Here is a 72,089-nt window from a genome sequence, read left to right on the forward strand (position 1 = left end):
CTGGGCTGGGGCCATTACTGAGGTCAGGCTGTGAGGGTTTTATGAGAGCTTAATCAGGACTGAGGAAGGCAGGCCCCCCTCCTTGTCTTCAACAATTACCATGAAATTCTAAATGTCCACACGGCCCACAGAAACCCCACGTTTCACAAGTGTCAAGCAGAGGGCGAGGACTCTGGCTGTGTGTGCCCCCACCCCTCTCCTTCCCCCTTACATTTCTCTCCTACCAACCCTCCTGAGCTGAGATGAACTAGGACACCACTACAGCGTAGGGATATTTAGGGTGCTGCGTTCAGTGGGGCTGAGCTGAACTAGGACATCACTACAGCGTAGGGATATTTAGGGTGCTGCGTTCAGTGGGGCTGAGCTGAACTAGGACACCACTACAGCGTAGGGATATTTAGGGTGCTGCGTTCAGTGGGGCTGAGCTGAACTAGGACATCACTACAGCGTAGGGATATTTAGGGTGCTGCGTTCAGTGGGGCTGAGCTGATATTATATTATATTATTAACTAGGACACCACTACAGCGTAGGGATATTTAGGGTGCTGCGTTCAGTGGGGCTGAGCTGAACTAGGACACCACTACAGCGTAGGGATATTTAGGGTGCTGCGTTCAGTGGGGCTGAGCTGAACTAGGACACCACTACAGCGTAGGGATATTTAGGGTGCTGTGTTCAGTGGGGCTGAGCTGAACTAGGACACCACTACAGCGTAGGGATATTTAGGGTGCTGCGTTCAGTGGGGCTGAGCTGAACTAGGACATCACTACAGCGTAGGGATATTTAGGGTGCTGCGTACAGTGGGGCTGAGCTGAACTAGGACATCACTACAGCCGTAGGGATATTTAGGGTGCTGCGTTCAGTGGGGCTGAGCTGAACTAGGACATCACTACAGCGTAGGGATATTTAGGGTGCTGCGTTCAGTGGGGCTGAGCTGAACTAGGACACCACTATAGCCGTAGGGATATTTAGGGTGCTGCGTTCAGTGGGGCTGAGCTGAACTAGGACATCACTACAGCGTAGGGATATTTAGGGTGCTGCGTTCAGTGGGGCTGAGCTGAACTAGGACACCACTACAGCGTAGGGATATTTAGGGTGCTGCGTTCAGTGGGGCTGAGCTGAACTAGGACACCACTACAGCGTAGGGATATTTAGGGTGCTGCGTTCAGTGGGGCTGAGCTGAACTAGGACACCACTACAGCGTAGGGATATTTAGGGTGCTGCGTTCAGTGGGGCTGAGCTGAACTAGGACACCACTACAGCGTAGGGATATTTAGGGTGCTGCGTTCAGTGGGGCTGAGCTGAACTAGGACACCACTACAGCGTAGGGATATTTAGGGTGCTGCGTTCAGTGGGGCTGCAGCTGAACCCCTGACCTCTGTAGTTTGAAGAGAAGAGGCAATTTACAGGGCAATAAACAGTACCATGGCAACAGCTACCCCAATAGCAACCCGTCTAGAATGCGACTTTTGAATGTATCTCGTGTGGTGTGGACGTTGACTATCCATCCATAATCAGTGGGATATTTAAATGTATTTAGTCTTCAGATGTAGTGTTTACCTATATCCTGTCCTTCAAATAATAAATTAAGCGAAGTAGAGCGGTCATCTATCTCTATGGGTCATGTTGGCTTTCTGGAATTATTTGAGAGAAAATGTATATACATTTTTTTTTTTTAAGTATATAATATTTTCATACATTTCAAAGAATAACCATTTTCAAGTTGAAATGTTGTATAAAAATCATCTATCTATTTCAGCAGTATTGCAGTATATTAAACTTTTCCTATTTTTTGTAACAGTTGTCTCTTTCTACAGTCGCTGGCTCCCTGTTGCTGGTTGAATGAGGAGGCCCGTTTTCCAGCTCATACAATACAGCTGAATCCTCCATTCATTTGGATCTCTCTTGTAGTTTTTTTGAAAAGTTTAAATTCACCATGAAGAAAAGTATAAATCAGACATTTAAGTTGGGTCTACTGCACGGTGGGGCCAAACAATGCTGCTGAAAGAAGAGAAAATGAAGGCTAACGCCATAATGTAAAATAGTTAAAAGCTTATTAGAGCCATTGAAGGGCGGCCTGATTTCCACTTTGTTTCGGAACACCCTGAGCTCGGCCTTTCAAGTGATTGTGAAGGGAGCAATTCAAATCTCTTTGGACCCATATGAATGAAGGCCTCTTAAAGCTCTTTTATAAGCCAGCAAATTCCCCACAGGCGTATGCCCTTTAGGTCCATTACTGATTTACCCAGAGCATTCATCTCAGGCCTTCTGCTTCTCACAGACCCATTGTTCTCCCCTCGCCACCCCAGCACCTGACAACTCTAGAACCAGGCTTCTCAACGGCTGCTTAAAATGTGTAGGCCCAAAATAATCGTACAATATTGCTATATATAGTTATTTTTTCCACCTCCTTTCTCTTATCTTTAATTTTTAAGAGTAAAAAAATGGAATGTAAAAAGAACAAATGGATTGACATATTTTCCTACTCCTCACCCATGGGGTGACAGAGCTAGCTTAGCGGTTGGTACTGGGGTAGACAGAGCTAGCTTAGCGGTTGGTACTGGGGTAGACAGAGCTAGCTTAGCGGTTGGTACTGGGGTAGACAGAGCTAGCTTAGTGGTTGGTACTGGGGTAGTCAGAGCTAGCTTAGCGGTTGGTACATGGGGTAGACAGAGCTAGCTTAGCGGTTGGTACTGGGGTAGACAGAGCTAGCTTAGCGGTTGGTACTGGGGTAGACAGAGCTAGCTTAGCGGTTGGTACTGGGGTAGACAGAGCTAGCTTAGCGGTTGGTACTGGGGTAGACAGAGCTAGCTTAGTGGTTGGTACTGGGGTAGTCAGAGCTAGCTTAGCGGTTGGTACATGGGGTAGACAGAGCTAGCTTAGCGGTTGGTACTGGGGTAGACAGAGCTAGCTTAGCGGTTGGTACTGGGGTAGACAGAGCTAGCTTAGCGGTTGGTACTGGGGTAGACAGAGCTAGCTTAGCGGTTGGTACTGGGGTAGACAGAGCTAGCTTAGTGGTTGGTACTGGGGTAGTCAGAGCTAGCTTAGCGGTTGGTACATGGGGTAGACAGAGCTAGCTTAGCGGTTGGTACTGGGGTAGACAGAGCTAGCTTAGCGGTTGGTACTGGGGTAGACAGAGCTAGCTTAGCGGTTGGTACTGGGGTAGTCAGAGCTAGCTTAGCGGTTGGTACATGGGATAGACAGAGCTATCTTAGCGGTTGGTACATGGGGTAGACAGAGCTATCTTAGCGGTTGGTACATGGGGTAGACAGAGCTATCTTAGCGGTTGGTACATGGGGTAGACAGAGCTATCTTAGCGGTTGGTACATGGGGTAGACAGAGCTATCTTAGCGGTTGGTACATGGGGTAGACAGAGCTATCTTAGCGGTTGGTACATGGGGTAGACAGAGCTAGCTTAGCAGTTGGTACTGGGGTAGTCAGAGCTAGCTTAGTTGTTGGTACATGGGGTAGACAGGGCTAGCTTAGTTGTTGGTACATGGGGTGGACAGAGCTAGCTTAGTTGTTGGTACTGAGGTAGACAGGGATAGCTTAGTTGTTGGTACATGGGGTGGACAGAGCTAGCTTAGTGGTTGGTACTGGGGTAGACAGGGCTAGCTTAGTTGTTGGTACATGGGGTGGATAGAGCTAGCTTATGGGTTGGTACATGGTGTGGGCAGAGCTATCTTATGGGTTGGTACATGGGGTGGACAGAGCTAGCTTAGTTGTTGGTACATGGGGTAGACAGAGCTAGCTTAGCGGTTGGTACTGGGGTAGACAGAGCTAGCTTAGCGGTTAGTACTGGGGTAGACAGAGCTAGCTTAGCGGTTGGTACTGGGGTAGACAGAGCTAGCTTAGTTGTTGGTACATGGGGTAGACAGAGCTAGCTTATGGGTTGGTACATGGGGTGGACAGAGCTAGCTTATGGGTTGGTACATGGTGTGGGTAGAGCTAGCTTAGTTGTTGGTACATGGGGTGGACAGAGCTAGCTTATGGGTCGGTACATGGGGTAGACAGAGCTAGCTTAGCGGTTAGTACTGGGGTAGACAGAGCTAGCTTAGCGGTTGGTACTGGGGTAGACAGAGCTAGCTTAGTTGTTGGTACATGGGGTAGACAGAGCTAGCTTATGGGTTGGTACATGGGGTGGACAGAGCTAGCTTAGCGGTTGGTACTGGGGTAGACAGGGCTAGCTTAGTTGTTGGTACATGGGGTAGACAGAGCTAGCTTAGCGGTTGGTACTGGGGTAGACAGAGCTAGCTTAGTTGTTGGTACATGGGGTGGATAGAGCTAGCTTATGGGTTGGTACATGGTGTGGGCAGAGCTAGCATAGTTGTTGGTACATGGGGTGGACAGAGCTAGCTTATGGGTTGGTACATGGGGTAGACAGAGATAGCTTAGCGGTTGGTACTGGGGTAGACAGAGCTAGCTTAGCGGTTGGTACTGGGGTAGACAGAGCTAGCTTAGCGATTGGTAGTGTAGATTTTCTTCCTCCTCATCCATGGGGTAGACAGAGCTAGCTTAGCAGTTGGTACTGGGGTAGACAGAGCTAGCTTAGCAATTGGTACTGGGGTAGACAGAGCTAGCTTAGTGGTTGGTACTGGGGTAGACAGAGCTAGCTTAGCGGTTGGTACTGGGGTAGACAGAGCTAGCTTAGCGGTGGGTAGGTCTGAGGTCTGAATGAGACGGAGGCGGATCCGGCCCTCTTCTCTCTCTCTCTCCGGATAGAAAAGAAGTCTTGATCCCTTTTCTTTCTTGTTCTTCAGATAAAGGAGTGAAAAACTTCCAAGTGGGCCCATTGGGTCTGCACTTAGATTAATTAGGGTTTCTTCCAGAGTCTATTCAGACCATCTCTCAAACACGGCTCCAAGTTACATTATGGAAAGTTTTTCACAGTCATTTGCATTTGTTTGTGTGTCCCGGGTGAATGTTGAGGAGCACTTGGAGAGAGACAGAAAGAAATCTTAACAAAGAGAGAGGGAAAATATTCTGTTAATAGCTTTTTCACTGTTTCTACACTGTTGTCATTGCCCATTCTTGTTAACAACACTTAAAAAAAACAAGTGCTTTTGAGAAAAGAAAGAAATGCTGTAAAGGGAGATGTATAAACTAGATCTGTGAATGGTTGGTTGAAATATCTGACACTCAAAGAAATGTGAGAATATGTTTCTGAATGTGTGTGTGTGTGTGTGTGCGTGTGTGTCTGTGTGTGTGTGTGTGAACTCATGCATTATAATCACATTGAATAACTCATGTTACTAATCAAGCAGTGCATCCAAACTACGTCTGAAAATAATGTAATCAAATGGTAGTCTATTGTCATAAATAATATTTTTTTCTTCAGTCTTATTAATTATCTGCAAGAGGAGGGTAAAAGCGCTCCACTATTTCACTGTGCTTGAATTCATCCAAACACCTGGTACAAAACAATGGCGGCATCAAATTTGAATCTTAATCTTGAAATACATCTACTGAAGATATTGGCCATATTGCCAATCTATGATCATACATGTATACGAATGCTGATCGATAGTAATAGAACATTCTGGATTTTGAGAGAGGAAGCCACAAAAACAAAAACAAACCATTGAACTATTTCATTGATATTGTGATGACATCACCTACTGACAACAAAACAAACTATTAACCCCCCCCCCGAAACGTACATGTTGATTTTGGAGGCATCGCAATCGATGAACTTAAATCATCATGGAGTCCATCTCGTTAACACTGCTGAGACTGCACGAGCCACATGAGACAACACTGTACCAGACACATGAGACAACACTGTACCAGCCACGTGAGACAACACTGTCCCAGACACATGAGACAACACTGTACCAGACACATGAGACAACACTGTACCAGACACATGAGACAACACTGTCCCAGACACATGAGACAACACTGTACCAGCCACGTGAGACAACACTGTACCAGCCATGTGAGACAACACTGTACCAGCCACGTGAGACAACACTGTACCAGACACGTGAGACAACACTGCTGAGACTGCACCAGACACGTGAGACAACACTGCTAAGACGGCACCAGCCACGTGAGACAACACTGCACCAGCCACGTGAGACAACACTGCTGAGACTGCATCAGCCACGTGAGACAACACTGTACCAGACATGTGAGACAACACTGCACCAGACACGTGAGACAACACTGCCTAGACTGCATCAGCCACGTGAGACAACACTGCTGAGACTGCACCAGACACGTGAGACAACACTGCTAAGACGGCACCAGCCACGTGAGACAACACTGCACCAGCCACGTGAGACAACACTGCTGAGACTGCATCAGCCACGTGAGACAACACTGTACCAGACATGTGAGACAACACTGCACCAGACACGTGAGACAACACTGCCTAGACTGCATCAGCCACGTGAGACAACACTGCTGAGACTGCATCAGGCACGTGAGACAACACTGCTGAGACTGCACCAGGCACGTGAGACTACAACGGATTAGTCACTCGTCCGAGACGAGTGAGGGGTCCCGTGCAGCGCTGCAGGCCGAGAGGAGTGTCAACAGTGGGGTTGGGGTGCAGGACCAGACTGGAGTGTGGTGGGTACTGAGAGAAAGGGTCAGGCTGAGGTCTAACAAAGCATTGGGCCAGGCAGGGTGTTGGGTAAGGGGATTGGGGCTGTGCAGCCTGGCTTAATACCCAGGAACGATTAAGAACACAAAGGACTGTGATGAAGCAGGATGAATGGTAGCCGTGTGTCCCACATCACACAAGGGTCTTAGGGAGAGGAGGCGAGGCTGGGGGTTGGTTGGATTAACGCTTGAGGAGGAGTGAAAGTAGTGTCTGGGATGGAGAGAGAGAGAGAGAGAGAGAGAGAGAGAGAGAGAGAGAGAGAGAGAGAGAGAGAGAGAGGGAGAGGGAGAGGGAGAGGGAGAGAGAGCGAGAGAGAAATGGAGTAAGAGGGCAGACATTCTTAATTGTATTTTTTTTTCTTAAATGCAGGCGTAGCTCTGTGTAGGGTGGATGGAGAACGCACATCAAGGCATGAGTGAAATTTAAGCTCATTCTAGATTCTTTTGAGGGAGACCCACACTTCCACCATCTCTATATTAAATAATCAAATCAAATCACATTTTATTTGTCACATGTGCCGAATACAAAACAATACAATATACAACCTTACAGTGAAATGCTTAACCAACAATGCAGTTTTAAGAAAAATACCCCCCCAAAAAGTAAGAGATAAGAATAACAAATTATTAAAGAGCAGCAGTAAATAGCCTGGGTAACCACTGTGTAGGGTGGATGGAGAACGCACATCAAGGGAGAGCAGCAGTAAATAGCCTGGGTAACCACTGTGCACATATAACTGTATTTTGATTCAGGGTCCTGATTCAGGGATTCGGGGTCCTGATTCAGGGATTCGGGGTCCTGATTCAGGGATTCAGAGTCCTGATTCAGGGATTCAGGTTCCTGATTTCAGGGATTCAGAGTCCTGATTCAGGGATTCAGGGTCCTGATTCAGGGATTCAGTCCTGATTCAGGGATTCAGAGTCCTGATTCAGGGATTCAGGGTCCTGACCATATTTAGGAATCTACAGCCAACAGTCTTGGCTGTAATACTCCTCACACCTGCCACTAATGTTGCAAACTGTCCAAGTCTTGAAACTTGAAACTATTTGTCATCATCTCTGGATTGAACACGGTGGATTGTGTTTGGTGAATTAGTGAATTAGTGAATTAGTGCACAGTTATTTGTATTGTCCCATAATGGACCATGTGTAGCACCTGCATCTTCCTGGCTGGGAGACTCACTCAAGTGGAGTTGCATCAATCACATTATTAGCAGCAGGCAGGCAGGAAGGCAGACAGACAGACAGACAGACAGACATGATCCAGAGGCCATGTCATTACCCCCTATAATATGCAATGGGATTTCAACACACAGAGAGAGAGAGAGAGAGAGAGAGAGAGAGAGAGAGAAGGGTTTTGTGATTTTTTTTGGTGAAAAACGTTTTTTAATGAGAACTTTCATTGAAATGGTTTGAAATGTTTATTGTGGAGTAAAGCTCTATAGCTATATAGTTCTCTTCATTAAGGCAGTACTGCCACTCCAAGAACGGTCTCCATTAAGGCAGTACTGCCACTCCAAGAACGGTCTTCATTAAGGCAGTACTACCCCTCCAAGAACGGTCTTCATTAAGGCAGTACTACCCCTCCAAGAAAGGTCTTCATTTAGGCAGTACTGCCACTCCAAGAACGGTCTTCATTAAGGCAGTACTACCCCTCCAAGAACGGTCTTCATTAAGGCAGTACTACCCCTCCAAGAAAGGTCTTCATTTAGGCAGTACTGCCACTCCAAGAACGGTCTTCATTAAGGCAGTACTACCCCTCCAAGAACGGTCTTCATTAAGGCAGTACTACCCCTCCAAGAAAGGTCTTCATTTAGGCAGTACTGCCACTCCAAGAACGGTCTTCATTAAGGCAGTACTACCCCTCCAAGAACGGTCTTCATTAAGGCAGTACTACCCCTCCAAGAAAGGTCTTCATTTAGGCAGTACTGCTTCTCCAAGAACGGTTTCTTTACCTCAAGGATACATAGCACACAAAGAGGCAAAGGGGTGAATGGAAACAGTGTATTACAGACTTGCAAAACAAGGAGGTCGTCTGTGGACAACAAATCTTCCTGGTTCCTCCAGCCCTCTCATGCGTCCAACAACATCTTCCCTGGTTCACCTTTGTACCTTGCCCTCACCCTCGACAGCTCCTTGGGGAATGGCGCTCATGTGCGTTTGAACTCTGCTTCCCTCTCTCCACAATACAGCTCACCCGAGGCCCCTCTCCATTTCCTTGCAAAGCTATGAGCACGTCTACACAGGGGTCACAAGGGGCATCCCAAAGTGGATAACAAAGCTTTGAAAAGCTTCGCCACTTGAAGATCGCCTGACGGAACCCCCTGGCCAAGCCCCCTCCTCCCCTTCCTCCCTCACAGAGAGGCTCAAAGTGTTGCCTGTCAGATTGGCCCACCCTCACTCACATCAGGTCCTGTAGCCTGGAGCTGTTTCTGTCCAGCTACCAACACAAAGAGAGCCCCTCACTGCAGAACGATCTATAGTCTCCACTCTGCAAGCTCCTCAATACCTAGCCCTCATAACAATAGACATGGCAATGGTGGCTATGGTCCAAACAGTAATTGTGGATAGTGTGTCGGTCATGACTAGTACAGTCTTCAGATATGGTCCCTTATTCTTGGTGGTATAAGAAAATAGCCCCTCCCCCCCTATCCACCCCTCCCCTCCAGGGTCAGAGAGCGCCTCAACAACTGGCAGTAGTCACGGTTCTGTGACCTCTTCTGCTGTGGGGTATCGGCTTACTCTCCGAGATTTAGCCCCAGCTTATCGGCTGCAATACCCTTTGCCATTTTCATTATCAAAAATGTTACTATTTGTATTTGAACAATTCTGATTGGCTCACATTCTTCCAACAGCACATTTCAATATTGACAAATAGTAAATCACATTTTGCGCATCATGAACATTTGTAGATTTTCCTTTTCAAATAATTTGTGCCGTTATGGAAGAATGTTTTTTTTTGGCCAACCGACAACTGATACCAGTTCAACGATTTGTTTTATCTCTTATGATCTGCATCTGTTTGATACAAAATAATTCAGATCGATTCTCTGTGACCCAAAATGTCCCAGTTGATGACCAGTTGCCTCTCAGACACACCTGCAGTCCAGGAGAGAACAGGAGCCAGACCCCCTTCCCCTGTACTCGTGTCCTAATGTCACCCACCCCGTCCCCACTCCCACACCTTGGGGACTTTGTATGGGGACTTAGTATCACCTGTAGCGGTAACTTCTAAACCCAACTCATCTGCTCCCTCTGTCCATCTTTGGGTTTGGGGGCCCCCACTGTGCACACAGGACAGAACAAGGGTGGACTGAGATGGGATGGGTATGGGATGCGGGGGGCTGCAGAAGTGTGCCGCCTGGCAGCCAAAAGCCTCCCTGAAAGAGCCAAGCAGGAGATCAATGCAAGCCCCCTGAAAATCCTGTTAGCTCTCAAAAGGCACTTGTTGCCTTGGCTTAGACCTCTGGCTCTGACTGGCTCGGGCCGGCCGGCCAGCCTGCCCTGGACTAGTCTTTTTCTTAGATTTTTATCACATTAGTTCCAGGGTAAGCTGGAAATCAGCAATAATTACAAGTTCTGTGATGCTGGCAAGACGGAGGGGGACGGGGGCAAAGGGTCACGCTGCAGGGGGGTAGAGGGGTATCTGGTCAAATAGGGGAGACATTTTGTTTGTTCTTGATACTTTAAAAAAAGGAGAATATATTAAGGCAGCGCTTGATAGTTAATCTGGAAGATTCCTTTGGTGGGATTCAATAGATCTAGAGAGAGAGAGAGAATGAGAGAGAGAGAATGAGAGAGAGAGAAGAGAGAATGGGAGAAAGAGAGAAAGAGAGAAAGAAAGAAAGAAAGAAAGAAAGAAAGAAAGAAAGAAAGAAAGAAAGAAAGAAAGAAAGAGAGAAAGAAAGAGAGAGCGGGAGAGAGAGAGAGAGAATGAGAGAGAATGGGAGAAAGAGAGAAAGAGAGAAAGAAAGAGAGAGCGAGAGAGAAAGAGAGAAAGAAAGAGAGAGCGAGAGAGAGAGAGAGAAAGAAAGAAAGAAAGAAAGAAAGAAAGAGAGAGAGAGAGAGAGAGAGAGAGAGAGAGAGAGAGAGAGAGAGAAAGAGAGAAAGAGAGAGAGAGAGAGAGAAAGAGAGAGAGAGAGAGAGAGAGAGAGAGAGAAAGTAAGAAAGAAAGAAGGAAAGAAAGAAATGTAATTAAACGTTTAACATACTAACAACACTAATGATAGTTACTACGCAATAGTTCCTAGTGGCTTCAGATGAAGTCTTTCTGTTACTGGGGGAAACAAGGACCTGCAGAGTTATTGCATCGTTGTGGGCTTTGTGTCACGCTTCAGCTGCCACAAACTGACATTCCAACTCTCCAGAGTACGCCAGATAAATGATCAACTAGTCCTGTTGACCAATCACTGCTCTCCCTTTCTTATTCGTGGATGCATGGGCAGCAGCGGCCCACTCCAACACTTGACGTAATGCTTCTCTGGCAGATCCTCAGATCCACAGATCCTCCCGCTTCCTGTTTCTCATTATCAGAGTACCAGAGGAGATAATTGATCACTGACTCCAGTGGTGCTTTGGTCTGACATTGATCCAGCAGCAGTAGCAGCAGTGGTGGGTTGGTTTAAGTAGGGCCACTGGGCCACTGGGCATCCATCATGGTCCATCGTGGCTCCTGAGGACCTGTCAGTGGGAGGAGGTAGCAGCTTTCGCTATCAGCCTGACAATAGAATGATTACCAAACAGACTAATATCCCCAGCCAGGCCAGGCAGGACTCTCTTCTTTCACAGTGAAATACAGTACAGAGCAGAGGGAGGTGAGGAGGATGTCAATACGGCAGCAGGAAATGACATTCAGATTCCAGACTCTCTGTGCAATTATATATTTTAAGATGTTCCTAAATTGTGCTTTATGACTGAATAAGTAGAGTTCGAAAGGTACTGGCATTCAAACCATGAAACAGAATAACCCAAGTAGGCTGAGAAGCAGAAATAATATACTTATTTGAAAGAATACCAGGGGTTGACATTACTGAATAAGGTTTGGTTTGTGTATGTCGACGTACAGTCTTGTCAGAACTCAACGGAACGTTGTAGACATGTGGAAGTGGATTATGGGCCTGAGGGTACACACTTAGTGTGTTGTGAATTCTGTAATGAATGTATTTTATTGTTTTTAAAATGATACAACTGCTTTAATTTTGCCAGACACCTGGATGAGTAGCTGCTGCCTTGGCAGGAACTAATGGGGATCCATGATAAACACCAGGAAGAGTAGCTGCTGCCTTGGCAGGAACTAATGGGGATCCATGATAAACCCCAGGAAAAACACCAGGAAGAGTAGCTGCTGCCTTGGCAGGAACTAATGGGGATCCATGATAAACACCAGGAAGAGTAGCTGCTGCCTTGGCAGGAACTAATGAGGATCCATAATAAACACCAGGAAGAGTAGCTGCTGCCTTGGCAGGAACTAATGGGGATCCATGATAATCCCCAGGAAAAACACCAGGAAGAGTAGCTGCTGCCTTGGCAGGAACTAATAGGGATCCATGATAAATCCCAGGGAGAGTAGCTGCTGCCTTGGCAGGAACTAATGGGGATCCATAATAAACCCCAGGAAAAACACCAGGAAGAGTAGCTGCTGCCTTGGCAGGAACTAATGGGGATCCATGATAAACACCAGGAAGAGTAGCTGCTGCCTTGGCAGGAACTAATGGGGGATCCATGATAAACACCAGGAAAAACACCAGGAAGAGTAGCTGCTGCCTTGGCAGGAACTAATGGGGATACATAATAAATACACATACAAATAACTACAAAGTAGGCTTACCTAGTAGAAGGATGTGATATTATGATGACTTGTATAAATCGGGTGGTCTTTTGATTTGCAAACTCTGCTATTGAGCAGTACAGACACACCTCCAGACAAACACCAGTCTCTTGAGGTGTGCAATTTAAATTAAAGGGCAACTCCACCATTCAAAAAAAAAAAAAAAGTCTTCCCCAGACCTCAAAAGTTGTTTCCTGATGTAGTGTAGTAAGCATTGTTGTAAACGTATTAGCATCCAATTTGGTTGTTTTTCTATTTTATGAAAGTGTAATTCTGAGAGTGAAAACCTGGAAAAACAAAACCTAGAAATGTTTGTGTTTTTAATGTTATAATTAAATGTAGTTAATTAAATTATAATTAAATGTCGTTTTTAGGCACTGTTCATAAACCATGTCACGAATCGTCGGACATTTGTTTACACCTCGTTCAGTCACGTTACCTCATTAATTAGTTAATAACCTGGTTACTTTACCAGTATATTTAAACATCTGGCGGCACAGAAAGACAGTTAAAGGGATAGCTTCTTTAACGTCACACATCTTCACTCAAAAAACTTGACGCTCTTAAAGAGACAGAGTAGAATTGTCTGTGTAATACATCTCAATAGGTAGTGGTTTTACACAATGCAGAAACCTGATATTCCACAAATGACGTTGTAATTTCAATGACAATGTTTTTTTGTATCAACATTTTATCTTCTTTTTTTTCAATTAAAAAATATTATGTTGTGCTCCTTACTTTTTGAAAGTTGGTAGCACCAGTGCTCCAATTATTTTTTTAAATTCAGAGCGCTGATCACAATGATTGTGAACCAACAGTGAAGCCAAGAAAAATAATATGGAGAACAAAGAATGTGCCTCCTTTCTCTGCTAGAACAATGGCAGATTCTTCAGAACAATTGGGTTGCGTTTATGGCATGAACTATTGAACCCGTTCAGGACACTTGTAATGTTTTATAGCGGTTGTGAAAAGAGCTGTTGAATTCATTAAATAGGACATCAGAGTTTTAGACATGGACTGGAAAAAGATCATTGCATTATCTGGATATTTTGTGATCAGTGACAATGATCGACTATAAATAATTGTGTAAAATATCTTGACAAGGCATGAGAGCTCATGAACAACACTTCATAGATTGAAGAAAAACAAAAGATAAAGGCAGCTAGCTAGCCAACTATAGCATGTGCTATGCTAACCTTATCTGCTAGCTGTAGGCTAAATTAGAAATCCTAGCTAGCAGACTACACAAAACTACACATCTTGGAGGACATGTTCAAAATAACACTTATTTTCACAATGTTTGCAATGGTCTAAGATGTGTTTTTAAAAGGTGGACTACCATGGAGGTTATAGGCTAACTAGCAGACTGAGGCCATAGAATAGCTAGCAGGCTGTGAGGCTATAGGCTATCAGGCTGTGATGTTATAGGCTATCAGGCTGTGAGGTTATAGGCTAACTAGCAGACTGAGGCCATAGAATAGCTAGCAGACTGTGAGACTATAGGCTAGCTAGCAGGCTGTGAGGCTATAGGCTATCAGGCTGTGAGGTTATAGGCTAGCTAGCAGGCTGTGAGCAGAAGCCTAGCTGTGAAAGGCAGCCACTGCAACCAATGATTTGCCCCCTAAATAAATAGCCATGTTTACCCCACTATATAGTCAAGAGGTGTTCACTGCTGACTAATTGGACTGTGAAATAACATAATGAAGGAGGGACGACATTTCCTGTGAGGCCACCAGCCTCATCATTAAAGATGTCCTATTCCTCTTTAGGTAACCTGACCTGAGTTTACTGTTAGACCAGAGTGCCTGGCCCCTTCTTAAGAGTTGGCCACTGTGGTGCCACCTTCAACCCTATTCTATTGTCTCTAACTCAGAGGCAAAGATGATGTGGTTAAAAACAAGAGAAAAGACTTTACATATCACCCCAACTCACTTCTCCCTCTTAAAACCTCCCGTAAATGGTCTCTATACAGCGTGGTATGGTTTTACACATTAGGGAGCACTTGACTAACCCTTCAGGTTGCTCCAGTCACCTGGTGTCTTTGCCACCCAGCAGGACGTGGCTTTCATCTTTTGTGGCCGAGAGGGGAATGGGGGGGGGGGTGTATCTACCAAGCAGCTGGTATAGAAGGCCTGTCTGTTCCAAAACCTCCCTTCATCCCCAGATACCCCTCCAGCTTAACCCCAGTAACCCCATGTTCCCACCGACACTATACCACACACAAAAAAAATAGATTTTCATCTTCCTTAGGAAAATTATGAGTGAGAGTATACCACCACCACTACCTAGCCTAGTGGTTAAAGCATTGGGCTTGTAACCGAAAGGTAGAAATCTGTCGGCCCCTGAACAAGGCAGTTAACCCACTGTTACCCGGTAGGCCATCATTGTAAATAAGAATTTGTTCTGACTTGTCTAGTTAAATAAAGGTTTCATTTAATTTAACAACCACCAACAACAGCAGAAACAACACCATGCAAGGTAATCTTTCAAGGTACCTGTTTTTATAAGGTACCTAATCTTTCAAGGTACCTGTTTTTATAAAGTACCTAATCTTTCAAGGTACCTGTTTTTATAAGGTACCTAATCTTTCAAGGTACCTGTTTTTATAAGGTACCTAATCTTTCAAGGTACCTGTTTTTATAAGGTACCTAATCTTTCAAGGTACCTGTTTTTATAAGGTACCTAATCTTTCAAGGTACCTGTTTTTATAAGGTACCTAATCTTTCAAGGTACCTGTTTTTATAAGGTACCTAATCTTTCAAGGTACCTGTTTTTATAAGGTACCTTTTCTTTCAAGGTACCTGTTTTTATAAGGTACCTAATCTTTCAAGGTACCTGTTCTTTCAAGGTACCTAATCTTTCAAGGTAACTGTTCTTTCAAGGTAACTGTTCTTTCAAGGTACCTAATCTTTCAAGGTACCTTTTCTTTCAAGGTACCTAATCTTTCAAGGTACCTTTTCTTTCAAGGTAACTGATTCTTTTGGTCGGGATAACAACAAACTAGCCACATTGGCTAAATTCACCAGAACCATCAGTTTGATGGACGTCAATGGCGACTCACTCCACTGCTCAGCGATGTGTGAGAGGTACACAGACTGTGTGGAACACTTTTTATTGGATAAGTGGAGTGCCTTTGTGCCTGTGAGCTGTAAGATAGCCTGTTGGGTTCCTAATCACTCACTCAGTCTGAGGTAACCAGTGTTCAGAGGCCGAGGATAAAGGAGCCCGAAGGAGCATTGAATGAGCTGTTGCTGTAGGCGTCATTGTCCTGCCGCCGGGGCCTTGGGGAAGCAAGGTAAACAAAAGGCGGTGCTTCACAGAGAAGCAGGCTCTGTTGGGGGGCTCCCTCTGAGAACAGGAGAAGTAGAACGCGACCGACCGACCATGGTCCCCCCCCTTGGTTCGGTCCCCTCTGTGCCTATTAGCTATGCACCACCCTCACCTATACCCAGCCACCCACACTACTCCCCTGTTAGGCACGAGAGGCCAAGAGAGGCCAAGGAGTGGTGGCGGTCCACAGCACGTCACACTTACCCCTCACACCACAGGCCCTTTGAAAGAACAACTTTGAGAAGATTATGATAATAGAGTCGCCTGGATTGAACCAGTGTTTTGGGAGAGTTTTTTCTCCTAAAGGCAGAATTGGTTTAGTGAAATTACATATCTGTGAAATGCAGGTCCCCACTTGAAAATGCTTTAAATTGCTGATAAGGAACAATGGACATTTTGGGCCATCTCGATCTGTAGCCTACAAGGTACCTTAGGATTCAGAGCACGGATAACTTTGACAAATACTTTTGTGTAAGAACCAACGCTGCAGATGAGTAGCAAGTGCAGGGAGTGAACATTTAATGAACAGACAAGTGACAGAACAGGAACAGTGTCAGAACAGGAAGAACAAAACGACATGACGACAATAATGCTGAAGCGAGGAACAATCTCAGGAAAAGACAGATATAGGGGAGGTAATGAAAGCAGGTAATTGAGTCCAGGTGAGTCCAATGAATCGCTGATGCGCGTGACGAGATAAACAGGTGTGTGTAATGATGGTGGCAGGAGTGTGTAGTGCTGGGCAGCCTGGTAGCCTCGAGCATCAGGGAGGGAGAGCGGGAGCAGGCGTGACAGCACCGCCCCCTTTAGGAGCGCCACGCGGCGTCCCGCCTGGACGAGCCTGACGGGCCGGCCAAGGCATGGGCGCTGGACAAGCCGGCTGGGTGTAGAATCCCAACGAACCAGCAGAGACGTGGGAGCCTGAAAAAAAACAGCTGGGGCGTGGGAGCCTGGCAAACCAGCTGAGGCGTGGGAGCCTGATGATCCAGTTGAGGCGTGAAGCCTGATGATCCCACTGGGACATGGGAGCCTGATGATCGGTCTGAGGTATGACATGGGATGGGAGCCTGCTAAGCCAACCGGGGCAAGGAAACCTCTCGAGCCAGCTAGGGCGTGGAAGCCCAACGAGCCAGCACTCCCTGATGCTTCTAATGGTGGCTTCAGCATTCTGTAAGAACCGGCGCTGGATATGAGAAGCAGGTACAGGGAGTGGACATTTAATGAACGGACAAGTGACAGAACAGGAACAGCGTCAGAACAGGGGGAACAAAATGACATGACGACAATAATGCTGAAGCCGGGGAACAGCCTCGAGAACAGACAGATATAGAGGAGGTAATGAAAGCAGGTGATTGAGTCCAGGTGAGTCCAATGAAGCGCTGATGCACGTGACGAGGGAAACAGGTGTGTGTAAGGATGGTAAGCAGGAGTGCGTAGCGCTGGGCTGAACCTTAAGCTCCAGGGAGGGAGAGCGGGAGCAAGCGTGATATTTTTGCATAGCAATTGGTGGCCAGTCAACCATATATTTTATTCAGGTTTTTACCTCAGAATTATACTGAACAACAATATAAAACACAACATGTAAAGTGTTGGTCCCATGTTCATGAGCTGAAATAAAACATCTCAGAAATGTTCCATACTGCACAAAAAGCTTATTTCTCTCAAATGTTGTGCCCAAATTTGTTTACATCCCTGTTACTGAGCATTTCTCCTTTGCCAAGATAATCCATCCACCAGACAAGTGGCATATCAAGAAGCTGATTAAACAGCATGATAATTACACAGGTGTACCTTGTGTTTGGGACAATAAAAGGCCACTTTAAAATGTGCTGTTTTGTCACAAATGCCACAGATGTCTCAAAATTTAGAGGTACCATGCAATTGATATGCTGACTTCAGGAATGTCTACCAGAACTGTTGCCAGATAATTGAATGTTAATTTCTCTATCATATGCCGCCTCAATGTTATTTTAGAGAATTTGGCAGTACGTCCAACCGGCCTTACAACCGCACACCACATGTAACCAAGCCAGGCCATGATCTCCACATTAAGCTTCTTCACCTGCGGGATCGTCTGAGAACAGCCACCCGGACAGCTGATGAAACTGTGGGTTTGCACAACCAAATCATTTCTGCACAAACTGTCAGAAACCATCTCAGGGAAGCTCCTCTGCGTGCTCGTCGTCCTCACCAGGGTCTTGACCTGACTGCAGTTCGGTGTCGTAACCAACTTCAGTGGCCAAATACGCACCTTTGATTTCCACTGGCACGCTGGAGAAGTGTGCTCTTCATGGGTGAATCCAGGTTTCAACTGTACCGGGCAGATGGCAGACAGCTTGTTTGGCGTCGTGTTGTTTGAGTGATTTGCTGATGTCAACGGACTGCCCCATGGTGGCTGTGGGGTTATGGTATGGGCAGGCATAAACTACGGACAACGAACATAATTGCATTTTATCGATGGCAATTTGAATGCACAGAGATACTCTGACAAGATCCTGAGGCCCATTGTTGTGCCATTCATCCGCCGTCATCACCTCATGTTTCAATATGAAAATGCACGGCCCCATGTCACAAGGATCTGTACAGAATTCCCACTAGCTGAAAATGTCCCAGTTCTCCGATGGCCTGCATGCTCACCAGACATGTCACCAATTGAGCATGTTTGGAATGCTCTGGATTGACGCGTACGACAGCGTGTTCCAGTTCCCGTCAATATCCAGCAACTTCGCACAGCCATTAGGAGTGGGACAACATTCCACATGTCACAATCAACAGCCTGATCAACTTTATACAAAGGAGATGTGTCACACTGTATGAGGCAAATGGTGGTCACACCAGATACTGACTGGTTTTCTGATCCACTCTAAGTGAAGCAGATGTATCACGCTGCATGAGGCTAATGGTGGTCACACCAGATACCGACTGGTTTTCTGATCCACTCCCTAACTTTTATTTAAGGTATCTGTGACAAAGATATGCATATCTGTATTCCCAGTCATGTGAAATCCATAGATTAGGACCTAATTTATTTATTTAAATTGACTGATTTCCTCATATGAACTGTAACTCTAAAATCTTTGAAATTGTTGCGTTTTTTGGTTCAGTATATAATTATTGCATCATTACTTAAAATATATATATCAAACATCTTAAAGTGGCAATCATGTTGGGAACAATATAATTTTCATAATATTGTCTTCATTAAAAAAAATCTACCAAGAGAGGGTAATGTTTAGAATAAAAATCTTCACAAATCTTGTGATCCAAGACAATTGGTAAGGCCTGCAACACAGTGCCATCTGCTGGCTGCTTGACGCATCAATACTGCTGTGTTTTAAAGTTGAATTCTATCATGATGTAAATGTTACATAGTCTCTCTGTGGTCCCTGGTCTCCCTCTGAGTGACAGGGGAGGTCCCCCATAGATAACAGGCCCAACAGGTCTGGACAATACCCTTTCACTGGCCTTCACAGCAGATATAGTCCAAATGCATCCGACTGTTAAGCGTGAAGAAGGGAGAAGCTACATTTACAGAAACTGGGTGTGAGGTTTTCAACGGTCTATAGAATCAGTAGAAGTTGATCTCTGGTTGGATCACAACATAGCATTAGATGGTGATTATCAGACTGTTGGGTCCCAACATAGCATTAGATGGTGATTATCGGACTGTTGGGTCCCAACATAGCATTAGATGGTGATTATCAGACTGTTGGGTCCCAACATAGCATTAGATGGTGATTATCAGACTGTTGGGTCCCAACATAGCATTAGATGGTGATTATCGGACTGTTGGGTCCCAACATAGCATTAGATGGTGATTATCAGACTGTTGGGTCCCAACATAGCATTAGATGGTGATTATCAGACTGTTGGGGCCCAACATAGCATTAGATGGTGATTATCAGACTGTTGGGTCCCAACATAGCATTAGATGGTGATTATCAGACTGTTGGGTCCCAGCATAGCATTAGATGGTGATTATCAGACTGTTGGGTCCCAACATAGCATTAGATGGTGATTATCAGACTGTTGGGTCCCAACATAGCATTAGATGGTGATTATCAGACTGTTGGGTCCCAACATAGCATTAGATGGTGATTATCAGACTGTTGGGTCCCAACATAGCATTAGATGGTGATTATCAGACTGTTGGGTCCCAACATAGCATTAGATGGTGATTATCAGACTGTTGGGTCCCAACATAGCATTAGATGGTGATTATCAGACTGTTGGGTCCCAACATAGCATTAGATGGTGATTATCAGACTGTTGGGTCCCAACATAGCATTAGATGGTGATTATCGGACTGTTGGGTCCCAACATAGCATTAGATGGTGATTATCGGACTGTTGGGTCCCAACATAGCATTAGATGGTGATTATCAGACTGTTGGGTCCCAGCATAGCATTAGATGGTGATTATCAGACTGTTGGGTCCCAACATAGCATTAGATGGTGATTATCAGACTGTTGGGTCCCAACATAGCATTAGATGGTGATTATCAAACTGTTGGGTCCCAACATAGCATTAGATGGTGATTATCAGACTGTTGGGTCCCAACATAGCATTAGATGGTGATTATCAGACTGTTGGGTCCCAACATAGCATTAGATGGTGATTATCAGACTGTTGGGTCCCAACATAGCATTAGATGGTGATTATCAGACTGTTGGGTCCCAACATAGCATTAGATGGTGATTATCAGACTGTTGGGTCCCAACATAGCATTAGATGGTGATTATCAGACTGTTGGGTCCCAACATAGCATTAGATGGTGATTATCGGACTGTTGGGTCCCAACATAGCATTAGATGGTGATTATCAGACTGTTGGGTCCCAACATAGCATTAGATGGTGATTATCAAACTGTTGGGTCCCAACATAGCATTAGATGGTGATTATCAGACTGTTGGGTCCCAACATAGCATTAGATGGTGATTATCAGACTGTTGGGTCCCAACATAGCATTAGATGGTGATTATCAGACTGTTGGGTCCCAACATAGCATTAGATGGTGATTATCAGACTGTTGGGTCCCAGCATAGCATTAGATAGTGATTGTCGGATGTTACAATGAGAGTGCCCTTTGAATTATTTGAGAATGCAGTCATACGACGGTTAGTTCCCTTCAGAGCATTCCAAATGGAACAAACGTGGCTGCGTAGTTACATAGGTATAGAGGCAATATATGTATTTAACCAAACGTAGGTATGTAAACAAACGTAGGTGTTACCAACTGTGATAGAGTAATATTTGAACATAGAGTCTACAACAGGTTTATGTAGTTAACAGTGAGAGCCCTCACACTTTGTGGATGGATTCAAGCAAAACTATTGTTTTATATTTCATATCAGGAGAATACCTAATCATCAAAGTATTTTATGCCATCAGCTCATTAGAACAGAAGACGTAATCAATACAGCATCACAAAACACAAACCAGATTTCACTGCAGGTTATCATTTGCAACAACAACAAAAAAGTGTCCAATTTATCTTTTTAAAACTAGTCTTTGTTGGACAGTTAAACCAGCAAGCGTAGATGATAAATTCCCACATCAACAAAGATAAATGCTCATTGTAAAGTGGACAATAACGGCTCGCGAGAAGAACACTGGATTCACTCATCTCATTGCACCACTTTGGGACGATAGACAAAGGCATAAAAACAGAGAGTGCCGTGAGTGATAGAATCAAAGCAGCTACTCCAAGTTAAGAGCAACTCATAGGATTCTGTCCCGTCTCAATACACCATCAATCATTTCAGATTTGGAGTCAACAAAAAAACTGATGCAAATGTTAGTCAAACTCATTAATCACGATCCAGACTTGGGCCTATTTTTGTGTAATTGTTTACACTTTTTTTGGGGGGGGGGGGCATCAATCCATTCAGTCCTATGTAATGTTTTAAATGAGAATGTCTATATTTAATCAGAGAGTAATCGAAAGAGGAGAAGAATGGCTCAATACATAGGCACCCTCGCGTGATTCACCATCTCTTCTAAAAAAAAACTAATTGAAATTGTAAAAACATTTGGTGTGGTTTACACCTGTATTGTTTTGGTTTACACCTGCACAGGACCAAAAACAAAAAAAATGACTGAAATGTATATTTTTCACTTCAAAGTCCGAAAATTTCCTGGACTAAATTATTCCAAATTCAAATGAATTTGATTGAAGGCAATGATTCTCATTTATTGTGTAATTGATCTCACCTGTGGTAAACTCCAGCTGCATATATGTAACAAATAGCCATTCAATCAGTTTTGATAAGAAAACACAGAACATTGTGATCCATTGCATCCCATTGTACAGTGCAAGGGTGCCAATATATTTGACTGCATCTGTATTCCATTGGGACACGACTGCATGTTGTGAATGCCGTATATGAGCTTTATCTAGTCTGTAGTTTATAGTTGCCCTGTGTCGTTGTCATGGACACAAGCTGAAGGCCGCATGCAGGGGAGGTTCCATGGAATCCTTTGGCCCAGTGTCACTTGTTTCACAGCCATGTATTTTATGTTGTTTTGTATAAACAGCGGCATCACGCAGCAACTTTATCGTGCACGGTGCATAGCGTTGATTATTCCTCCCTTCCAAAGTCCCTCCATCTGTCCCTGTTTATCTGGCCTGGGCCTCTCCCCCTCCTCCCCCTCCAACAGAGCCTACAGCTAGCAGAGGGCCTGGGCCTCTCCCCTCCTCCCCCTCCAACAGAGCCTACAGCTAGCAGAGGGCCTGGGCCTCTCCCCCTCCTCCCCCTCCAACAGAGCCTACAGCTAGCAGAGGGCCTGGGCCTCTCCCCCTCCTCCCCCTCCAACAGAGCCTACAGCTAGCAGAGGGCCTTGGCCTCAAACCCACCCTCTGATTGTGCCCTTCAACACAGAACTACTCTTCTATAGCTTTTTGATAGGCTTTCAATCCCCACGCCACTGACGAGGTTTTCATTGGGAGGGGTAGGAGTTGTGGCTTTTTCGGTGTTGGGGCGGGAGGGCTTACTGTGGAGATTTAGGGAGGGAGGTGCAGAGGTGAATTTTTTGGGGAAGGGAGGGAGGAGAGATAGAGGAAGGGAGGAGGGATAGAGGGAGGGAGGGTGGAAAGAAAAAACTAGAACAGATGGGTCTGATTGTGCGCTCTACGCAAATTAAGAAGAGAGACATCTGCAGGAGAAGCATACTGGTGGTCTGAGTTCAGGCAATTAAGAGAGGAGGAGAGAAGACAGTCTTGCCTGCCGGTGCACAGAGATGAAGTGAGGCTCACATTACAATGAGGAGTGTGACAATAGGGAGAGCCGGTGAGGAGGATGAGGATTCAACTGGGGGGAAAGAAGATTAACGTAAGTAGAAAGAGAGAGGAGCAGCTAGCAACACAACACTCTGGGCAGTATTTAGTGGAGGTTTCAGACTACAGTTATATAACCATTTTTAGGAGGGGTCTTTAGTGGGGGTTTCAGTCTAGAGTTATATAACCATAAGGAGGGACCTTTAGTGGAGGTTTCAGTCTAGAGTTATATAACCATAAGGAGGAGTCTTTAGTGGAGGTTTCAGTCTAGAGTTACAGTATATAACCATAAGGAGGAGTCTTTAGTGGAGGTTTCAGTCTAGAGTTACAGTATATAACCAAAAGGAGGAGTCTTTAGTGGAGGTTTCAGTCTACAGTTATATAACCAAAAGGAGGGGTCTTTAGTGGAGGTTTCAGTCGACAGTTACAGTATATAACCATAAGGAGGGGCCTTTAGTGGAGGTTTCAGTCTACAGTTACAGTATATAACCATAAGGAGGAGTCTTTAGTGGAGGTTTCAGTCTACAGTTATATAACCAAAAGGAGGGGTCTTTAGTGGAGGTTTCAGTCTACAGTTACAGTATATAACCATAAGGAGGAGTCTTTAGTGGAGGTTTCAGTCTACAGTTACAGTATATAACCATAAGGAGGGGTCTTTAGTGGAGGTTTCAGTCTACAGTTACAGTATATAACCATAAGGAGGGGTCTTTAGTGGAGGTTTCAGTCTAGAGTTACAGTATATAACCATAAGAAGGGACCTTTAGTGGAGGTTTCAGTCTACAGTTACAGTATATAACCATAAGGAGGGGTCTTTAGTGGAGGTTTCAGTCTACAGTTACAGTATATAACCATAAGGAGGGGTCTTTAGTGGAGGTTTCAGTCTAGAGTTACAGTATATAACCATAAGGAGGAGTCTTTAGTGGAGGTTTCAGTCTACAGTTATATAACCAAAAGGAGGGGTCTTTAGTGGAGGTTTCAGTCTAGAGTTACAGTATATAACCATAAGGAGGGGTCTTTAGTGGAGGTTTCAGTCTAGAGTTACAGTATATAACCATAAGGAGGAGTCTTTAGTGGAGGTTTCAGTCTACAGTTATATAACCAAAAGGAGGGGTCTTTAATGGAGGTTTCAGTCTAGAGTTACAGTATATAACCATAAGGAGGGGTCTTTAGTGGAGGTTTCAGTCTACAGTTACAGTATATAACCAAAAGGAGGGGTCTTTAGTGGAGGTTTCAGTCTAGAGTTACAGTATATAACCATAATGAGGGGTCTTTCGTGGAGGTTTCAGTCTACAGTTAGTTATAAAGGCTAAAGGAGGGCCTGATTGGTTCTGTCAAGGGTTTCAGTCTAGAGTTATAAAGGCTAAAGGAGGGCCTGATTGGTTCTGTCAGGGGTTTCAGTCTGGAGTTATAAAGGCTAAAGGAGGGCCTGATTGGTTCTGTCAAGGGTTTCAGTCTAGAGTTATAAAGGCTAAAGGAGGGCCTGATTGGTTCTGTCAGGGGTTTCAGTCTACAGTTATAAAGTGTTTCCTTCTATCCTCTCTTTCTTCTCCATTTGAAACCAGAGGTCAGAGGTCCCTTCAATGTTGTGGATTTAATGTGTAGCTGCATTTATTTATTTTTGGTCCCCTCTCGCCCTCTTTCCCTCCTTCCCCACTCTCTGTTCTGTTTCAGACAAGTGAGGTGACAAAGCGAGGTCGTCCCTGGGATTATTCCCTTTAACCTAGGCTTTATGTACTGGTCTGGTGCTGGGGGACATGTGGGTTAGGAGAAGAAAACAGGTATGGTTTTCACAGGCTCGTCCGGTCTGGCCTCTCCAGGGATGTATGTATACAACAAAGAAACCCACAGTTCAGATTTGCATAACTCCATGCTAATCAACACAATCCCGGGTTGTTTCAGATAATTGGGGCAACTAACTGTAATGCAATTGTTTTGTGTTAGTAGGCCTTTCCTTTTACACTATACAAAACCAGTGACCAATTATTCTACACTAATTATTCCATGTGGAGGCTGGGGGTAATATTTCCAGTTTAGTCTACATGGGTGAGTATCCATGGTTTGTATGGACCATGTTTTGTTACAGATTTAGGAATAAGGAGAAGCATTGCATGAACTAGTGCACTTTTTTTGTGTGTGCGGTTGATGGCAGTATGGTTGATTCCATTATGAACTGAAACCATTTACCTATGGCTGAAAGTTACAAATTCTGATACTATTACAATCACGTTTCTGTTATACTTCAACGACCTTACGTGACAACACAAAATATGTTCACAATCAATCAAATTAATTTATAAAGCCCTTTCTACATCAGCAGTTGTCACAAAATGCTTTACAGTAACCAACCTAGGCAGTCCCTAATTGGAGCTTTACAGTAACCAACCTAGGCAGTCCCTAATTGGAGCTTTACACTAACCAACCTATGCAGTCCCTAATTGGAGCTTTACAGTAACCGAGCTATGCAGTCCCTAATTGGAGCTTTACAGTAACCAACCTAGGCAGTCCCTAATTGGAGCTTTACAGTAACCGAGCTAGGCAGTCCCTAATTGGAGCTTTACAGTAACCAACCTATGTAGTCCCTAATTGGAGCTTTACAGTAACCAACCTATGCAGTCCCTAATTGGAGCTTTACAGTAACCAACCTATGCAGTCCCTAATTGGAGCTTTACCGTAACCAACCTATGCAGTCCCTAATTGGAGCTTTACAGTAACCAACCTATGCAGTCCCTAATTGGAGCTTTACCGTAACCAACCTATGCAGTCCCTAATTGGAGCTTTACCGTAACCAACCTATGCAGTCCCTAATTGGAACTTTACAGTAACTGAGCTATGCAGTCCCTAATTGGAGCTTTACAGTAACAAACCTATGCAGTCCCTAATTGGAGCTTTACAGTAACAGACCTATGTAGTCCCTAATTGGAGCTTTACAGTAACCAACCTATGCAGTCCCTAATTGGAGCTTTACAGTAACCAACCTATGCAGTCCCTAATTGGAGCTTTACAGTAACCAACCTATGCAGTCCCTAATTGGAGCTTTACAGTAACCGAGCTAGGCAGTCCCTAATTGGAGCTTTACAGTAACAGACCTATGCAGTCCCTAATTGGAGCTTTACAGTAACCGAGCTAGGCAGTCCCTAATTGGAGCTTTACAGTAACCAACCTATGCAGTCCCTAATTGGAGCTTTACAGTAACCAACCTATGCAGTCCCTAATTGGAGCTTTACAGTAACCGAGCTAGGCAGTCCCTAATTGGAGCTTTACAGTAACAGACCTATGCAGTCCCTAATTGGAGCTTTACAGTAACCGAGCTAGGCAGTCCCTAATTGGAGCTTTACAGTAACAGACCTATGCAGTCCCTAATTGGAGCTTTACAGTAACCGAGCTAGGCAGTCCCTAATTGGAGCTTTACAGTAACAGACCTATGCAGTCCCTAATTGGTCTAGCCAACGGACTAATTAGTAGCAGTTGTCTGAACAATTTCTCTTGTTGCTGAGCAAAATACTCCCTATTGTCCCAGAGAGCCCTCAGAACTGCTGCCTCATCAATACACCCAGAGAGCCCTCAGAGCTGCTGCCTCATCAATACACCCAGAGAGCCCTCAGAGCTACTGCCTCATCAATACACCCAGAGAGCCCTCAGAGATGCTGCCTCGTCAATACACCCAGAGAGCCCTCAGAGCTGCTGCCTCATCAATACACCCAGAGAGCCCTCAGAGATGCTGCCTCATCAATACACCCAGAGAGCCCTCAGAGATGCTGCCTTATCAATAGACTAAGACACTGGATCCCTCTCTCTGCACTAATCTGGTGGTGTCTTCACCTTCTCAAGCACATCTCTCCCATCCCCAATGGGGACAGCCAGACAGACACCTCTCATCGGGCCAGCCAGCCAGACAGACACCACTCATCGGGCCAGACAGATAGACACCTCTCAAGTGTGAGACACACTACCAAGTTGGAGTCAAAAGGAGTGTGAGGCTGTGAGGTCCACATCCAACTCAAAGCACTCAGTGACAACAACATCAGTTAGACCAAGGCCAGTTCAGTTCACAGCCTCTCTGATCCTTACAGCTATCTATGGTCTTAATGAATCCTTACGGGATCCATTCACAGAGAATCTCTCCTAGTCAGTCACATTTAACAAGCTCTGTCTCTCTGGTTGCTCATCGTGGAGGTTCCCAAAGTTCCAGAGGCCTGTATTGTAGTTCTGGAGACCTTGAATTGTATTTCCGGAAGCCCTGTACTGTAGTTCCGGAGGCCCTGGACTGTAGTTCCGGAGGCCCTGTACTGTAGTTCCAGAAGCCCTGGACTGTAGTTCCGGAGGCCCTCTACTGTAGTTCCGGAGGCCCTATACTGTAGTTCCGGAGAGCCTGTACTGTAGTTCCGGAAGCCCTGTACTGTAGTTCCGGAGGTGTTGTACTGTAGTTCCGGAAGCCCTGTACTGTAGTTCCGGAGGCATTGTACTGTAGTTCCAGAGGCCGTGTACTGTAGTTCTGGAGGCCCTGTACTGTAGTTCCAGAGGCCCTGTACTGTAGTTCTGGAAGCCCTGTACTGTAGTTCCGGAAGCCCTGTACTGTAGTACTGGAAGCCCTGTACTGTAGTTCCAAAGGCCCTGTACTGTAGTTCTGGAGTCCCTGGACTGTAGTTCTGGAAGCCCTGTACTGTAGTTCTGGAGGCCCTGGACTGTAATTCTGGAAACCCTGGACTGTAGTTCCAGAGGCCCTGTACTGTAGTTCCAGAGGCCCTGGACTGTAGTGCCAAAGGCCCTGTACTGTAGTTCCAAAGGCCCTGTACTGTAGTTCCAGAGGCCCTGTACTGTAGTACTGGAAGCCCTGTATTGTAGTTCCGGAGGCCCTGTAGTGTAGATTCAGAGGCTTTAGTTGTATTGTGTATCATCAACCAACCATTGACCATCTCAACACGGACGTCTGAGGAGATAATACGAAGGACAAACATTGGAAAGAAGAGCTTGATTTGAAATGAAGAACCACGCTACTGTCCCACCTGACCAACATCCGATGAAATTGCAGAGCGCCAAATTCAAATTACAGAAATCGTAATATTAAACATTCCTTGAAAATACAAGGGTCATACAACATTTAAAAGGTTAACTTCTTGTTAATCCAGCCGCGTTATCAGATTGCAAAAAGGCTTTACAGCGAAAACACACCATGAGATTATCTGAGGACAGCGCCCCGCACACAAAAGCATTACATACATTTTCAAACCAAGCAGATGTGTCACAAAAGTCAGAAATAGCAATGAAATAAATCGCTTACCTTTGAAGATCTTCATCGGGTTGCAATCCCAAGGGTCCCAGCTACATAACAAATGGTCCTTTTGTTCGATAAAGTCCTTCTTTATATCCCCAAAAAGTATGTTTCAATGGCGCGCTTGACTCAGTAATCCACCGGTTTCCAACGTTCAAAATCCATGCAAAATTAATCCGTAAATTACCAATAAACTTCTTCTAAACAAGTCAAACAACGTTCCTAATCAATCCTTAGGTACCCTATTATGTAAATAAATGATCAAATTTAAGACGGAGAATACCGGAGACCATTACCGGAGAAAAATAACGAAGTACGCACACTCACCGGAAAAAGCTATTAAAACCTGTTAGGACTCATGCGAATTTTCGCAGCTTTTTGTTAAAAATCGTGCAACATTTCAGCGCCCTGCTACTCATGCCAGGAATATAGTATATGCATATGATTAGTATGTGTGGATAGAAAACACTCAGACGTTTATAAAACTGGTTAAATCACGGCTGTGACTATAACAGAACGTGCGTTTCATCGAAAAGTGCAGGAAAATCTGATCACTGAAAATGGGAAAATATATCCATGCGCCACTTCAACCAATTGTTAAACGTGAACCACATTAAACGGGGCCGAGGTTGCAATACCTACAGCTTCCACACAATGTCAACAGTCTTGTCATTTGTCTCGGATTTGTTTCTTGGTCAAACCGACACAAGGCAGCGCATTTTTTCCGGTCTCCGACCGGAAGTTTTGGTTGAGGAATATTTGGACACGATATCAGGACGTGGAGCTATTGAATATACATCGCCCCCGTGATCATTTTGATAGATTATTAACGTTTACTAATACCTAAAGTTGCATTACAAAAGTATTTCGAAGTGTTTTGTGAAAGTTTATCGTCGACTTTTTTAATTTTAAAAAATGACGTTGCGTTATCAAACTCAGTTTTTTCCTTGATTACACAGTCTTCATAGATCGATATCTAGGCTATATATGGACCGATTTAATCGAAAAAAAGACCCAATAGTGATGTTTATGGGACATCTAGGAGTGCCAAGAAAGAAGCTCGTCAAAGGTAATGAATGTTTTATATTTTATTTCTGCGTTTTGGGTAGCGCCGGCTACCGCAAAATCTGTCGTGTTAGGTGACTTTGCAGTATTTTGGGGGTACATGCTATCAGATAATAGCTTCTCATGCTTTCGCCGAAAAGCATTTTACAAATCTGACTTGGTGGATAGATTCACAACGAGTGTAGCTTTAATTCACTACCTTGAATGTGTATTTTAATGAAAGTTTAATGAAAGTTTGAGTTTTATCAAAAACTATAGGTGGCGCTCTGAAATTCCGCTGAGTGATGTTCCTTCATGGGAACTGTATTCTGCGTCATCCTTAAGAATCACCACAGCCAAAATGGGAGCCACATAGAAAAACTACAAATTCTCATTTAAAAAAAACAAGCTAGAAACTCTTTCCGAAGACTGTTGACATCTAGTGGAAGCCCTAGGAACTGCAATCTGGGAGGACTTCCTTTTATATTCCCATTCCCAGCCATTGTAATCAGAAGTGAGCTGAAAAAAATCAAATCCAATACTACCAAGTATACGCATATCCTAGCTTCTGGGCCTGAGTAACAGGCAGTTTACTTTGGGCACCTCATTCATCCAAACATCCAAATACTGCCCACTAGCAGAAAGAAGTTAACAAGATCAGGCTACTCCATGGAGCTTGGGTGTATCACAAGTACCCTGTGTTAAAACGGGAGTCTGAACAAAGACTTTAGGAACAAAGATAGACTTGATGACCAAGAGTTTGAACAATTACAGTGTATGAGAGCAACTTGCTCACTGATTTAACACGTCATTGGAGGTAGAGTCTATGTATGGGCTGATCTTAGAACAACCGTTTCTTTAGTTCTCGAAAAGTCTACAACGGTCATAGACATTTCAGATTGTCAAATGTCTAATCTAGGATATATGCTTATGATACCAAACAAATACATATCCCTGGTTGTTAGTCCATACATGTCCATGCAAGACTGTTAGAATCAAGCAATGGTTGTGAAAAACGCCACAGACATTGTATATGACACCTGTGTCGGGCCACCAAGTGCATCTATGTGGGAACAAGGCCCATGCAACTTGAACTAAGTTTGAATAGGAGGCTACTCGTACCCCGGGGATATTTTCTCTGGAGCCCCTCTCTGGAGTCACTCATCCTTCTTACTATTGTTCAGTGGACTGGATCGGCCAATCACAAAACACGGTAGCACATTAAGAGGGCTGCATGGTGGAGGGCATCGGTTAGGTGACGAACGGACTGGCAGTGAGAATGAACTTAATCCCTTAAGCCTCGTGTTGGGGCTTGTCTGTTATATATCTCTCTCCCTTCCTCCATCCCTCCGACAGAGCAGAACACAGGCAAAAAGCAACAAGAGAACCTCAATCTACTTTGTCCCAAGAAATCTGTTTTTCACACTTTTCAGAAATGAATTTCACGAACTTGCTCATGCAGGTTTTATTGTGAATATAAACCATTGTTTTAGTCACTTTTTTTTACCTCAAAATGTATTTGAGGGCATCTACAGTAATATCTAAACAGAAATCTTTAAATGGTCATAATAAACTAGCGAATAATTTTGAAGAGTTCATGTTCAGAATATTGTTTTTAAATCAGTCCTTGCATGTAATTTGAAAATAAAGGAGTATATCTCGTCATTAGCCACAGAAACAAATTCAGATTTTTTTCTGGGTGATGACACCTGAAGATGAAGTGTCACTTAAGGGATAGAGGCAACACCACTTACCTGTGATCCCGTTACCATGAAAAGGTATCCTGCTAAAAGCTAGAATAAGACCATTATCACTTAAAGGTGATTAAGTGTCCTGGATGGTTTGGAGTGATTGATTTCAGGATGATTTTGGGAGCAAATGCTTGGAATAAACCCTCTTCGTTTCCAATAATATTATTATAGTTTTACAGGAAGGCCAGCATGAGTCTAATTATAATGTAACTTCTCTCTCTGTCACACAACATGTGCCTTAACAAATGAATAACGTTTTTTTTGTTGTGCATCTTGACTTCTTCTGGCTTTTTAATTACAACCAATACTGTGTAGATTCTGTAAACCTGCAAAATGACCAATATCACTCCCAGCAACGGAACATGGATTAGAATGCTGGTACCATGTTGCTGCTGTCCCAACAGGTCAATCAAGAAAGAAGCATAAGATTTGGGCAACAAGTCACATGTAGGCCCTTTACTGATATCAAGCAGGGTCGTAGCCAGAGGCCCTTTACTGATATCAAGCAGGGTCGTAGCCAGAGGCCCTTTACTGATATCAAGCAGGGTCGTAGCCAGAGGCCCTTTACTAACATCAACCAGGGTCGTAGCCAGAGGCCCTTTACTGATATCAAGCAGGGTCGTAGCCAGAGGCCCTTTACTGATATCAAGCAGGGTCGTAGCCAGAGGCCCTTTACTAATATCAAGCAGGGAGGTAGCCAGAGGCCCTTTACTAACATCAAGCAGGGTCATAGCCAGAGGCCCTTTACTAATATCAAGCAGGGTCGTAGCTAGAGGCCCTTTACTAACATCAACCAGGGTCGTAGCCAGAGGCCCTTTACTGACATCAACCAGGGTCGTAGCCAGAGGCCCTTTACTGATATCAAGCAGGGTCGTAGCCAGAGGCCCTTTACTGACATCAACCAGGGTCGTAGCCAGAGGCCCTTTACGAACATCAACCAGGGTCGTAGCCAGAGGCACTTTACTGATATCAAGCAGGGTCGTAGCCAGAGGCCCTTTACTGATATCAACCAGGGTCGTAGCCAGAGGCCCTTTACGAACATCAACCAGGGTCGTAGCCAGAGGCACTTTACGAACATCAACCAGGGTCGTAGCCAGAGGCACTTTATTAATATCAAGCAGGGTCGTAGCCAGAGCCTGATGATGAGATGCATCGAGGGTGTGCCTGCAACACACCAGGGTCATGAACTTGTGACTCTGCTGGGACATCTGTACACATTCTCCCACTGCGACTCCAGCACTCTCCTTGATATCAAGCCTCATGGTATAAAACCTTGCTTGGTCCTCTCCTCTGAAAGAATTTGGCACGCAGACAGAATAGGAAGTCCCAAAGGAGAGAACCCTCCTCGGTTAGGGACGGACAAGCCTTTTTGTTCGGAGACTCCCCGCAACAAACCCCAAAATATTTGTGGACATCTGCCCTGGGCTCATCTACATGCATAGCCCCAGCCTGGGAGGGGGTGGGGGTGGGGGTGACCTGCTCAGGAGACAATGGTGCTGCAGTCTGATCTATAGCCACTACTGCCTTTATATTCCAGCTCAAAGAACAGACTCTAAAAACTGGAAAGAGAGGGGACTAAGGGAATGTCAGGACCTCTTTCCAGGGAGGATTGATACAACTCGCATTTTGGTTTCTCCTCCCTCCAAGCCTCCCAGGAACGATCATTTTTCACCATGCAGGCAACCAGACCTTTGTCCATAAGTTGCCATTCAGGGGAACTTGGTGTTGTGAAGGACAGTGGACACAGAAAACAGGATGGATCCATCTGGATGAAAGGTGGATTTGGTGGTCCCCTAAATTATCCACCAAATAGTGAAGCTTTTAGCATGTTGAATTTAGATACCTTTTTAACATGTCAAATGTAAAAATATTGATTTATACAAATATTGTTTTTTTTGTGAAAAGCGCAATTTCATTTAAGATTGCTTTGTGAAGTCACTGGGAAAAGTAGCAATCACAAGTAATCCTGAGAAAAACGATCATCCTTAGCCCTGTTGACTCGTGTGTGTGTGTGTGTGTATAGTAGGAACAATAACACCATCTGCTGGTCTCAACACGAACTGTGTGTGTAAAGTGCATGCTCACAACAAGAGGGGGCTCTCAACACATTTCTTTGTACCCTTTCTCCTCCAGTAACATGCCAATATACACTGAACAAAAATAGAAAACTCAACATGCAACAGTTCATACAAAAAAAAAGGGAATTCAAATAAATAAATTATGGTCTTAAATGGATGGATTTCACATGACTGGGAATACAGATATGCATCTGTTGGTCACAGATAGCTTTTTAGAAAGAGGTAGGGGTGTGGATCAGAAAACCAGTCAGTGTCTGGTGATCACCATACTCAAGCAGCAGAAAAAAAATCTCCTTCACAGAGTTGTTCAGACTGTTTGTGGCCTGTAAACTGTTGTTCCACTCCTCTTCAATGGCTGTGCGAAGTTACTGGATATTGGCAGGAACTGGAACGCTGTCGTACGTCGATCCAGAGCATCCCGAACATGCTCAATGGGTGACATGTCTGGTGAGTATGCAGGCCATGGAAGAACTGGGACATTTTCAGCTTCCAGGAATTGTGTACAGATATTTGAGACATGTGGCTGTGCATTATCATGCTGAAAAATGAGGTGATGGCGGCAGATGAATGACACAATGGGCACACTCAGGATCTCGTCACAGTATCTCTGTGCATTCAAATTGCCATCGATAAAATGCAATTGTGTTCGTTGTCCGTAGTTTATGCATGCCCCATACCATAATCACCCAGGGGGACTCTGTTCACAACGTTGACATCAGCAAACCACACGACGCCATACAAGTTGTTTGCCATCTGCCCGAAGAGCACACTTCTCCAGCGTGGCAGTGGCCAAGTTGGTTACGACGCCAAACTGCAGTTGGGTCAAGAGCATGGTGAAGATGAAGAGCACGCAGGTGAGCTTCCCCGAGATGATTTCGGAGTTTGTGCAGGAATTCTTTGGTTGTGCAAACCCAGTTTCATCAGCTGTCCAGTCAGCATACCAATTGAGACATCTGTGGCATTGTGTTTTGACAAAGCACATTTTAGTGGCCTTTTATGATCCCCCCAGCACAAGGTGCATCTGTAATGATCATGCTGTTTAATCAGCTTCTTGATATGCCACACCTGTCAGGTGGATGGATTATCTTGGCAAAGGAGAAATGATCACTGACATGGGATGTAAACACATTTGTTCACAGCATTTGAGAAATATGTTTTCAGATACACAACAAACTTTTCTGGGATCTTTTATTTCAACTCATGAAACATGGGAACACATTACATGTTGAATTTATATTTATACATCCAAGCAATGCAATTATCTGAACATCTGCATGGGAAGCATTTCTAAAAATGATCAACCAAACTCCTTTCTTTAGACACTTGCCCTAATATAATTGGTTACGTTATTTCTTGTCTCTGCATCACAACAGTCGGGGAACCAATCAAAAGACCAGCATCTGAGAGGGATGTCGTCCTAGGACTTCAACACAAATCAAAAATGTGTCTTGCACTTAACAAATTTAGCAAGACGAGTTATCAGAAAATATTAAAAACAAAACCAGGCATACAAAACTCCAGACCCATTCATGGTTGGTTCCTCCTGGTACAGTACATTGGTTAAAATAAAGAGTTACAAGACTGTATGACTAAACATGAAAGCTTAAAAAAAAAAGAAAAGACAAAAAAAAGAATAATAATTTGCTGGAACATCCACTCGCGTTACAAACGAACTCTATCCAAGCGTAAACATTTCCAACACTTGTCATCATTCCTAAACAGGAGTCTTCGTCCCTGTGGTACTTTGAGCTTTGGCCTTCTCCTTTTCCAGATGTTTCTGAAAAAGAAAGAAAAAAGGACAGCATTTAGATTTCAGAACAAAATGTTGTTTTTTCTGGATGCTGACAACTGTTTGATACAAAGTGAGACGTATTGGTGTGTTTTGTGTCAGAGCTTTAAATGACTGCTTAAATCATTTTGGTATATCTGCTAATTGACTAAAATATTGTATATGTTTACCTTGAGTTTTTGGTAGTGAGATTGACTGCTGCAGTGAATCTTCTTGGCCGTCTCCTCATTGGAATAGAACAGGAAACAGACTCTACAGTAGTACCCCATCTTCACATATTCAACACCTGCAATCAGACAGAGTCACTATGATGTTTGGTTGGAAGAATTTCACAAAAAAAGGTCTACACCTGTTCTATTCAGGGCATGTGACAAATAACATTTGATTTGATGTATGAAATGTATGAAATATGATATAATCTACATGGTCAAAAGTATGTGGACACCTGCTCATTGAACATTCCCAAAATCATGGGCATTATTATAAAGTTGCCACGCCCCCCTTTCACTGCTATAACAGCCTCCACTCTTCTGGGAAGGCTTTCCACTAGATGTTGGAACATCCATTCAGCCACAAGAGCATTAGTGAGGTCGGGCACTGATATTGGGCGATAAGGCCTGGCTCGTAGTCGGCGTTCCAATTCATCCCAAAGGTGTTCGATGGGGTTAAGGTCAGGGCTCTGTGCAGGCCAGTCAAGTTCTTCCACGCCGATCTTAACAAAACATTTCTGTATGAAACTTGCTTTGTGCACATGGGGCATTGTCATGCTGAAACAGGAAAGGCTCTATGCATTGGGGCAGGTAGCGTTCTCCTGGCATCCGCCCAACCCAGATTTGTCCGTCGGACTGCCAGACGGTGTAGCGTGATTCATCACTCCAGAGAACGCATTTCCACTGCTCCAGAGTCCAATGGCGGCGAGCTTTACACCACTCCAGAGAACACATTTCCACTGCTCCAGAGTCCAATGGCAGCGAGCTTTACACCACTCCAGAGAACACATTTCCACTGCTCCAGAGTCCAATGGTGGTGAGCTTTACACCACTCCAGAGAACACATTTCCACTGCTCCAGAGTCTAATGGCGGCGAGCTTTACACCACTCCAGAGAACACATTTCCACTGCTACAGAGTCTAATGGCGGCGAGCTTTACACCACTCCAGAGAACACATTTCCACTGCTCCAGAGTCTAATGGCGGCGAGCTTTACACCACTCCAGAGAACACATTTCCACTGCTCCAGAGTCCAATGGTGGTGAGCTTTACACCACTCCAGAGTCTAATGGCGGCGAGCTTTACACCACTCCAGAGAACACATTTCCACTGCTCCAGAGTCTAATGGCGGCGAGCTTTACACCACTCCAGCCGACGCTTGTTGTAACGCATGGTGATCTTAGGCTCGTGTTGCCATGGAACCCCATTTCAAGGAGCTCCCGACGAACAGTTCCTGTGCTGACGATTCCAGAGGCCATTTTGAACTCACAACCGAGGACAGACAATTTCTACGTGCTTCCGAACTCGGCGGCCCCGTTCTGTGAGCTTGTGCGCCCTACCACTTCGTGGTTGAGAAGCTGTTGCCCCTAGACGTTTCCACTTTACAATAACACTTACAGTTGACCTTGGGCAGCTCTAGCAGGGCATAAATTGAAAGTCACTGAGCTCTTCAGTAAGGCCATTCTACTGCCAGTGTTTGTCTATGGAGATTGCATGGCTGTTTGCATGATTTTATACACCTGTCTGCAAAAAAAAAATATGAGTGAATCCACTAAATGAAAGGGGTGTCCAGATACTCTTGTCTATGTAGTGCATCTATTTTAAATGCGTTGGACAAGACAAAAGTGGTCTGACAGAAAAATAAAATTATTCTATATGTTATAAAAAAAAAAAAAAAAATAAGTATTTCTAAACACATAGAAAACCATTTCCCCCTTGAGTATTAATCTGAGCATGTCCTTACCCACTGGGTTGTTAGACTCATACGGCCCCAGAGGAACCTGGCTGGTTGATGAAAGCTTCCCCTCAGCCTGGGATGGTGTGCAGCCGGTCTCTCCATTCTCAACGCTCCTCACACTCACTATGGAAATGGCCGTCTCGTTTTCCTCCATTTTGATGTTCTACGGCACAGGACAATAGTTGACAAACTAAAACCTCCTGGGGTTTACATCCCAGAATGGCGTGATATTCCCCATCAGATCATCATAGAGGGATTGCTGATGATGACAGCGAACTACGTTTGACCAAAGCCCCATAGGACTGTGATCCGTAGTAATACACTATAGTGAATATGGTGACATTTTCAGAACAACCTAAGCCAGATAAACTTACCATGTCAGTGTCAATCTTGTGTACAGCTGAGGTCTCAGAGGGTTGACCGTGCTCGTGCTCTCCCTGTACCTCGTCCTCCTCCTTCCTAACCTCTACCTCACTCTGCTCAGTGGGCGTCTCCACCATCTCCTCCTCGTCTTCTTTGTCAGGCTCGTCTGCTGATGAAGATGCAGTCTCCTCTCTGGACTTCTTGACTGGAGGTTCTTCATCCTGTTTGGCCGAGCTTTTGGCTGCGGAGCTCCTGTGGGAGCTCGTTTCACTGCCCGATCGCTCCCTCTTCGACGACCTCTTCTTCTCCTCAGAGTCAGGGGCTGGTGGTCGGTGTCTAGTGTGGGAAAATAGTATTTCATCTTTAGTGGCGCCATCTTAGTAGTGACAGAAATAAGTTGAAGTGTACAACGCTCACAGCAAATACACCAACTGTTGTTTAGTTTGACTCACCCGTATTTGAGCTGTTTGTACTTCCTGCTCACGTACACCGTTAGTCGCTTGCCTTCGAATTTAGGGGGCGTGTCCTTGTAGGTCTCAGACATTCTCTCAGCGTCCTCTCCACGTTCCATCTCAATGAAACACTAGAAATGAAATAATTAACATACAATAGAAATCCACATTTGTTTTGTATCCCACTCTTTCCAAGAAGCTCTGTAGCCCGAAGAGAGAACAAGATATTTCATTACCTCGTTGCGAGATCTGTTCAGGAAATAGCGTCTCACTTTGCCGAACGGTTCAGCGATTTTCAGAAGAGAGGCATCTGAGGATTTGAAGTGGGGAATCTGACCCACGTATACCACTCTCCCACTCTGCAAGAAGAACAACAAAAAAAAAGATTAAACAATTTCTACAGTAGAAGGCTGGCAAACTGAATCTGCAGGTACGGAGCTCACCTGAATGGTAGCGTATGTCTGTGAATGGTAGATTTTCACAAACTTCCCACACACAGTCGGTGTTACATTCCCACTGTAGAAATTGACCATTGCTTTGGCCTCTTCTTCCGAATTGAGTTGCAGAAAGGCCTAGGTTCACCAACAAAGAAAATATACACAATAGTTAAAAGTTGACGTCATTATTTTATTTTTTTAACTGTCAAATGAATCTATCAACCAACTTTACCTCAGGTCTCACGTCAAGCACCAGGTGCTGAACTACAGTACCAAAGGGTTTGGCCAGGGCCAAGATCTCGTTCAGGAAACCATAGGCTCGTTTAAATCCCACAACGTTGACCACTCTCAAACCCCCAATTTTCTTAGAGCTTCCTGCAAAGAGGATGAGAGCGACAATTACACAACTGTTTACTTTCACCCAACAACAGTTGGTGGAGCTTACTTTTCATGTGGGCCGTCACTGTAGCAATGGTTTTCAATTCCACAGACGCTAATCAATCAATCATCCTAAATTAAATGATCATACATCATGATAGAGGTGAAGTTCATGTTGTTTACCTGAAGAGGAGTACTTTACTTTGGATGAGGAGTCCTGTCTCTCCAAGTCCTCGTCCTCTGCCAGCTCATCCAGAGTCACAAAGTCATCCATGTTCTCTGGGAAATCCTGCTCCATGCTGCCCTCCTCCTAACGGAAACGAACAACATGTTCGTTACATATTCAACATAAAGCACTCATTCAAGGGTTTTTCCCTTTATTTTTACTATTTTCTACATTGTAGAATAATAGTGAAGACATCACAACTATGAAATAACACATGGAGTCATGTAGTAACCCCCAAAAAGTATTAAACAAATCAAAATATATTTGAGATTCTTCAAATAGCCATCATTTGCCTTGATGACAGCTTTGCACTCTTGGCAATTCTCTCAACCAGCTTCACGTGGAATGTTTTTCCAACAGTCTTGAAGGAGTTTGCACTTATTGGCTGCTTTTCCTTCCCTCTGCGGTCCAACCCATCCCAAACCATCTCTATTGGATTGAGGTCGGGTGACTAGGTCTGATGCAGCACTCCATCACTCTTCTTCTTGGTCAAATAGCCCTTACACAGCCTGAAGGTGTGTTTTGGGTCATTGTCCTGTTGAAAAACAAATGATAGTGGAACTAAGCCCAAACCAGATGGGATGGCGTATCGCTGCAGAATGCTGTGGTAAGCCATGCGAGTTACATGTGCCTTGAACTCTAAATAAATCACTGACCAGCAAAGCACCCCCACACCTCTTCCTCCATGCTTCACGGTGGGAATTACACACGCGGAGATCCTCCGTTCACCTACTCAGCGTCTAACAAAGACACGGCGGTTGGAACCAAAAATCTCACATTTGTACTCATCAGACCAAAGGACAGATTTCCACCAGTCTAATGTCCATCTCTCGTGTTTCTTGGCCCAAGCAAGTCACTTCTTATTGGTGTCCTTTAGTAGTGGTTTCTTTGCAGCAATTCAACCATGAAGGCCTGATTCACACAGTCCCCTCTGAACAGTTGATGTTGAGATATGTCTGTTACTTGAACTCGGCGAAACATTTATTTGGGCTACAATTTCTGAGGCTGGTACCTCTAATGACCTTATCCTCTGCAGCAGAGGTAACTCTGGGTCTTCCTTTCCTCTGGCGGTCCTCATGAGAGACAGTTAAATTTAATGACCTTATCCTCTGCAGCAGAGGTAACTCTGGGTCTTCCTTTCCTGGGGCGGTCCTCATGAGAGCCAATTTCATCATTGCGCTTGATGGTTTTTTGCGACTGCGCTTGTTCTGTATTGACCGACCTTCATGTCTTAAAGTAATGAACTGTTGTTTATCTTTGTTTATTTGAGCTGTTCTTGCCATAATATGGTCTTGGTCTTTTACCAAAAAGGCTATCTTCTGTATACAACCCCTACCTTGTCACAACACAACTGATTGGCTGAAACACATTAAGACAGAAAGAAATTCCACAAATTAACAGGAACACCTGATGCATTCCAGGTGACTACCTCATGAAGCTGGTTGACAGAATGCCAAGAATGTGCAAAGCTGTCATCAAGGCAAAGGATGGCTACTTTGAAGAATCAAACAAAATATATTTAGATTTGTTTAACACTTTTTTGGTTAGTGCATGATTCTGTGTGTTATTTAATAGTTTTGATGTCTTCACTATTATTATACAATTTTGAAAATCGTAAAAATAAAAACCCTGGAATGAGTAGGTGTCCAAACTTCTGAAACTTCTACTGTATGTCAACATATTATTTACATATTCAACATATTAGTTAGATATTAAAAATAAATGTTTATAATATGTACAATATAAAACATTTTTTTTAAGGGAGATATGTCACTGTGCTCAACAGAACAAAAACACAAGAGTAGTAGTGCCAACTTGTAAGCAAGACAAATATTTTCTTGGACTGTAAATGTTTTCTGTTGTTGACCTACCTGGTCTGCAGGTAGTTGTTCCTCGTGCATCTCTGAGCTCTCTGCTGGCTCTGCCGACGGCATGTCATCCTTGTCCTCGGTCTCTGGCTTATCTGTAGTGGCTTCAGTTTCCATCTGTTCACTCTCAGGCTCTCCCTCCGCTTTCTCCTCTGGAGCAGGCACAGTCCCCTCCTCCACCTCTGACTCCTCAGCCTTCTCTGTGACATCACCACTGCTCAGAACCTTGGCAGTGCTCGGAACGTCATCGGAGTCCGGAGCAGGTTCCTTCTCCTCCGGGGATTCCAGACTGGTGTTGGCAGCGGTCTCTGGGTCTTCCGTCACGTCTTCAGCCTTGTCCTCTGACGACCCATCATCACGTGAACCTTGGTCTCCCTCTCCTTTGCACTCCTCAGCGTCATCTCCCTCCATCACACCAGCCACCTCATCACCTGACCCCTCCCCGTCTCCTCCTGACCTCTCCCCCTTTCTCTCTGCACCGCAGTCCTCTCCTTTTTTTGGTGGTTCCTTCTTGTCCTCTTTGGCTTTGCTGCTAGAGGAAGATTTACCACTTCTGGAAGAACTTCTGTCTTTGGGCCCAGTACTACTGTTGCTTCTCCTTCTCTTATCATCCATCAGTGTGTTGGAGCGATTACCCACACTGTTACAGACACTGTTACAGACAGACAACAATCCACAATCAGTACAGCTACCTGGAAAAAAAGGCCAACTAAGTCCTCTAATGTGATAATGAAGCACTGAATCAATCTTGGGAATTCTTACTTCAAGGTCTTGTACTTGGTACAGATGTTTAAACGGACAGTCTTTCCCTGGATGGTCAGTGGATTTAGAGTGTAGTACTTCACCAACATCTCAGCATCCTCTGCAGACCCCAGCTGAACAAAAGACTAGGAAGACAAATGCTAACGTTTATACATTTTAAGCCTTCATGACAGATCCAAAATATAATAAAATTAAAAAAATATCCTCATGCCTCCTTGCAGCATGCCTTAGGCACGTTCACACAGATGAGCAGGGACCCTGGGCATCTATATTTTGGTGTTTTTACAAGGTTAGTAGAAAGGCCTCTTTAGTGTCCTAAGCTTTCATAACTGTGACCTTAACTGCCTACCGTCTGTAAGCTGTTAGTGTCTTAACGACCTTTCCACAGGTGCATGTTCATTAATTGTTTATGGTTCATTGAACAACCATGGGAAACAGTGTTTAAACCCTTTACAATGAAGATCTGTGAAGTTATTTGGATTTCAACAAATTATCTTTGAAAGTCAGGGTCCTGAAAAGGGACGTTTCTTTTTTTGCTGAGTTTAATAACAAATAATATGTGCCATTTAGCAGACGTTTTTATCCAAACATTAGTATATATTTTTTTTAATACAGAGAATAAATAGTACTTTTACCTCATCAGTTAGAAACAAGTGTTTCTCCACGGTGCCGAAGCGCCGCGCGATGGTGAGGAGTTCCTGCTTCTTCTCGTTCTCACGCGGCAAGTTGGAGAAGAAGACTACCTGCGATTGGTTCACCGCCGCCGGCTCTTTGCCTTGTTTCGCCTCCCGGTTGATTCTCTCAGTTCTGCTGTCTTTCTGTATTCAGAGAGAGGAACATATTACGTGTACTGGTTTGCGTGCATGATCACTCGGGGTCGTTCACGGTCAGCTAAGATAGAAACGCAGCCGAGTGACTTGAGGTATTTCCTCGATACAACAGATACAGGTAAAAACTAATGAAAAATAGACAAATAAGGACAATATTCCAATATTACCCGAATCACCATGAGTTCCTTGGACAGATAACAAGTGATTTGTTTCCCATGCAACAGCGCTGGGTTCTGCTGGTAGTAGCTCACCACATCCCTAGCTTCCTTATGAGTCTCCATTTCTAAAAAGGCCTGTGGGAGTAGAAATACGCATCATGAACCCTGTGCTACAGGACCAGTCATCGGGTGCTCTAATACAACGACGCCATCCGTTTACTTCTGTTAAAATGGGTAATAGGAGCAAGTCAAGTGTTTTGAAAGAGTTTGCGTTTCCGGTTGTACTGGAATACGTTAGTTAATAAAGCAGAATTGATTAAATACATTGTAATAAGAGGAAAGTGGTGTGAAAACACAAGAAAGGGGGTGGTTTCCTGGACACTCCAATTAAGAATCTTTACAGTCAATGACTGTGTGTGTGGGCACAACACAACAACATGAAAAGACAACTTCGCGTGATGTGACGGTTTCCAGTTTGAACTTGAGGGGGGAAAGCGTGCTTATTTCCACTCACTTCTCAAGACCATGGATTTGCAGAACTTCTAATGGTTGATCAATTGCATTGCAAGCAAATATAGTTGTTTTTTTTTTTTGGGGGGTAATTGAAGTGTTTGAGGCACGGGAATTCTAATAATGGTCAGCCAATCAAAACAGAATGTAGGTCTGGTGTGAAAACAGATGTATTTGCAGTTGGGGAAGGAGATTGCATGGCAGCATATTGACGGATATATTTCTATCATTTTTTATTTGGTCAGAAATTTTAGTTTAAAAAGTCACTGCAAAATATTAAAACATTCTGAACACACCTCTACAGAAATGTGATAAAATTTACCATCGTGCTTTTTTTTTTTTTTAATTCATGAATGACCCAGTTCTAGCATTTCTGAATCACACAGCAAATGAGGGTGTTTTTATTGTTTACATAAAAGGGTGAACGGAGGCTGTTTTCCAGGCGGGGCTGTAACGCTTGTTCACGAGCGCAGAAATACAGTATGGCACTGATTTATCAAGAATTTTTTTTAATGTTTGATAAATCCCATTAGTTTGTTGCGCACGCAAATCCTAGAATCTCCACGTACGCCCAGAATTGAACATGCCCCTGGCAAGGTGGCACAAAGTGTCGTGCTTTACCTTGTTCTTCAGTACCAGGTGTTCACAGAGAGTTCCAAAGGGTTCAACCAGGGCGAACAGGGCTTTGTTAGACAGAGGACTCCTGTCATATTTGGCCACCACGACTTTGCTTCTGATCTGAGGAGGAGAACAGTTCAGAACGATACAAAAACAAGTTGAATCCATGACTCTCACACCTAAGACATACCAGTAAAAATACATTTGTTTTTGATGAGGAGTTACCTGGTCACTGCATTGCAGTAAAAAGATTGTATTTGATCAAGATAATATCATGACAAATAAAACACATTACCTGTTTAAGTGCCATAGAGTGTTGATGTGGCTTGCCTGATCCAACATTAGATCCAGCACCACCACCTAAACAGACATAAGAGGTTATATTTATATAAGAGGTTCTATTTATATATACATACACAAGGTTTTATATATATATATATATATATATATATATATATATATACACTTTTTTTCAAGGACCCCAGTCACTTAAATTACAACATGGCAGTAGCCAGCTAACCAAAACATGGATTACTGTCTTCCTTTGTCCCTAGACTGATTACAGGGTCAGGAAGCCAATATGTCATTTAGTAATTTGGGTGAACTAGGCCTATCCCTTTAATGACAATGATAACATGGTAATGAATACAGAAATTAATCAGTAAGGTGACAGGAATAAGTATACATTGGCGGCATCCGGGGGGGAAAAAAGGCACCCTATTCCCTATATAGTGCACTACTTTTGGCCAGCGCCCTATGGAACCCTAATCAAAAGTAGTGCACTAAAAGGGAATCGGATTCCATTTCAGACACGGACACAATCTTTCACACAAACACAGCATTACCCCAACCGGAGTTCATGCGCCCTCCTCCTGCCTGCTGCCTTTCAACAATGGGGATTGGTCCCAGAAGACCGTCTGATTGATTGGTTGTCTCCAGTAGATGAGACCCACCGCTGAAAAAGGGACAAACATGAGATTCAGTCTAATTACATAAGACTGATTCAGCTACGTATTCTAAAGTGCAAATTCACTTCCTGATTTGGCCTCGTTTTATATTTGATTCATTAAGAAATGCTATTGTCCATGACTTAATTCAAACTCTAGTTGGTTTTGGGGGTGTTGTTCTTTCATGTGTGTCTGTGTTCGCAGTTGACAAGAGTTTAAAAAAAAATATTTAGACAATTAACTTTAGCTGACTGGTATGCGACAGTGGTAAATTTGGTTTGAATTTGGATAGCCAAACCCGGGGCTAGTTAGGGGCCATCAATAAATTACAATGTAAATTAGATAATACTCTCATTATTTTTTAGTTCTCAATAAATGCTTTCAATATTTGTAAATTAATTTATACAATTTATAGTTGGTTTGAGTTTAAGTCACTGAAATGTCAACATATTGTCCCATTTTATTGAGGGTCCCTAACGAGCCCCATAGGGATATCCAAAGTCAACCCAAATTTACCGAAGGGATTCCAATCGGGTCGAGAGCAGCTGCACTCCAGATGTATAATTTCTAGTGTGATGCCAGCTGTCGGCAGGATTAAAACAAAGCTAGCCTTCGTTTATGTTGTGATGCAGTCAAGGACAACAAGTCTCAAAAAAAATTATAATAAATAAATAAAAGAACTCTGTTTTGGACAAGACAGACTTTATGACCAAAATGACCGTATTTATACATTGTAGTCAATGTTGACGTTAGATTAAATGTTTCACACTCATAGATGCCACATAGGCTGTTCTCTAAATTAGAAGGTTTTTTTTAAAGGGCAGTTACTCTTTAAATTCAAAACACCTGAAAGGTTTCTTGTTAACTGGTTTATGTTCTTTATCAACTCTTGGGAGTAATATTTGCAAACAAGTTATAACAACTGGCGTGTGTGTGTGTGTGTGAGAAAGAGAGAGCGTGTGTGTGTGTGTGTGTGTGTGTGTGTGTGTGTGTGTGTGTGTGTGTGTGTGTGTGTGTGTGTGTGAAAGAGAGAGCGAGTGTGTGTGTGTGTGAGAAGAGAGTGTGTGTGTGTGTGTGTGTGTGTGTGAGAAAGAGAGAGAGAGTGTGCACGTGTGGGAAAATGAGACACATACCTTCTGCTTGTGGCCATGTGTGGATCCCATTCTGGGTACCTAATGGTCATGGGAGAACATTGGCCAAAAATCATTGATGGTTCACACAATTTTATTTTAAAATATTTATTTTTCCCTCTCTTCATGCTTTTTTTTCAAGCAGGCAGGGTAAAAGTACCGTTTCAGTGGGTATCTGAACTTTAGTCAAAACAACCTTGGTTTTTGCGAAAAGATCTGTACATAACATCATGTGTTTGAAGAGGAAATGTAACTTACATTTGCAGGAGGAGCCTCTGGTTTTCTGTATGGCGTAATCCATCTGTGTGCTGGTTCCACTCCTGCAGACCAAGACAACCACTGGATGAGTGACTGATTTACTGAAGACATACACTGTATACATTAATTGGCTCCCACACCAATTAGAAAGCAAAAGGGTGATTCAACTACGGCTCTTCAGAAAAAGGAGAAAGAAGCTGAATAAGTGGAGATATGATGCTACTATAAAACAGACTTGTTGAATCATTACTTAGTGTACTGTAGGATTGGCTTTTCATCACTTGATAAATCAAAAAGGTATAAAAGATTTGATTATAAAATTCAAAAAGTGGTCTTGAATTGAAAGTGTCCGTGCGTTTATGAGAGTAGCAATCAAACTGAGATCAGAGTCGACGGTGTGAAATAGACAGGTAAAGTGGAAAATGAATTGGAGTCAATACTCACCATGGTAGAGTGCACGTCAAAATCACAAAGAGAGCACACATGGGGAAACATGTGAGGTATAACTCCTAAGAAGTCCTGCACTTTGCCTTGGGACGGGGATCCCATTCTCCTGGTCATAAAGACACTGTCTGCCGCTGAAGGGGGACCCATGCCCATACCGCTGTAGCGATCACGGGAAAGATCTGAATACCACCCTGGATCTCTTCCACCACTGCCGTGGCCATAGTCGAGTTCGTACCTTCCAGCTGAAGTGTCTTGGATGGAATTGTAGCCCAAGTCTCCTTGCTGAGCGTGGGCCGAAGCTTGCCCCATGGAACCACCCAGTTTGCCAACACGCATGTCATCCCAGTCATCTCTGCTGGCTCTGTATGAGGGCTCAGAGGAGAGCCCGGACAGGTCCCCTCTAGAGCTGCCTGCCATGCGTCTGTCAGAATCCACCTTCCGGTTCTTAAGCTGCATTATAAGGTGAGGCAAGGTCTCCACACTAATGCTGTCTTCTGGGATCTGTGCCAGCACGTCCAGGTCAGCGAGCGACAGGCCCAAGCTGGAAAACAGCTTTATGGAGTTGCCAATGTGGCTGCTGCCGCCACCACGACGGGACAGCTGCGGGTCACACTCACCACCACCCATACCCGAGGACATGCCGTGCAACTGTCTGGAGGTTGAGCCATGATGGAGACTGTCTGAACGCTGTTCATTCATGCTGAAGTTGAGGGTCTCAGCAGCAGCCAGAAGCCCGCGTCCCACAGCAAAGCCTTTCTGAGAGCTATCAGATGGAATCTTCTGGGACATGGCAATCCTCAAAATGGCTGACGAGCTCTAAACTAACTCAATGTGAGATTACACAGCACAAACAGAATAAGGAAGCAGTTAAAGCGAGGGCCAATTTAGAAGTCTTTGAACGAAGAGAAGATTTGGTCAATTCAAAAACTGACAACGACGTGGCAACAAGTCAACGTGGATGAGGAAAAAGGAAAACTCTCCTCTTCATCTGATGGAATATTTCTGCAGAAACATAATGGTGAAAGTGTAGGGTGTAAGTTCTTGTCTGCCACCCTCCTCCACAGTTAGCATGGGGATATGGAGGTGCCAACAACAGTCTGCAGCCAGGTTCAGTTAGCCTACAATGTACATAGAGCAAGTGTAGAGAGAACAGCCCAATTTAAATAGTCAATTGAACTGTGTTCAGAATCAGAATGTTAGGTTTATATGAAAGAAACAGGAAGAACCATTTATTAAAGCATTGAAGAGAGACCACTCACAGAAAAGGAGGGAAATGTACAGTAAAGATTCAGACGTGAATTGACCTCATACGAAAGTAGAGGAAGATATACAGTAGCATTAACTGTATGTCATAGCCAGAAGAGAAGATATATCAAACATGGCTTCATCTTCATAGAGAAAGGGTAATGCACCAAGTGACCAACAAATTGTCCTAACTGCAGTTTGGACACAACTTGAAAAAGAGCTTTTAAAAATGTTTAGTTACAGGGTTACAATGATTTAAAAAAAGGGAATTTGAATCCAGTCTCTGGATCAGAACACTGTTAGATCCTGCTATAGCAAAGACAACAGTGTAGACAATGTATCGCAACATTAGCTATTCAAGTTGCTAACTAACACGAGATGCAGTTAACCGCAAGAGCTGATTTTTTCCGCTTTTTGTCTGTGCTGCCAAAAACATATGTACTCAATATGTGAATATTTGCTGAATGTTGTGCTTACAAGATATAACTAAAAACGTTTAGTTTGAAGCTGATAGTAGCCAACTAAAATGTTAATAGATAATAGCAGCATAACATATATTTGATGTGAAAGACAAGGCCTCTGGCCTAGTTAGCTTACGAAGCTAATTTGATGGCAACGAGCTTGCATGTTTTCGTCATGAGGTGTAATATTATGCTAAAAAAAAAATAAAGGAGCTCAATATAAACAATATATATTCGTAATATGTAACGTTAGTTATTTTACAGTCAAACGAAGATTTCCCGAATGTAGTGAACTGAGGTTTTATTGTCCTTACCTGCGCAGGGTGGGCTCACACGGCGTCGAAGCTCTATAACGAGAGTCGCAGAGAGGATGCGCCCTGGTCACATGGGAAGGTCATACGATTCGTCCAATCGCTGACGCTCAACGTGTAAACAGCCTCAGCGGCCATTATTGCTCACTTGTCTTGGAAATAAAGAGTTGGAGAACAAAACAAAAGCAACAACGGACAGCTTTGAACCTTAACCTGGTAAGTTGACCTTTATGAAATATATCGTAACGTTATATTAACATTGATGTGGTCCATATAAAACAGAAATGTGTGTGCCTAGTTGCTGCTTTGAGCCTTTATAGCGAGTCGTCTTAAGAAAGGTAGACAAGTTTCTTTAAATAAATATAACCTTTATTTAACTCGGCAAGTCAGTTAAGAAGAAATTATTATTTACAATGACGGCCTACACCCCAAACCCGGACGACGCTGAGCCAATTGTGCGCCTATGGGACTCCCAATCACGGCCGTCTGTGTTACAGCCTGGATTCGAACCAGGGTGTCTGTAGTGACGCCTCGAGCACTTAGACCGCTGCGCCACTCGGAAGCCCGAAACTATAACCACAGTGTTGCTAACATTTTGAACTGTACTGTGTTTTTTTTTCCCGAGTTGTTGATTGTTTATTGCTGTGTCTTATTATTACTGTGTTCTGAAATATTGTAATTGTTCTTCTGTTGGTCTATTTTTGAAGATACAACTAACTTACCTCATCTTTGTTACAGCCAAAATGAAAGACCCAAGTCGCATCAACAACACCCCAAGCCTCAGCAACAGCGAACTTATCCTACACGGACAGTTCATCAATGATGACAATCCTTTTGCTGAATACATGTGGATGGAGAACGAGGAGGAATTCAACAGACAGGTACTCTACTTATTCTGCCTATTGATCAGGTACTAGATTAGGTAGCTAGTTGATTTAATATTTAATGCCTATTCCACATACAAAGAAATAGCTGTTTTTGTAATAGCAATGTATCATTATTTCAATAATTTAGTGTTTTGCGAAGAGTGGGTGTCTAAATTATTTTGAATGCTTTGTCCCCAGATTGAGGAGGAGCTGTGGGAGGAGGAGTTCATTGAGCAGTGTTTCCAGGAGATGTTGGAGGAAGAGGAGAACGAATGGTTCATCCCAGCAAGAGATCTCCCTCTAACCCTCGGTCAACTCCAGAACCAACTCAACCTACTGGTCCTCTGTGACACTGGCGTTGTCGACGGCCTGGCGGTAAATGTTTCAGTGATTTTGTTTGTCCAGGTTTCCTTAAAGTAAAGTCTGTGGAAAGTAGCCATTTTAGTTGACCTAGTCCGATTCTTGTGTAGGGAACCATTCAGGATCAGGTGGCTTGCCAGGCTAGTCTCATGTGGCCATCCTTCAAAATCGTGTCTCTTCGATTCATGAAAAGCCTGTGTTTCTGAGGCTAACCTAGTCCCAGATATGTATGTGCTTTCTTGCCACCACATTTCAAGTTTTATTAGTCGTATGTCCAAAGGATACACCGTCCAACGAAATGTTTACTTGCATGTTCCTTCTCGACAATGCACCAACAATAAGAAATAATAAAAGATCAGAATACAAACAAAGTATATTTCTCAGTAGAATAGAAGGAACATTTTGAGCATACGTATAAAGTATGATTTTCGTCTTGTTTGGCATGGCAAGATAACACTGGTTGGAACATACTTTACTAAGAGTAGGTCTATAATAACTCCATTTGTTTGGATTTAATCATCTCTGTAAGCTTTGATTACATTTTCCCTCGTGTTTTTTTCCCCCTCTTCAGATCAACAGCAATTTGAACCCTGAAGCACAGGAATTCGTACCAGGGTTGAAGCACTGAGACTAGTCCTCTGATGAACGAATCATCTGTCCACACTGAAGCCAGTGTAGGAAGATCTGTTGGAGTTCTGTTACTCTGTTGCACTTAATGTGTTGCCAAAGTTTTCCAGCTAGCCCTGCATGTTTAACGTTTCAATAATGTTGTGTATATAAATCATATGTTTGTTGTAACTCTTCTGAATGTAAAAACAGGGTAGGAACCAGAATACTTTTTACTTGTATTTCTCATTTGAATATTATAGGCCTATGTTATGTAGGTTGTTCTAACATACCTGCCCTATCAAATAATACTTTTCTGTTCAATCAAAACTAGTGGTTCATCTCAATCACAAGATGTATTTTTCATTAGAACTTTGTTTGCGTTATGAATTCAGTAAGAAAGTGCAGAGAACATATTTCTTTATACAGTCTCATTTTGTTGAAATGCAGTTTGCTATGAGATTAAAATGTAATATCTTAGCCGGGTTTAAAGCTGGATGTTATAAATTAGATTTACCTACTTTATAATATGTCTCTTATTTGTTTGTGTTCTACATTTTACTTTCTTTTCAGAGTCTGAAATGCCAGGCTTATTTGAGATTTTATTTTCATTGCACCTCTTCTTCCTGACATTATCTTTCAGAGCCTGGAGCTTGAAATCCTACTGCCATGTCGATGTTGACTTTAGTTTTTTCTAAATGCACCTAAGAGGAAAACTGCTGTATAAAAACTTACCAAAACTATTGTACAAAAATCTAAATGTTTTTTCTTTAAGTATTTGAAAATAAATGTTGGACTATATATTTTGTGATTTCACACAACAAATCATGGCCCCTGATCAATTCATACTCTTGTTTTATATATAGCAAACAAACTGCACTCGATTCTTATGGGTGCGTTCGTAAATTCGCGCTGGCTCTATACTCCGAGTTCATAATACTCTCGTCTGAGAGTGACAGAGCGCAGAATGATTTGTGAATTTACGCTCAACACCGGTAGAATATGGTCGGTGTCAGTAAAATGTTGCCAGCAGCACAGTTACAGCCACCAACGCTCTGGATAACATGAAAACAGCTCTGCTATGGCAAATAAAATAGTCATGGAGGTGTTCTCTCATTTGTGTCTGGAAGTAGTTAAACTTGACTGCGGTTGTGAGGTCCGACCGCTCGGTTCAACCTCACTCCTCCGCCAGAGCGGAATTGACATCCTGACAAAGGCTTTGAATGTACGAACGGCCAGAGCGCACTCTGGAAATGCAGATACATTTTTACGAAAACACACTACTTAAAAAAAAGTGGTTACTTCCGGTTCCGGTTCAGACGCCTGGGAAGCTAGCTAGCTACTTCGATACAGGTTTCAGTAAGATACTTAACGAATTAACGTATATGCCGACATTTTATGTTTGAATGTATTCACAAATTATCTTTAAAAAAAATGCTAACGTGAGAGGAAGGTAGCTAGTTGACGTTAGCTTTGCTAGCTCAGCCACTGTCCGTTTCAAGTAAATGTAAACAGCAACGTTGTGCTTTTAATAATATCGATGACCTTTCCCAATAGCCTAATATTGAATCCATATTCCCTAGATTGCTTCTTTGACCCATCATCTCTTCACTGGCAACTTTCTCAACAGAGATTAGATACGTTTACGTTCCAGCATGTCTCACAACTACTCCTACAGACGACCACCGCCAGCTGAAGGTCTAAGACCCAGCTCTTTCGACTCTCCAGATCACCTGCACCCTGGAGACCACAGTAACAATGTTTACAGATCGTGCCAGGAGTCACCATCTCATTCCACAATACCATCCTACCCATACTCCTCATCCAGAGCCTCCGCTGCCACCGAGTCCCCTTACTCTTCATCACTAAGCCGGTCAGACCCTTACTCCTCACTAAACAGGTCAGACCAAACTCTCCTGAGCAGCTGTGGGCTCAAGCCCAAAGACTTATCTCTACTAGCCGAGATGCCTGAGGATCTCATCACCGTGGAGAACCTACCACATCTGGTCCTGGAGATCAAGAAGAAGAGGGCGACACAACAGTCAACATATCCAGCTATGATCTCTTACCCTCCTGCTGCCATATCCCCCTCTGTCCAAGTTGTGGACTACCACTATGGTAAAGAAACTCCCAGAAGTTACCAAACTCCTAGGTCCACTTACAACATGGCCCAAGGAGGAAGCAGCAACACCTGGAAACCCCCCAACTCGTCCCAACCAGCAGTAGATTACAGGTACCCACCAACTACAGACTACAGACCACGCCCAGACCAAGATGTCCCAATCAAGATGGCCACCTCTGGCAACATTCCCACCAAGAAGTCTGCTCTTGACTTCCATGGAGAAATCCCCAAAACGTTTCCTCATACTTGCTCTCTCTGTGATATTACCGTGCTCTCTGAAAAGGTATGTCGCTTACTTCCTGTTATTTCTGAGCCTGCATTATCTGGATCTCAGGTAGGTTCATGTGTGTGAAAAGGTCCAAAGTGTATCAATCTTACGCCTATTTGTTCCACTGATAATATACAGTTAATGCATAGGCTGTGTTTTAACATGTGTAGCAGTATCTTGAATATGAACAACGAGAGAAAAAAATGTGATTTGCTTTTTGTTGCAGTTCTGGTTCACACACGCCAATGGAACTCAACATGCAGACGGACAGCTCGCACTTCTTAAAATGTGAGTAATCACATATTCATGTTGTTTTTCCAGTTTTCCACTCACCAGCATGACATTTCAAACTCGTACTGTCAGTATTGATATTGTATTAGGCCTAGCTTAAATCGATTAAGTTCCTAAGTTGTCCAGCTTTTTATCATTCCATCTCTTCTTCTTGTGCCTGTGTTTTAGGTATCCTGAGTGGGATTGCCGGATGCAGACCACCAGAAAGTGAGTGCACATCTCTCCTTGTTTACACTACCGTTCACATCTCTCCTTGTTTACACTACCGTTCACATCTCTCCTTGTTTACACTACCGTTCACATCTCTCCTTGTTTACACTACCGTTCACATCTCTCCTTGTTTACGCTACCGTTCACATCTCTCCTTGTTTATGCTACCGTTCACATCTCTCCTTGTTTACGCTACCGTTCACATCTCTCCTTGTTTACACTACCGTTCACATCTCTCCTTGTTTACACTACCGTTCACATCTCTCCTTGTTTACACTACCGTTCACATCTCTCCTTGTTTACACTACCGTTCACATCTCTCCTTGTTTACACTACCGTTCACATCTCTCCTTGTTTACACTACCGTTCACATCTCTCCTTGTTTACGCTACCGTTCACATCTCTCCTTGTTTACACTACCGTTCACATCTCTCCTTGTTTACACTACCGTTCACATCTCTCCTTGTTTACACTACCGTTCACATCTCTCCTTGTTTACACTACCGTTCACATCTCTCCTTGTTTACACTACCGTTCACATCTCTCCTTGTTTACACTACCGTTCACATCTCTCCTTGTTTACACTACCGTTCACATCTCTCCTTGTTTACGCTACCGTTCACATCTCTCCTTGTTTACGCTACCGTTCACATCTCTCCTTGTTTACTTGTTCACATCTCTCCTTGTTTACACTACCGTTCACATCTCTCCTTGTTTACACTACCGTTCACATCTCTCCTTGTTTACACTACCGTTCACATCTCTCCTTGTTTACACTACCGTTCACATCTCTCCTTGTTTACACTACCGTTCACATCTCTCCTTGTGTACACTACCGTTCACATCTCTCCTTGTTTACACTACCGTTCACATCTCTCCTTGTTTACACTACCGTTCACATCTCTCCTTGTTTACGCTACCGTTCACATCTCTCCTTGTTTATGCTACCGTTCACATCTCTCCTTGTTTACGCTACCGTTCACATCTCTCCTTGTGTACACTACCGTTCACATCTCTCCTTGTGTACACTACCGTTCACATCTCTCCTTGTTTACGCTACCGTTCACATCTCTCCTTGTTTACGCTACCGTTCACATCTCTCCTTGTTTACGCTACCGTTCACATCTCTCCTTGTTTACGCTACCGTTCACATCTCTCCTTGTTTACGCTACCGTTCACATCTCTCCTTGTTTACGCTACCGTTCACATCTCTCCTTGTTTACGCTACCGTTCACATCTCTCCTTGTTTACGCTACCGTTCACATCTCTCCTTGTTTACGCTACCGTTCACATCTCTCCTTGTTTACGCTACCGTTCACATCTCTCCTTGTTTACACTACCGTTCACATCTCTCCTTGTTTACACTACCGTTCACATCTCTCCTTGTTTACACTACCGTTCACATCTCTCTGCGTGTACACTACCGTTCACATCTCTCCTTGTTTACACTACCGTTCACATCTCTCCTTGTTTACACTACCGTTCACATCTCTCCTTGTTTACACTACCGTTCACATCTCTCCTTGTGTACACTACCGTTCACATCTCTCCTTGTTTACACTACCGTTCACATCTCTCCTTGTTTACACTACCGTTCACATCTCTCCTTGTTTACACTACCGTTCACATCTCTCCTTGTTTACACTACCGTTCACATCTCTCCTGTTTACACTACCTTGTTTACACATCTCTCCCTTGTTTACACTACCGTTCACATCTCTCCTTGTTTACACTACCGTTCACATCTCTCCTTGTTTACACTACCGTTCACATCTCTCCTTGTTTCACATCTCTCCTTGTTTACACTACCGTTCACATCTCTCCTTGTTTACACTACCGTTCACATCTCTCCTTGTTTACACTACCGTTCACATCTCTCCTTGTTTACACTACCGTTCACATCTCTCCTTGTTTACACTACCGTTCACATCTCTCCTTGTTTACACTACCGTTCACATCTCTCCTTGTTTACACTACCGTTCACATCTCTCCTTGTTTACACTACCGTTCACATCTCTCCTTGTTTACACTACCGTTCACATCTCTCCTTGTTTACACTACCGTTCACATCTCTCCTTGTTTACACTACCGTTCACATCTCTCCTTGTTTACACTACCGTTCACATCTCTCCTTGTTTACACTACCGTTCACATCTCTCCTTGTTTACACTACCGTTCACATCTCTCCTTGTTTACACTACACATCTCTCCTTGTTTACACTACCGTTCACATCTCTCCTTGTTTACACTACACATCTCTCCTTGTTTACACTACCGTTCACATCTCTCCTTGTTTACACTACCGTTCACATCTCTCCTTGTTTACACTACCGTTCACATCTCTCCTTGTTTACACTACCGTTCACATCTCTCCTTGTTTACACTACCGTTCACATCTCTCCTTGTTTACACTACCGTTCACATCTCTCCTTGTTTACACTACCGTTCACATCTCTCCTTGTTTACACTACCGTTCACATCTCTCCTTGTTTACACTACCGTTCACATCTCTCCTTGTTTACACTACCGTTCACATCTCTCCTTGTTTACACTACCGTTCACATCTCTCCTTGTTTACACTACCGTTCACATCTCTCCTTGTTTACACTACTGTTCACATCTCTCCTTGTTTACACTACCGTTCACATCTCTCCTTGTTTACACTACCGTTCACATCTCTCCTTGTTTACACTACCGTTCACATCTCTCCTTGTTTACACTACCGTTCACATCTCTCCTTGTTTACACTACCGTTCACATCTCTGCTTGTGTACACTACCGTTCACATCTCTCCTTGTTTACACTACCGTTCACATCTCTCCTTGTTTACACTACCGTTCACATCTCTCCTTGTTTACACTACCGTTCACATCTCTCCTTGTTTACACTACCGTTCACATCTCTCCGCGTGTACAGAAGCAGGTTGTTACATTTACACACAGGTTTATACTACTTCTGTAGCTCAGTTGGTAGAGCATGGCGCTTGTAACGCCAGGGTAGTGGGTTCGATTCCCGGGACCACCCATACGTAGAATGTATGCACACATGACTGTAAGTCGCTTTGGATAAAAGCATCTGCTAAATGGCATATATTACTATTACTATATATATTATTATTCCCTTAACAGCACAATAACTTGCATTACCAGAAACAGTTACAAGCAATACAAAAATAAAAATCCTCCAATAAATGTTTAAAATGGGCGACAGGGGGACAAGAGTCTCAAGTTTAAGTTTAGTCTGCAGACTATTCCACAGGCAAGGAGTGTAACAGGAAAAGGCAGGCATACCCAACTCTGTGGGAAATCGCACAGGCCTCAAGTATAATCCATGCTTGTGACCTGGTTTTAGTAATTCTAATGTTGATGAGTGATGATAAATAAGAATGTAGTTTATTCAGAAGTGCTTTATAGACAAACACGAGAGCATGTTGTTTTCGTCTCATGGACAGCGAAGTCCAACCCACATTTTGATATAAAACACAGTGGTGAGTTCTGTAGCTAGCACCTGTAATAAACCTAAGTGCGCAATGATAAGTAGCATCCAGCGATTTAAGTGTTGATGCCGTAGCATGTAGATAATATCCCCATAATCTATAACAGACATTTACATTTACATTTAAGTCATTTAGCAGACGCTCTTATCCAGAGCAACTTACAAATTGGTGCATTCACCTTATGACATCCAGTGGAACAGCCACTGGGGGATTACTTTATCCTATCCTAGGTATTCCTTAAAGAGGTGGGGTTTCAGGTGTCTCCGGAAGGTGGTGATTGACTCCGCTGTCCTGGCGTCGTGAGGGAGTGTGTTCCACCAGGGGAGCCAGAGCAGCGAACAGTTTTGACTGGGCTGAAACGGGAACTGTACTTCCTCAGTGGTAGGGAGGCGAGCAGGCCAGAGGTGGAATAAATGTGTTTAAAATGGGCATGAGTCTCACGCAGTGCCCTTGTTTGGGTGTAGGGACTGATCAGAGCCTGAAGGTACTGAGGTGCCGTTCCCCTCACAGCTCCGTAGGCAAGCACCATGGTCTTGTAGCGGATGATAAATTCAACTGGAAGCCAGTGGAGAGAGCGGAGGAGCGGGGTGACGTGAGAGAACTTGGGAAGGTTGAACACCAGACGGGCTGCGGCGTTCTGGATGAGTTGTAGGGGTTTAATGGCACAGGCAGGGAGCCCAGCCAACAGCGAGTTGCAGTAATCCAGACGGGAGATGACAAGTGCCTGGATTAGGACCTGCGCCGCTTCCTGTGTGAGGCAGGGTCGTACTCTGCGGATGTTGTAGAGCATGAACCTACAGGAACGGGCCACCGCCTTGATGTTAGTTGAGAGACATAAAAGTAGCTTGCACAATTTGTCTTCTATTTGTAGAGGACAAACATGTCCTGTTTCTATAGAGGAAGCCTAGCTTGATTTTTGTTGTTGTTGCCGTTTACAAAGTTCGTCAACATGCATTTTAATAGGCTGTTTATCATCCAATCATATCCCTAAGTCTTTATATGCAGAGACCTGATTAATTCAAGAGCCATCTAAGCTCGTAAGTGCAAGTGTATTTTCAACCATCTTTTTCAATCTATTAAGAAATGTCCTTGTTTTTTAAAGAAAAGCAAAAAAAAATTGTCCATTTAAAATAACATCAAATTTATCAGAAATACAGTGTAGACATTTTTAATGTTGTAAATGACTATTGTAGCAGAAAATGGCAGTTAATTTTTTTATGGAATATCTACATAGGCCAGCAACCATCACTCTTGTGTTCCAATGGCATGTTGTGTTAGCTAATCCAAGTGGCTAATTGATCATTCGAAAAGCATTTTGCAATTATGTTAGCATAGCTGAAAACTGTTGTGCTGATTTAAAGTTATGGACAGAGGAATCTAAGTTTGAGGTGTTCGGATCACAAAGAAGAACATTCGCAGAATGAAAATATGCTGGAGGAGTGCTTGACGCCATCTGTCAAGCATGGTGGAGGCAATGTGATGGTCTGGGGGTGCTTTGGTGCTGGTAAAGTGGGAGATTTGTACAGGGTAAAAGGGATCTTGAAGAAGGAAGGCTATTACTCTATTTTGCAACACCATTCCATACACTGTGGACGGCGCTTAATTGGAGCCAATTTCCTCCTACAACAAGACAATGACCCAAAGCACATCTCCAAACTATGCAATAACTATTTAGGGAAGAAGCAGTCAGCTGGTATTCTGTCTATAATGGAGTGGCCAGAACAGTCACCGGATCTCAACCCTATTGAGCTGTTATGGGAGCAGCTTGACCGTATGGTATGTAAGAAGTGACCATCAAGCCAATCCAACTTGTGGGAGGTGCTTCAGGAAGCATGGGGTGAAATCTCTTCAGATTACCTCAACAAATTGACAACTAGAATGCCAAAAGTCTGCAGGGCTGTAATAGCTGAAAATGGAGGATTCTTTGATGAAAGCAAAGTTTGAAGGACACAACTATTATTTCAATTAAAAATCATTATTTATAACCTTGTCAATGTCTTGAATATATTTCCTATTTATTTTGCAACTCATCTCGTGTATGTTTTCATGTTTTCATGGAAAACAAGGTCATTTCTAAGTGACCCCTAAACTTTTGAACGGTAGTGTATGTGCTTTAGTATTAATGTAGAAAGGATCTTAACAACAGGCCTTTTTAATCCCTTCAGTGGTGATGACCGCACAAAGAGACCGAACGTTGAAGAGAAGACTGCTGGACATTCCCATAGGTTGATTAACTACATGGGTAAACTCACTGCATTAGTGTGCCTATTACGGTGCACTGGGAAATTATTCTGACTTGGACTTTTTCCACATGTTTTTTTTACCTTACAGCTTTATTCTAAAATTAATGAGAGGGGGGATTTAATCCAGTTACACACAATACCCCATAATGACAAAGCAAAAACAGTTTTTTTTATTTTTATGTTGCTAATTTATAATATATATTTTTTTAAGTACATTTACATAAGTATTCAGACCCTTTTCTCAGTACTTTGTTGAAGCACCTTTGGCAACGATTACAGCCTCGAGTCTTCTTGGGTATGATTCTTCAAGCTTGGCACACCTGTATTTGGGGAGTTTCTCCTATTCTTCTCTGCAGATCCTCTCAATCTCTGTCAGGTTGGATGGGGAGCGTCGCTGCAGGGCTATTCTCAGGTATCCTCTGAGATGTTCAATAGGGTTCAAGTCTGGGCTCTGGTTGGGCCACTTAAGGTCATTCAGAGACTTATCTTGAAGCCACTCCTGCATTGTCTTGGCTGTGTGCTTAGGGTCATTGTCCTGTTGGAAGGGGAACCTTTGCCCCAGTCTAAGGTCCTGAGCGCTCTGGAGCAGGTTTTCATCAAGGATCTCTGTGTACTTTGCTCCGTTCATATTTCACTCGATCCTGACTAGTCTCCTAGTCCCTGCCGCTGAAAAACATCCCTAGAGCATGATGCTGCCACCACCATGCTTCACCGTACGGAAGGTGCCAGGTTTTCTCCAGATGTGACTCTTGGCACTTGGAACTCAACAAGTTCAATCTTGGTTTCATCAGACCAGAACATCTAGTTTCTCATGGTCTGAGAGTCCTTTAGGTGCCTTTAGGCAAACTTCAAGCAGGCTGTCGTGCCATCTACTGAGGAGTGGCTTCCTTCTGGCCACTCTTCCATAAAGGCCTGATTGGTGAAGTGCTGCAGAGATGGTGGTCCTTATGGAAGGTTCTCCCATCTCCACAGAGGAACTCTGGAGCTCTGTCAGAATGACCATTGAATTCTTGGTCACCTCCCTGAACAAGGCCCTTCTCCCCCGATTGCTCAGTTTGGCCGGGCGACTAGCTCTAGGAAGAGTCTTGGTGGTTCCAAACTTCTTCCATTTAAGAATGATGGCCACTGTGTTCTTTGGGGACCTTCAATGCTGCAGAATGTTTTTGGTACCCTTCCCCAGATCTGTGCCTCGACACTATCCAATGCTCTGACATGCACTGTCAACTGTAGGACCATTATATAGACAGGTGTGTGCCTTTCCAAATCATGTCCAATCAATTGAATTTACCACAGGTGGACTCCAATCAAGTTGTAGAAACAGGATGATCAATGGAAACAGGTTGCACCTGAACTCCATTTCGAGTCTCAGGGCAAAGGGTATGAATACTTATGTAAATAAGGTTTTTCTGTTTTTTATTTGTAACCTGTTTTCGCTTTGTCATTGTGGGGTATTGTGATGTCATTATGGGGTATTGTGTGTAGATTGAGGATTTTTATTTTATCCATTTTAGAATAATGTGGGAAAAGGGGTCTGAATACTTGTGCTAGAGAGATTTACATGGTTATCAAACTGTCACGCCAAAGTAAGCCTACATGAAACTCAGCCCTTATTTAAGGTGAAAATCACCCATGGGAAATTTTGGTGGAAAAACAATTGGAACCATTTCCCGGTTTGCTTTAAAAAATATATTTGACCTTTATTTAACTAGGCAAGTCAGTTAAGAACAAATTCTTATTTTCAGTGACGGCCTAGGAACAGTGGGTTAGTTAACTGCCTGTTCAGGGGCAGAACGACAGGTTTGTACCTTGTCAGCTCGGGGATTTGAATTTGCAACCTTTCGGTTACTAGTCCAACGCTCTAACCACTAGGCTACCCTGCCGCCCACAAGGTTTTATGGGTATTATAACACCTTCCCTATGGGGCTTTATTGTGTATAGGCCAGTGACAAGATATCTGTTTAATCCATTTTAAATTCAGGCTGTAACACAACAAAATGTGGAAAAAGTCAAGGGGTGTGAATACTTTCTGAAGGCACCGTATATTTAGCAGACTCTTTTCATACATTTTTCTTATTTTGAAATGAACCCACAACTCTGGCATTGTTAGCGCCATACTCGACTAACTAATCCACACAGGACCATTTGCTGCGATTTATATGTACAATAATTTTTTTAAATGATTATTATTATAACGTGCCATTAACTTAGCTTTTCTATTGTCCTGTAGGTAAACCGTCAAGTAGCGGCTCTAGAGAAAGCATAGACTCTAAGACAAAGGTTAATACGGTATTGTTGTTCTTCCTCCTGTTCTGGTTAATTACTTTTTTAATAAAAACATTTAAAAGTTTTCACAATGTCTGTTTACTTGCCTTTTTTGTTTTCCAGGGGAGTGGCAAAGTGGTTTGTGCCAAATTTACCGCCCGGTGTCTCAACGAAGATGGTTTGAAGGACCTGATTAATCCGTTTGGGGAAGTTGTGAAAATCATCATGTTCCCTGCTTTGGTAAGAAGACGAGTAGCCTATTCATCCTGCCATCTATAGAAATAGCTAATATATATCTTTTCAATTCCTATGAAATAGACTGAATTACAATAATACAAATCTTATAGTGATTAAAAGTAATGTTGAAAGGATAGAAATAGAATCGCCACCCATCATGGCCTCATCGACCAATAGGGATATCCATTATAGTAGTCATGTTTTTATGGTTCTTGTAACGCTGCAGCTTCAGGCGTTTGTGGAGATGGGCTCAACTGAGCAGGCCGCCGATATTGTGACATACTACCTCAGTAACCCAGTGATGGTGAAAGGAGGACGAGTCACCTTCTCTGTCTCTTCAACATTTAATTTCCTGCAGGTACATTTTTACAAGATAAATGAATTGGCATATCATTATAGTTAAGTTTGTTTAAAAGGGTAATTGTTTAAAAGGGATTTTCTCTAAAACAACCACACACACACACAGAATATTATTCAATGACTTAAATAAATCCATTTACGTCCGTATAGAGTTCCCGGGTGTTGAGTTTTTCCCCGGTGCCTCCTGGTAAAGAGTCATCCGCGTGGAAGAGACAGTTACTGGCCGCAGCTAAAAGATTTGGACCTGTGGTGCACTCTCTATTCTTACCTACGCAGGTATTAAACTGCATTTCGCTTTGACATATTTGTTTTTGTTGGTCTGTGTTATAGTCTATTATTTGCTTACAGTGTTCTGTCCTTTGGTAGGCATTTGTGGAAATGACACATCCACTGGATGCACAGAAGCTGGTTGGACACCATACATTCAAACCCCTGAAAATAGATGAGATTCATATTAAAGTGGCCTTCTCGTCAGAGTATAATACACTTCCGTGAGTTGATGCGCCCCCCTTGTTGTGCCATTACCTTTTGTTTTCATTGATTATGGCTTCTGAGTTCAGACTGTCAGACACTGTCACCATTATAACCATTGTTATTGAAGGATAAATAGTTCATTTAGACTCTGTAAAAGCCAGAAACGTGGGAATAAAAGTGTTATCTGTGAACTTTCTTTCCATCCCATCATGCAGGACCATATCTGACAGGAAGTCTTCAGTCAGGAAGTATTCAGACAGGAGGTCTTCAGACAGGAGCAGGAAGTCTGAAGATAGATCTAAGAGAAAGAGAAGCCCAAGCCTCAGAAGGCGGAACCTCAGCCCCAGGAGAGATTCCCCAACCACCTCAAAGAGGAGGAGGAGGAGGAGTAGAGAGAGGGATAGCGACCGTCACAAAGAACGAGTGAAATCAAACAGTGGTGGTAAAGGCAGTCCAAGGTCCCCCAGCAAACAGATCTCCGGCCGGAACTCCAGAAGCCCTCGCAGGCCAAGGTCCCCCAGCAAACAGATCTCCGGCCGGAACTCCAGAAGCCCTCGCAGGCCAAGGTCCCCCAGCAAACAGATCTCCGGCCGGAACTCCAGAAGCCCTCGCAGGCCAAGGTCCCCCAGCAAACAGATCTCCGGCCGGAACTCCAGAAGCCCTCGCTCACATACTAAAGAGAGGGTCTCCAGTGAGAAGAAGACCCCAGGTTCTGGTAAAACAGACCCCAAGAAGAACAAGGTATCTCCCACTTCCACTCGCTCACAACCTCCCACCAAGGAAAAGACCCCATCCCTGTCCTCCAATGTGATGGAGAAGTCTGAAGAGGCTGTCGTCACGACTGACCAGAGCAAGAAAAAAACTGAGACTCAGGAGGATGGAGCCACGGAGGCCTGTGATATGGACAGTGACATCGAGGGGATGGCCGTGTATGGGGAGGATGGGGAGGAGAACTCTGACATGGGAGAGGAGGAAGAGGAAGAGGGGCAAGTAGGGGAGAAAGAGGGAGAGGTAGGGGAGGCAGAGGAGGAAGAGGTAGAAGAGGAAGAGAGTGAGGAGGAGGGAGAGGTAGGGGAGAAACAGGAAGAGGGGCAAGTAGGGGAGGAAGAGGAGGGAGAGAAACAGCAGGAGAGTGCTGAGGACTTGATCCAAGAGCTCTCAGCTACTGGGTCAGAACAGGGGGAAAAGAGAGATGGTGAAGACCAGAAAGCAGATGCTTCATATGTTGATGAGGTAAAGTTCATGCTCTGTCAGGTCTTTAACATGTAGTTCATCTATACATGATCTGTCAGGTCTTTAACATGTAGTTCAGCTATTTAATAAGTCAAATAACATAGTTACAATTTGTAAAATACAAGGTGTCATGTTTAATACGTGTTGTGTGTTTCAGTAAATCCTAAATCCTTATGTTTAGATGTTTGTTCCCTTCATTGTCACACAGGAGGAGCATGATTTCCCAGAGGGCCATGAGAACCATATCACTTTGGGTACCCTAAAGCAGGATTCATCAGCTGATGGCCAAGGTGATTACTACTCAACACCTAGCTACTGGACCACAGATTACATTCAAACTTCATCACTTTCAAAGAAAGAGTTAGATTGCTATGAAGGTCATTAATTGTATGTTTATCTCACATTGCAGATAACCAGTCAATAAATGAGCCCAAAAGAAGGTCAAGGAGAAAGGTGAGCAAATGGTCTTTTTTTTTTATTCTTGTTATTGATGTGTTCTGTGAGTCAGTTAGAATGTGTTTATTGAATCTCGTGATATAAGCCTGGGTTTAAAGCAAAAGGGCAGTCTAGCACCATATATTATCTGGGTTAAGTTAACGATTGTCAATAAGGTTGTCACAACCACACGTGTGTAAAATATATTTATTTCAGACCTCAGGATGTGATCAGACACCTGGTAGAGTGATCTACGTCAAAAACCTTCCCAGAGGCTTCTATACAGATAGTGACTTCCTGAAGATTGTTAAAGGCTTCGGGAGAGTGCATCGCTATTACCTCCATGGCAATGGTGAAGAAGTATGTTTCTCACAGAAGGAAATCTAAAATGGAGTCGATCCTAATGATGTACTACAAGTCTGATCACATTTATTGTTTCAGTAACCCTGGTCTCTCTCTCCTCTCTCCTCAATCTCTCAGGGCTTCATTGAGATGGAGAGGTCTTCTGATGCGACAAAGGCTTTAAGAGAGCTGCGTTATGATGACTGTAAATTATACGGCCAGAGGGTGACCATCCTGCGGTCTCAGAAATACAAAAGATTAATAACAGGGTAGGTGTATGCTCTGCTAAACAGACTTTTAACACACTCTGTCCCATCCTGTGTGGCAGTCACTGATAATTGATGTTTGTCTGTCTCTTCTGATAGAAAATATCCCCGTCTGATCATATTTTATGTACAGTGAATTCTGCCTATCTGTCTTAAAGGTAAATGTTTCTAAACTTATAGTTCTGGACTAAAAAGGAATGATCTTATTTTGTCAGGTGGAAACCTGAATCAGACTCTGATTCTGAAAGTGATCAGAAGAAAGATCACAGGAATAGTAGAAGCTGCAGCAGGATAAGGAGACGGATCAGCAGTCACTCAAAGTCAGCAGCTAAGGACGAGGAGACGAAAGAGGAGGACGAGGAGACGAAAGAGGAGGACGAGGAGACGAAAGAGGAGGACGAGGAGACGAAAGAGGAGGACGAGGAGACGAAAGAGGAGGACGAGGAGACGAAAGAGGAGGACGAGGAGACGAAAGAGGAGGACGAGGAGAGAAAGAGGAGGACGAGGAGACGAAAGAGGAGGAGGGGAGACGAAAGAGGAGGACGAAGACGAAAGAGGAGGACGAGGAGACGAAAGAGGAGGACGAGGAGACGAAAGAGGAGGACGAGGAGACGAAAGAGGAGGACGAGGAGACGAAAGAGGAGGACGAGGAGACGAAAGAGGAGGACGAGGAGACGAAAGAGGAGGACGAGGAGACGAAAGAGGAGGACGAGGAGACGAAAGAGGAGGACGAGGAGACGAAAGAGGAGGACGAGGAGACGAAAGAGGTGGACGAGGAGACGAAAGAGGAGGACGAGGAGACGAAAGAGGAGGACGAGGAGACGAAAGAGGAGGACGAGGAGACGAAAGAGGAGGACGAGGAGACGAAAGAGGAGGACGAGGAGACGAAAGAGGAGACGAAAGAGGAGGACGAGGAGACGAAAGAGGAGGACGAGGACGAGGAGACGAAAGAGGAGGACGAGGACGAGGAGACGAGGAGGACGAGGAGACGAAAGAGGAGGACGAGGACGAGGAGACGAAAGAGGAGGACGAGGACGAGGAGACGAAAGAGGAGGACGAGGAGACGAAAGAGGAGGACGAGGAGACGAAAGAGGAGGACGAGGAGACGAAAGAGGAGGACGAGGAGACGGAAGAGGAGGCCGAGGAGACGAAAGAGGAGACGAAAGAGGAGGACGAGGAGACGAAAGAGGAGGACGAGAAGACAAAAGAGGAGGACGAGGAGACGAAAGAGGAGGACGAGGAGACGGCACGACAAGTACACTCCGAACAGCGTAGTAAACAATCGTCTGATCCAGCCAAACACTTTCACATGGACAGAGGAGCGTCTAAATTGAATACTGACAAATTCTCCAACAGTGAAGACCAAAACAATGCCCCTGTCTCTGCTGCTGAGGATGAGAAGCGGACCTGTAGCACCGAGGACAATGTAGAAACCAAGATGGAGGATAATGTGGAAAGAGGACCAGATTACGTGAAGACTGGTATGGAGTCATCATTCCAGCCCAACAACCCAGTGGGTAAGTGTTTTGATGTGATTTATAGCCTCACTGCATTCTCATTGTAGCCTGGTCCCAGATCTATCGCTCCTTTTATAGCCTGGTCCCAGATCTGTTGTCTCCTGCTATAGCCTGGTCCCAGATCTTTTGTCTCCTTCTATAGCCTGGTCTCAGATATGTTGTCTCCTGCTATAGCCTGGTCCCAGATCTGTTGTCTCCTGCTATAGCCTGGTCCCAGATCTTTTGTCGCCTTCTATAGCCAGGTCCCAGATCTTTTGTCTCCTTCTATAGCCTGGTCCCAGATCTATTGGCTCCTTCTATAGCCTGGTCCCAGATCTATTATCTCCTTCTATAGCCTGGTCCCAGATCTGATGTCTCCTGCTATAGCCAGGTCCCAGATCTGTTGTCTCCTTCTATAGCCAGGTCCCAGATCTGTTGTCTCCTTCTATAGCCTGGTCTCAGATCTGTTGTCTCCTTCTATAGCCTGGTCCCAGATCTGATGTCTCCTTCTATAGCCAGGTCCCAGATCTGTTGTCTCCTTCTATAGCCTGGTCTCAGATCTGTTGTCTCCTTCTATAGCCAGGTCCCAGATCTGTTGTCTCCTTCTATAGCCTGGTCTCAGATCTGTTGTCTCCTTCTATAGCCAGGTCCCAGATCTGTTGTCTCCTTCTATAGCCAGGTCCCAGATCTGATGTCTCCTTCTATAGCCTGGTCCCAGATCTGATGTCTCCTGCTATAGCCTGGTCTGTTTGTGCTCTTGTCAACTCCATGGCATGACAATCCCATCAACAGTTGGCAAGAGTGTAGAAACCAACAGGCACCCTGGCTACTGTTTTGGCACCTTTCAAGAATAATGACTAAATTACCTTTTTAGACTTGTCTGGGCCACTTTCACCACTGAAACAACTTGTATTTGTTTGCTTTGAAAACACTACCAAGTGCAACAATTAACCGTAATAAGAAGCATTGTCTTTATGAAGTACAGTACTATGTTTTCTAACAAATTTTTGTGTTTTTTTTACAGGAAGGGAATTCATTACACCTGTCACGCGCTATTTCTGCAACCTGTGTCAAGTAGTCTATGTCAATGAGGATGAAGCAAAGAACCAACACTGCAGCAGCCTCTGTCACTATCTGAAGTTTATGGTAAGTCACCAGAATCCTGTTGAATCTCATCAGAATCATCTCACCGTTGAGGCGGCAAGTAGCCTAGTGGTTATAGCGTTGGGTCAGTAACCGAAAGGTTACTGGATCGAATCCCAGAGTTGACAAGGTAAAAATGGTTATAGAGTTGGGCCAGTAACCGAATGGTTGCTGGATCGAATCCCCCGAGTTGACAAGGTAAAAATCTGTCACTCTGCCCGGTAGACCGTCATTGTAAATACGAATTTGTTCTTAACTGACTTGTCTGGTTAAATAAATAAATAAAAACTTAAGAGTTTTCTATGCATCTTTACCATAAGCATAGAAACAATGGTTTGCTCACTGCTCTTTACCATATAATGTAAATCACAGGTGATTTGGGTTTGAAAAAAGTGAAGATCATTGCGGTTATTCCTTACATTATTCAACCAACATTTCTGTGCAGATATTTGCTGTGTACGTTGCATGTTTACCTGGACGGTTACTGAGCTGTATGATCTGTTGTCTCACAGGAACATTCAGCTAAAGACACCGCCTCTAGCTAAAAGATGTCCATCTCTGGAGGAAGTTGACAAGATGACAGTCTTAGACCCAATTTAACAGGAAGTGTTACAAGCACTTCTGGAGGAGTGTGAAGAATTTGGGATTTGGGAAATGTACAGCACCTACCTATATATATTGTTAAGTTTGTGTTGTAATAGCTCAGATCTACTTCCGGTAACTTGGTTTGTTTGTCCTATGCTTGGAATTAAAGCTATTAGAAAACCCTATCTCGTTTGTTTTCAAGATGAGTTGAAATAGAATTTCATTCTAAAATATTATGTTAATTAACATGCATTCATTTTTTGCATTTTTGTCATTTTAACATAATTCAAGCACGATAACATCACCACCTATACTGAACAAAAATATGAATTACAACATGCAACAATTTTACTGAGTTACAGTTCATATAAGGAAATCAGTAGATTTTAATTAATTAATTTGGCTCTAATTTATGGATTTCACATGAATGGGAAAGGGGTGCAGTCATGGGAGGGCATAGGCCAACCCACTTGGGAACCAAGTCCACCCATTGTGGACCAAGGCCCAACCAATCAGAATTTGTTTTACCACACAAAAGGGCTTTATTACAGACGGAAATACTTCTCAGTTTCATCAGGTGGCTGGACTGGACTGGGTGTGGCTTTCGTGCTTACTTGTGGTCTGCGGTTGTGAGGCTGGTTGGACGTACTGAACAAATTCTCTAAGATGACAGAGGTCGGCTTATGGTAGAGAAATTATCATTCAGTTATTCAAGTAATAAGGAATTCTCCTTGACCACACCCACAAATTGGGGGGAAAACAAACATTCTTTCCTTTTGACACCCAGTGTAAAAGAGCCAACATTGTAGTCGATTCGTTGTTATAAAGAAATAACAAAACATGCCGAAAACCTGCTGTGTTATTCAATGTACATGTAACCAGGTCAAACATCCTGACCTATGGTTTGCAATGCTCCCACTTTGGGAAATAGGCTACCACAGTAGCTATGTGTGTGGAAAACATTTCATCACAGAAAATCCATGTAACCTTGTTTAGTTTAGTCAGTTTGTAACTCTACTTACTACTTATAGTTGTGTAGTTACATTGTTTGTGTTAGCTTAATGTTCTAGATGCTAGCTAGCATTCACTCATGTGGCCGCTTAGCACCCTCATGAAAAGGGCATTTAAAAAAAAATGTTTTTATTTCACCCTTATTTCCTGGCGTGAGGGAGTCCTACAATAGTATGTTTTTCTAAGTAACGAGAACGCACGGGAGCAGGCAACGCTGACAAGTAATCTTTAGATATGTTGTACTTTTCTTTAAATATAGTTTAGCGATTGACTAAAACAAACAAGACAACAAGAAAATGTGTCTTTTGAAAAAGGTCAAGTTTGTGCTGTGAGGCAAATGGGGGTAACCACAGGTTGTTTTCCTTTACAGATGGCCTGGGCTGTGACATGCTATGTAATATAAAGCGACCAGATTTCTGAAATGAAAAACGGGGACGTCTGGTCGCCCTAATGTAATACCAACTGGGACTATGGCGCTGCCATGCTAAAACACGCTTTTGGGCACTAGAGTACTCTATAATCTGTGCTAGAGGTCTCTATAATCTGTGCTAGAGTCCTCTATAATCTGTACTAGAGGCCTCTATAATCTGTGCTAGAGTCCTCTATAATCTGTACTAGAGGCCTCTATAATCTGTGCTAGAGTCCTCTATAATCTGTACTAGAGGCCTCTATAATCTGTGCTAGAGTCCTCTATAATCCGTACTAGAGTCCTCTATAATCTGTGCTAGAGGTCTCTATAATCTGTGCTAGAGTCCTCTATAATCTGTGCTAGAGTCCTCTATAATCTGTACTAGAGGCCTCTATAATCTGTGCTAGAGTCCTCTATAATCTGTACTAGAGGCCTCTATAATCTGTGCTAGAGTCCTCTATAATCTGTACTAGAGGCCTCTATAATCTGTGCTAGAGTCCTCTATAATCTGTACTAGAGGCCTCTATAATCTGTGCTAGAGTCCTCTATAATCCGTACTAGAGTCCTCTATAATCTGTGCTAGGGGCCTCTATAATCTGTGCTAGAGGCCTCTATAATCTGTGCTAGAGTCCTCTATAATCTGTGCTAGGGGCCTCTAATCTGTGCTAGAGGCCTCTAATATGTGCTAGAGTCCTCTATAATCTGTGCTAGAGGTAAAACAAACATGGCAGTGTCTGGTGAGTGGGAAATAGTTTTCATAAATGTGTAGACAAATTGAGAAATGTAAATGTCTATAGTTGTTGTTAATCGTATGTCATAATATGATTTTGGATATTTTTTTTGAGTTTTCAAGATAATTGACTGGAGTAAACACGGGAGAAGTAACGTTATCTACTAGCTAGCTACTAGCTAGCTATGCTATCTAGCTAACGTTAGCTAGCTACAGTGACATTATATCAGCAGCAGCAATGTTGACAAAGATGTTTCTATCTGTGATGTTGATGTTCAAGCAAGTGTGCCAATCAAGACATTTTGGAAAAACATCACTGTAAGCCTGTAGATAATTGATATTTGGACGAGTAACCGGAAGGTTGCAAGTTCAAACCCCCGTGCTGACAAGGTACAAATTTGTCGTTCTGCCCCTGAACAGTTCCTTGGCCGTCATTGAAAAAAAGAATTTGTTCTTAACTGGCCTGGTTAAATAAAGGTAAAATAAAATTATTGCAGGAAAACATCCAATTGTATCCTTTTGTTTTTGCTGTAATGTAGAATCTGCATTTAATAGCTATCTAACGTTAACGCCAGCTATGTCTTTAGATAGCTTCTGTAGCAGTTAACCTTCGTGTGCACACCAAAATGGCAAAATTATCCTTATAGGGGCTCCCGTGTGGCGCAGCGGTCCAAGACACAGCATCTCAGTGCTAGAGGCTTCATTACAGACCCTGGTTCGATTCCAGGCTGTATCACAACTGGCCGTGATTGGGAGTCCCACGGGGCGGTGCACAATTGGCCCAGCGTCGTTAGGGTTTGGCCAGGGAAGCGCCATTGTAAATAAGAATATGTTCTTAACTGACTTGCCTAGTTAAATAAATATATATTTATTTAACCAGGTAGAACAAGTTCTCATTTACAACTGCGACCTGACCAAGATAAAGCAAAGCAGTGCAACAGAAACAACAACACAGAGTCACACATAAACAAACCTGCAGTCAATAACACAATAGAAAAATCTGTGTACAGTGTGTGCAAATGTATTAGAGTAAGGAGGTATGCAATAAATATAACATATAGGTGAAACTAATTACAATGTAGCATTAATACTGGAGTGATAGATGTGCAGATGATGATGTGCAAGTAGAGATACTGGGGTGCAAAAGAGCAAGTAATAATTTGGGGATGAGGGAGTTGGGTGTGCTATTTACAGATTGGCTGTGTACAGGTACAGTGATCGAGCTGCTCTGACAGCTGATGCGTAAAGTTAGAGAGGGAGATATAAGACTCCAACTTCAGAGATTTTTGCAATTCTTGCAATTCGCACTACATCTGACCGGAGCCCTATGCTTCCTGGTCAAAAGTAATGCACTATAGGGAATATGGTAACAATTTTTTGGGACACAATATTAGAGACGTCAAAGCCAAGGTTCCTTCCCTGTGGTTGTCCTCATGAGAGCCAGTTTCATCATAGAGCTCGATGGTTTTTGCGACAGCATTTGAAGTGATGTAAAAAATATTTAAAAAAGAACACAAAAAAATGTCTGATTCCGTGTGTCCTTTGAATAGTGTTCGTTTAAACGGTGTGTACACCTCAAACGTTTGCACCTTGTTCTACTGATTTCAACGTGATATAGATGGAAGTTATAAAAACAAAATTAATTGCATTACATTTGCCGCGTTGTCGACCAACTGGAATCAAAATACAACACAAAATTTAGCTAGGTGTCTTCTCTAAGAGTTATCCACTAACCGGTGATGCCCATATTATTCCACGTGGGATTTGAGCTGTTAGTTTTAACAGGACGTGCAACCTCGTCTCGTTTGAGGTGTACACACTCGTTTGAGTTGTGGTAGTTTCAACAGTGCATTCAACCTGACCCCCCTGTGTGCAATGTATTACTATTGTTGCACATTTGTGTAGATAATACATGTTATGTTTAGGTTTTCAATTGAGTTTTAGGAATATAAATGTATCTTTCATAATTAATTTCCAATGGTATTGGACTTAATTAGGTAAAAACTGCTGAATGTGTCAAAAAATGTGCTGTGATTGATTTATGACGAAATAGGCTACCAGAAATCACCAAAACGGCTTTGCCCTGCCTACTCATGTCACAGACCCAGGGGTATATCATCTGCCAGCGGGCTACCATTTGCAAGTCTTCGATATGACCTTAACGACACATCTCAGTTGTCTTCCACACCACTGCAGGTCCTGTTCTACCTCAGCGGCTGGTATTTTGCTGCCTGCTTCCTTGCTGAGGGTCTGATGTTTGTTTACAAATGTTTGTAGTCTACTCAAATGACCACACAAGAGACATAAACTAATGTTTAATCAATCG

At 43.6% G+C, this 72,089-nt stretch overlaps 2 protein-coding genes across 3 annotated transcripts; one reads left to right on the forward strand and one right to left on the reverse strand.

Moving 5' to 3' along the window:
• Positions 1-34,353: 34,353 nt before the first annotated feature.
• LOC118373487 (matrin-3-like) lies at positions 34,354-48,451 on the reverse strand. 2 transcript variants are annotated; one of them, XM_052487477.1, is made up of 20 exons: positions 48,322-48,451; positions 46,299-47,303; positions 45,855-45,916; positions 45,600-45,638; positions 44,365-44,474; positions 43,815-43,879; positions 43,523-43,639; positions 42,401-42,526; positions 42,039-42,221; positions 41,404-41,528; positions 40,645-41,293; positions 38,731-38,857; positions 38,402-38,544; positions 38,176-38,304; positions 37,969-38,091; positions 37,733-37,863; positions 37,292-37,616; positions 36,924-37,080; positions 35,142-35,257; positions 34,354-34,959 (listed from the first exon to the last, which is right to left on the reverse strand). In XM_052487477.1, exons 2-20 carry the CDS (start codon positions 47,088-47,090, stop codon positions 34,897-34,899), a joined length of 3,582 nt encoding a protein of 1,193 aa, XP_052343437.1. In that variant the 5' UTR covers positions 47,091-47,303; positions 48,322-48,451; the 3' UTR covers positions 34,354-34,896. The 2 variants fall into 2 exon arrangements, with proteins under 2 accessions (XP_052343437.1, XP_052343438.1); XM_052487478.1 differs by lacking the exon at positions 48,322-48,451 and having other exon boundaries at positions 46,299-48,315.
• LOC118373489 (polyadenylate-binding protein-interacting protein 2-like) lies at positions 48,393-50,951 on the forward strand. The gene is made up of 4 exons (XM_035759622.2): positions 48,393-48,534; positions 49,057-49,199; positions 49,383-49,559; positions 50,116-50,951. The coding sequence occupies exons 2-4, from the start codon at positions 49,062-49,064 to the stop codon at positions 50,170-50,172; spliced, it is 372 nt and encodes a 123-aa protein (XP_035615515.1). The 5' UTR covers positions 48,393-48,534; positions 49,057-49,061; the 3' UTR covers positions 50,173-50,951.
• Positions 50,952-72,089: the final 21,138 nt, after the last annotated feature.

The sequence above is a fragment of the Oncorhynchus keta genome, chromosome 30, assembly GCF_023373465.1.
Source record: "Oncorhynchus keta strain PuntledgeMale-10-30-2019 chromosome 30, Oket_V2, whole genome shotgun sequence".
Classification (NCBI taxonomy): Eukaryota; Metazoa; Chordata; class Actinopteri; order Salmoniformes; family Salmonidae; genus Oncorhynchus; species Oncorhynchus keta.

Coding starts and splice junctions, on each gene's coding strand:
- LOC118373487 (XM_052487477.1), bottom strand. CDS start 47,090: ATGTCCCAGAAGATTCCATCTGATAGCTCTCAGAAAGGCTTTGCTGTG. Junction 37,617..37,732: donor TACAAACAGCTCAAATACGG/GTGAGTCAAACT, acceptor TTCCCACACTAG/ACACCGACCACCAGCCCCTG. Junction 37,081..37,291: donor ACAAGATTGACACTGACATG/GTAAGTTTATCT, acceptor CCTGTGCCGTAG/AACATCAAAATGGAGGAAAA.
- LOC118373489 (XM_035759622.2), top strand. CDS start 49,062: ATGAAAGACCCAAGTCGCATCAACAACACCCCAAGCCTCAGCAACAGC. Junction 49,200..49,382: donor AGGAGGAATTCAACAGACAG/GTACTCTACTTA, acceptor CTTTGTCCCCAG/ATTGAGGAGGAGCTGTGGGA. Junction 49,560..50,115: donor GCGTTGTCGACGGCCTGGCG/GTAAATGTTTCA, acceptor CCCCCTCTTCAG/ATCAACAGCAATTTGAACCC.